Source organism: Anopheles bellator, chromosome 1 (genome assembly GCF_943735745.2).
Source record: "Anopheles bellator chromosome 1, idAnoBellAS_SP24_06.2, whole genome shotgun sequence".
Classification (NCBI taxonomy): Eukaryota; Metazoa; Arthropoda; class Insecta; order Diptera; family Culicidae; genus Anopheles; species Anopheles bellator.
In genome coordinates this window covers 43842677-43909718 of record NC_071285.1, presented here as the reverse complement: position 1 = coordinate 43909718, position 67042 = coordinate 43842677, and the positions used below count along the sequence as shown (strand labels likewise).

Sequence of the window (67042 nt, the reverse complement as noted above, 5' to 3'; positions counted from 1 at the left end):
CCCGGATTTCGTAGGAAGTCGGCACCGTCGTGCAGCCGAACTGTCGTCCGTAATAAACCGAAAAAGGTGTCCCCGGCGGCCCTGGCAATGGTTGGTGATTTATAAGGCGTTACTGCTTCGCTACTGGTCTTTTTATAGCAGCGGCACGGTGCACGGAGAATTAGACAAGAATGGTTAGAGAATAGAACCGTGAGTGTCCCCGGGACGGGTTTCCGAGAGCTGCATCATTTACCACGCGGCAGTTTAACTACTACAGTCGGCACTTCCAAATGTATCCACCAGCGTTTGCCGGTTGATGAGCTTTCCTTTAGTTCTTTAATGTTAGTGCCAAATTATTTTTTATTGCTGTCCCGAATGACGAAATCTGGTGCTAAACAATGTTGCTAGCGCATCTGAAGATTGTCCCTGAAACTACACCGAGTATGAAAACAGTGAGCCATTCAGAGGGATAGTCTAATTTCAACCTTGCACTAAAATCAGCAGAGTGGCGTTAATTACTTTTTACCCTTTGTCCATGACGTTCATTACGAAATCATAGCTAACCTACGGAAAGCAATCAGCTGATTTTCAGAAGGACGATGAACTGCGTTTTACAATGTTTAACTTTTATGCTGTTTGCATTTTGCTTCTTTATTTCATATCAACGTGAATCAATATTACTTTTCTAACAAATCGTTGTAATTTAATGATTGTAGCTCGAGCTGTAGCTGTATAGCATTGAAGCCGTAGCAATTCAGCACTTTCTGCCAACCCTCAATAGACGGTTGGCCATCAATGACCCCTACATTATCGCCCACCGCCATTCGTTTAAAATGCTTCGCTTCTACTTCGTTCCAACGTTCCTACCACACGAGACTCATGAGTATCTTTCTTGAGGCCGTAAAACTTCCTAAAGCATCAGAGGATGAGAATTTCAGTTCCCGCCCCAAAAGTGAGGCGGCATTTTTTTGGCAAACAACTCCTCGGCGCGGATCCAAAAAGCTACTGAAGCAAAGCGATCGGTGGCAATCTGTCTCAGCCGTGCAGTTCCTGCCCCGCTAAAGCCACCGTCGTCAGCTGTGCCTGTTTTTTCGGCGTTTACCTGTCGGCAGGTGGAGCCGGTGGGGCCATGCTGCCACCTTCGCCTTGCAGGAAGCTCATGGTCGAGTTTTTGAGATCGACCTTTGGCTTCGGGGCCGGTTTCTGTTTCTCGACCATAATGAAGCTATCCTCGTTGTTGGACGGTAGCAGTGGTTCCTTCTCGAGGACCGGAGTGTCCTTCGGTGCCGGCGCTGGCAGCTGTTTCTTTTCCTTCGTCAACCGCGGTGCCGCTGGATCCAACAGGGGAGCTGGAGTAGGTGCAGGAGTTGGAACCGCGATTGGTGCTGGAGTTGGCGGAGTAGGAGTCGGAACCGTCGCTGGAGTTGCAGCTGGAGCTGGGACTGCAGGGGGTGCTGGTTCCGGTTTCGGGATCTCTTTCGGTTTGCTCACTTCCGTCGGTGGGACAGGTTTAGGTACGGATGGTGTAACCTTCGGGGGCTCCGGGAGACTAGGTTCGGTAGGTTTTGCTTGAACGGAAGCCGGTTCTGTCTTCGGTTTGCTCGTTGCCACTGGTGCAGGAGTATCGGGTACTTTGGGGGCCATCTTTGGTGGCTCGGGCTTTGGTTCGACCGGCTTGCTGCGTTCCGTAGTGGACGGTTTTGGGGGTTCAACCGGTTTCGGGGGTTGTGCCGGCGGTGATACGGCCGGCTTTTGCACAGCTTCCCCAACTCGACTGGACGAAGTGGCCCCATCGGATTTTTTCTCGTCTTTACGATCACCTTCCAGCGAAGGAGTTACAGCTGGTTGATCTGCTTCATTGAGAGCCTGAATGGAGCGGTCCTTGTTTCCAGTGAAAAACGCAAACAATCTATCGAGAAACGGTAAACGTTTGCTGGAACAGAGGAAAATAATAGAAAACAATAAGAAAAAAAAACAGAAAGGTGTAGGAAATAAAAATAACACAAAAGAGGAGTAAAAAAATGCATTTATAATAAGCGAAAGTAAACCTGAACAAAATCAGAACCACCAATGACACTAGTGATACAGTAATAAGGGAATCAATGACAAAATATTGAAACGAGCAACAAAACAAAAAACAAAATTAAAGTGCTTGCCAGTTTTTCCACAACACCGTACAAAGATTTATACAACTTCACATTGAAATGCACTATTGCGCAGCATATAAATAAACGAATTAAAGTAACACATAAATTACACATTGTTCTATTGGCTTAATTTTAGAGTAACGCAAAGGTTTGGCTAGCGAAGCAATACCAATGCTCGGGCGCATCCGATAAGAACTAGCTTGCAGTGCAAAATCTGTGTATATTCAGTTTATTTACATTCCTTATGTGTTATAGTTTCTTTTATTTTTATCACAACAATATTACTGTTCTTTTCTATTGAGTGTCGCTCATTTTAATAATCCACAATATCAACAATATCGTGTTGGTCCTTTAATTGGTATGCCGTCAAAAGCAATTTCATTCGTATTTTTGGCTAATATCCTACACAATATACCTTGAACTTGAACTTGTCGCGACGAAGATAATTTGAAAGCGATGATTCACGAAATCGCCAAGTGACAATCAGATATGATCACTGGTTGGGCGATGCAAGTATTAGCAAAAAAGGTGTGCAAAAATTAGGTGTGACATTGGATATATCTTCCTCGCCAATCTCAAAACACACCTCTAACCGAAGATATTCGTTTAACAACCGATAAGATAACAAATGTTGTTAGCTGCACCGTTAAACGTTTTGGCACGTACACCGATTTCGACCGGATGTCTCTAGATTACATTCCTCGAGCACCAGTTTCGGATGGCAACAGGCAACATTGCGGATTGTATCCTTTCGCTATCAAAATATGTATATTTGCCTCACGGCACCCGGCTTTGTGGTGCAGCACCCGGTGTGCACATTCTCCGTAAAGAGAGGCTTATTTTATAAGATAATTCTTGACCGCTTCCAACATGCTGTTTGAACATTACACTGCGTTATCGGATGATGTTGCCCATTTGTTTTATTAGGTGCGTTTTCAATTACAGCCATTGCGCTGACAAAGCTCCGCAAGCAAGACATTATTTATCTCCTTCAAGAACGTAGCTATCGATCGTTGGTTTTCGACTAGATTCTTTCCCTTAATTCTTTCACAGTTTTGCCTATCTCTCTTTCTGACATACTTCCGCCATTTATGGGTATTTTTAACAAAAAGGCAAGTATTTCACAAAGTACAAAATTTAAGTGCAACGATCCTGCCTTTGGTCACTTTTTCTCTAATATCAACATAATTTTTGCTTAGATGTTGGTTCGTTTAGAGCTTATCTTATTATTTAAATCGTTTTAATTTTCAGGATGGTGATCGCCTTTTGTATTATTACCTCGCCACTTTCACCTTTTTTTATTAGCACAGTCCTTCGTAAGTTTTAAGCTATCCCCCCTCCTGATTCATTGTTAGGAAAACAAAGCAAAACACACCAAACCAAAAATCATTGACGCCTAAAATTATCTTTTCTGAACAATTCAGCGGGCGCACATCACTCAAAAGGCCGCCAAACATCTTTCGCCGAATAACCTAATACCATCGCACCTACGTTGCTTTGGGTGTTGCAAAATACCGTTGACAGGCACGGTAAGCATAAATCTACAATACTTGGTTTCCTCTGCGTCCCATTCAAGCGTTGATTTCGGGTACCGCGTTACAACATTTGGCCCCCAAACCGTGTGACATTGAACATGAGCAATGAATGAAAATGAGAAGAATCGTTTTCATAAGTTAGCTCTTAACGAAGCCAATTTTTGACGGAGAATTAGAGTTACAAGGGAAATCAAAGGGATTCGAAATCTTAGGGAGGCCTGTTTGTGGATTGCCTATTAGATTACGTTCTCAAATGGCTGAACAAACCAAACCAAAACAACAATTGGTTGATGAAAACTTTAAAGGGTTTCACAGTACTGCACAGTGCATTTTCTAACGATCACCACTGCGCTCACGTCATGTTGGAAAACTCACGTCCATGGCAAGTCATTGATCAGCAGCAACCATTCGCTCGTCTCCTCGTATAGGACCTCGTCAGCTGGCCACACCGCACCGTCCACATGGCCGGGGAGTCGCGTAACGCACTGGGACCATTTCTCGTCCTTCATCCAGAAATATCCATTGTGCGCAAATATTACCTTGACATTCGCTCAGCTGAACATCCGATGTTTGCCCGTCCCCGCCAACTACCGCAAACCGAACCAAACCGGTGGCCAACCGCGAGGCCGAGGCCAGTGAAAGTCTAGTTGACTTCGGTGGGTTTTCTTTTATTGTGTGATTTTTCAGCCAACACCTTTCTGCACGCGCGTTTTTGCGTCAACCGCGCCGCAGAGCAAAATTCTTTCGAATTTTAAAAATAAAAATCTACGCGCCATGGGCCGCGCGGGTCGGAACCGCACAGAACATCCGGCGAACCGTGTTATATAATGGCGTTGTTTACTTGTGGATTGTGTGCCATTACTGGTTTATTACGATTTTTCTTCGTAATTAGTGTTAGGCTTTGGAACCGAAATGATTTTAATTGATGTGCAGCACGAGCAATACGAGTGCTGAAACAATCCAAAGGCGTACGCCACAGTCCGAGGTTCGTCCTTGGTGCGTTCAAATATTTATGTGTTTATCTTTTAACTGGTGTATTAGAGGCGAAAGGGTAAAGATACATGTAAAATGGAGTACAATAATGTGTGTCCGATTTCAGTAATAATTGCAAATACCAATGATTGTTAACTAGAATTATCTAGAATCATACCTAATTTATTCTTATCAAGGTAATAGCTACGTGCGGCCTATTTTGCCTTAGGTCTGTGAGTCTTTGGCAACTTCAAAAACCCAAACAGTTTCAGCTGACATGTAACGGTCGTTTTGAATCTGTGCTGCTTGCTGCATACTTTGAGGAGTATTCAGCGGGCGCCTTAGAAAATAGTAAGAAAGCTTCTTAGCGCAGAGCGAGAGCTTCATCACGATCTCTCCATTCTCTCTGTGGTTGGCGGTATGCCGTCTGAAGATCATTAGTCATTGGAAGGGAACCCGACGACATTGACGGTGGTGAGTAAGTAGCTCACTTTAGCAGCAGCATTCGTCACCCTTGAAGCGCCATGTACAGATCAACGATCGCGACCATGGGACGATCGACCGTTGGATCGATTTGGATGTACGCTCCACAGTTGACTATATTTAGCAGTATTGTTAACATCTTGCCGACACCTTTAGCTCGTTATGCAGCTGAGCAGCAAGCGATCGATATGCGTTTTGTCGCGATCATACAGTTTGCGTGCTATGGTACAAGGCATGGCATTTGGCGTAGCAGCAGCAGCAGCATTGACCTGCAGCGTATTTGGTTGCGGTCCCAGAGCAACATTCTAATTACATTTGTTTGTTTTATTGGGATGCATTCTGGCTTTGTTTCTGATGTGTGACACTTACCGTAGTTCGTCCAGGGCCAGCGAAAAGTACCACAGCCCAAACATGGTCGCAGTCAGCGGGATTAGTGCGTACTTTAGAAAGAACGATTTGCTGTAAAAGAATGAACGAAACGTTATCCGATATTAATTACGCACGTCTACGGTGAAGCAGAAGAAGAGGTTTGAGTGTGTTGTCAATTGTTACTAGAGTGTGACGCACGGTGACAAAAATGTCGCCTCACGAGAGAGGCTTTTTGAGTCACGAAGCCACGTGATGGTACGGAGACACACTTGGCGGGTTGGGCGTGTATCTAACGTGTCCCGTTCACGACTACAGCTTTCGAGAAATACTCGGTTTAACGTGTCTGCGATCTCGAGATATTTTGTTGGGATGCCAATCTCACTACAATAAACGAAGAATTCAGCCGCTACAACTGCGTTGCGACTTACATTGTGATAGCCAGCCGGATTGAACATTTGGATCAAAATATAAGTTTTCTTTAGGTCTAAAGAGCGTGAACTCAATCAGTTCTTATCATTACTGGATGTTAACAGTGCCGAATTTCATTTACGGGGCTTCTAAATTCTATCGCCGCTTACCACCACCAAAACAAATAGTGCATTTCGATCCGGAACGCACCAGGCGAGTCCTTGGGTCCTGTCGGTAGGGCGCCACTCGGTCTTGTCAAACAGTTCGAAAAACAAAACACCACCACCAATGGCCCCACCGATTCCGCTTTTCCCCCTACATTCTGTCTCCACCAAAACAACGATGCTATCGATTTTGTCCTGCATGACCTTCTTTGCTTGTATCGAAAATTGTGCCAACAGGCGGTGCCGGCTTCACAGTTGCATAAGATTATGAGACTGCTGAAGAGCTGCTGGCGCCTGGATGAGTTCATGTTTCAGAAAGAGAAACAGAGAGAGAGAGAGAGAGAGGGAAAGAGAGATTGCGGATGTGAACAGTCGAGAGCACACCGTTTCTGGACGGGCGATAGATACCGAAAGCTGCTTGTGTGCATTCGCCTACTGACCACCCCGATTCCCGTCACGCCCGATGATTCCGGGCACCGTTTTCCGTTGCAAAGGAATTGGCCGAAATGTTGGCCGTTTCTTTTCATGTATTTTTCGTTGGTTTTGCGAAACCAGTTCCCTTCTCTTTGGGCAATTATTTTCGATGCTGGGGAATGAGGCGGACGGAGATTAATTAGCTCCAAATCGCTTTTCTCAAACTGGAAAATCTGAGGCTTCCCTTATTGCGATTTATTTCCACTCCCTTCACTCTGCGGTCACGGTAGCCTCTGCAGGCCAGACCTTCCTCCACTACCATGTTCTATTTTCGTGAAGCCAATCCCATGCAGAGCACGCGCCAGTCGATCCATGCGATGACAAAATGGAAAGACAGCCAGGAAAAACGGCGGCATGTATCGGTAAAAACTCGACAAAAATGAGATCACTGCGACTGTCACAGTCAGCCAGTTCGAGGTTCGTCTGTTTATATTATTCTTGTACAGCGTGGGGCGAAAAATGGCAAATCGAAAACAATATTCTGTCAGTAACCGATGACGTAACGCTGGCTTGTAAACGCAAAGCGATGGTGTAAGCGAGTTACAGGTAGAGAGTAAAAAGGATCCCTGATGATGCATAATTGAGAGGACGGTGGCACCGCAGGTCGGTTTTGTAACGATTTTCTTCACAGTTTTCCCTTTTTCCCCGACTCCCTTCTACGAGTGACCCACATACTTACGCTTCTGTCGTAAGAATCTTGACCACGGTTCTTTTGCGGCACGAACGGTGTCGATCACTTTCTCAACTTTACCTCTAAAAACAACACCTCGGGCACTTGTTACAAGAACCGTAAAAAGAACAAAGAATGGTACCTGCGGGTTTCGGCACTCACTTTCGGCAATCAAGACCGAACCAGGATTTGTTAGACACCGGACCGGAAGTCAAAGTCCTCAACACACGTGTGCTATCGATAAAAAATCGACCGCGAGAAGTCGTTCACCGATCACTGCCGGAATCGAGTTTTAAGTGCAAATTTTCACGACTGCACAGCAGCAAGACGTCGCGGAATTGTTTATGCCTTAACACGATACCTCTCGATGACGGCACGGTTTGGCATGACACTGCTAGTAGTAGTAGTAGTGGGTTAAGCGGGGCTCAACAGAGAGAGAGAGGAAGAAGGAGGTAGGGAGAGCGAGAGAGAAAGATAGAGAGAGAGAGAGAGCATGTACCGGAGCGACAGAGAACCCCAAACCAATACCACAAGCGGCCACACTTGTCAACGCTCGTCGCTGTCTCTCTCGGTGGGGGTCCGGAATTGTGCTGCGTTCCGCTTCGATGCGTCGCTCCGACTAGCCCTCTTACTCTCTCTGTCTCTCTCTACGGGGTGTAATGCGAGAAAACCGTGATAATAGATTTACTTTTACATTTTCCAACCATTTCCATTCTGAATGCCTTAGTACGAAAAGAGCATTATTACATTGGTTTTTTCACTGATCCCCTATTGTTCTTCCGTTCGGAGAATTTACACCACCAAGACGATTACTAATCCTCACTTACGGTTGCTCTAACAACCCCATCGAGAATGTGATTCATTTAAGCACGAGGTTTGCTGAGTGTGTTCGTTGCACGGCGTTACTGCAATGCTCAGGGCAAAATTATGGGGCCAATAAGTGAGTTGACCGACGAATCACGGCCTCTAACGACATCTTCAAACAATCTGAGAGATAAAGCACATTCCGACCGTGAGAGGTAGTCATTTATAGGCCGTGAACAGAGGCTGGCAGATATCCATGATGTTTCTCTTCCAACCGTGCGGCAGAGCGTGTATCGTTTCTCGCACACTTTACCATGGCAACCCGATTATTTCACCTCGAACGAGCTTTGGGAGCTTTTTTAGCCAAGACAGTTTTCACCACTTCGGTGGTCGCCGCCACTTTGTTTCCTTTTACACCGAACAACCGAACACGTGACTATGACGATGGAGGCGCCTCGTCGTTTTCGGACACGTGGCCGTTGCTTGAAAATTTGGAACCGTCTGTGTATCGGTGTATGCTAAATATAGCAAACAAATCAATCTTCTAGAACATAACAAAATCATTCACAACATATTTATAAATACTGTATGTCCTCAAATTCAAGAAAAGAGAAGATTATTATACCAATATATTAATTGTAGTTACTGTTAACACTAATTACTTTAAACGGAAACTTGTTGTGATTAACATCATCATAAACCTTAACATATCTTCCTATGCCTTGTGCATTTTTTACAAAGATCGTACGTCCAAAGATAATTACACTTTATTAAAGCATCCATAACCAATTAACTTATAACGTGGTTGCAATTTTATACAGCGACAAGTATTTTACTTTATGTATGCACACAGAGATGAAATCGTTTGGGTGCCAAAAGTAATATATTCATTTATTTGACTAAAAAACTTTTTGAGTTGCAGTTTGGTGATAAATTTAGCAATGATATACTATTTTACATTAGGAGATAATTGTTGACGAATATCGAAGCAATATCAGCATTGAATCATTCTCTTACTCTGAATGCCGTTTCTCTTATGGAAGATAATTGAGAGAGTTCTGTTATGCGCTCTGCGTCCAGAATCCCCCGGACTGCTTCATCTCAGTACCGCAGCATAACTGAAAATCTGGGGGTTTCCCGAGATGTTCAACAGGGGCATTTCGCACACAGCATAACGGAATGATCATTTAGACGAAAAGAACAGCAACGCATCTTATCACAATTCATCAACGGCACGATATCACGAACTGAGTCACCACTGCGTCACAAACGGCGGTCTTCTTCTGTTCTTAGTATCGTTTCTCTAGCCCGCAAATGATTCGCGAGCGTACACAAACCCCGGGATTCAGATCGCATCTGGCCGAAGCAACCAATGTGCGGAGTCAAACAGTCAATTGGCAATTAATGGAGTACAGGCTTAGGAAGGAAAACCAAAACGAAAAATGAGAAACATGTTCTTTCATCGATCGTAGCACGAGTTTGATCAAGACGGACACCAGCTGTAGCAACGGAATGAGTACGTTAATTGGTTCGTCAAGTGGAACCAATTCATGCCATCACGTGCTTATCACGATGCGTCCGCAGATGCATTTACAAACATTGAAACATATTCGCGTAAAGTTGTGGGTATGGTCAAGGTGCTTATTTATGTGTTACAAGCACACACTCACGTCATAAACCATATAAGACCACCAAAACGATGATGCTCAAGATAAGCACCCATTAACAACGGGAGCAGTAGCCGAAAGATAAGAGCGGGCAGTTTTGTTCGCTAAGTGACGTTATGGGATTGAGTCACTAGAAGCAGCCTGCGTACGGAATCTGTTTGGCTTGATTGGCATTTGACTCTGTATCAACTAAAACCCGAGTGATCTTCGGTGCCGAACAACAAACGATCCTCGCGCAGACTTCCGATTCAACCGAAGCGTTTCACTCCGGGCCGAGAATTGTGTTCCGAGTTGCGCCTCGCGATCGACAACGGATTCTGCACTCATTTCAGTTCCGAGCCTGGAACGAGCAGGACGTGTGGCTGAAAGCCAACCTTGGGCACTTGGTGCCATTACAAGAATCGCTGGAAAGGTGTATTTGTGACGCCAGCAAGTGATCAAACGAGCGTTTCGGACGCTGTTGGTGTGGTTTTATCTGACGAACAGAATAACAGTGAGCCACCGAAAAATAGTGAACGAGGGAAATTTCTTAAGGAAGCTCGGCAAGAATCGGTTGATCAAAATGCGGCAACGCATTTGTCAGCGTCCGCGAACAGCGTTCATCGTAGTGATCGTGCTTCTCGGAGCCTGCAGCACTATGGTGCAGAGTGTAAGTTTGCTAAATCCCAGAAAGATGTGGCAGGGATGCTAAATTATGTTACACTGCGCAATGCATTGCAAAATGTCCTTCACGGGTGAACTATTCCAGTGGCGATAATTGCTCGCAACGTTTCGATCGATCGCAGCACGGTTCAGTTAGTGGTTAATCTGGACAGTGTGTGCCAGAGAGGGCGAGATGATCTCTTATCAGTCCGGGGTACAGAGCTCACGGGACATACCCGACGGTCGTTTTACGTGTATGTTTGTGCTCATACTCTCAACGCAGACAATCCTCGGTGCTGGATGTTTTTGTTGCATTATCATGTTTGTTCATTGCTTCTGAAGTCGCCCCAATCCGATAGCAATGCCGTTACGTTGAATGTGACTAATTACGACTTGATAGTTAGGATTCCGAAAAGGGGTTTCTTCTTGCACATGAAAGAAACTGCGAAGAATCCAGTACCAGACGTTCGACCAATGGCGCACTGATTGCGACTCGCAGTGCCCTCGATCTCATTCGGTTCGGCAAGATAGCATAAAGCGCAAGACAATGTCATTGCTGATCTGACTTCCTATCGAGAAACATTCTACAACCTCCTCCGGAACGTTTCTGAAATGCGGTGTTATCATCCCCGGGTTCATGGGAATCGTTTGAGGAACACTAAGAACTGAATCATTTGTTTTTGTTTCCTCTCCTAGACCGTAACTGTGAACCATTTGCGCACCACAGTACGGTAGATTCTGAAGCCTTTACTGATAGAACCGCTGAAGTTCAAGGTACAGTGTTTGATGTCCTAGCTGGACCGTAAATATGTTTGTGCAGCGATCATATGGTTTATGATAGGCAACTGTGGTGTATGGTAGGGTGCAGACTAAGACTCACGATCTTGCTTGATCTGGATGATAAAGTTTGCTAAAGATGATAAAGTTCGACAAATAGATCGCATTCAAAAGCGGGTAACAGTACTCCAGTTTGTACAGCCAATTCCGAAAATATGTATAATACGTATGATTGAAAATATTCATGCTTTTAATGTACATACCAAAAACGGATACAGTTCTTCACACATTAAATTTCCAATTTCTAATTGCCTCGTTCCAATTGAAATGCTAAGGATGATTCCAATATTCGTTGTAAAAATGCTCTCCGTGCATATCTACTCCGATGAAGGAACTAATCGCCCTTATCAAATCGAAACGATCGTTTAATTGATGGTGATCGTTGATCAAATGGAACCGCTTCTCATGCATTTCTCAACCTATCTCTTTCTTTTGTCGGGAATTCCGTATTACTCGCTCCCGCAACAGATCTACGATCCGCGCGCTTCCCCGAATCGCGCGCAGTTCCTCGTGATGCCCGAGATGCACGGCGCTTACAGTCAAGTGCACCACCATAAGGCACACGATCCCGTGCCCCTCTATGTTCCCGCGAGTCACTATCAGTATGTGCAGCCTCAGACGCAACCGCAGAGCCTCGTACAGCCGTCCCAGATTCAGCACGGTCCGTCGGCTCCGCTCTACCAACCGGGGGTTCCTTTAGCAGCGTATCCAACGTACGCACAGGCATCTCAATCGTACCAAGGAACACCGGTAGTTACGGGCCAGCTGGCCCCACGGTCCAACTTTGGATCGGCCGAAGATGGTGCCGAAAAACGCTTGATTGCCGAAACGGCCGTCCGTAAACCCGTACACACACTGTTGAAGGACTTCAATGGACGCGAGTGTCCGGCGGATCTGACTGGCCACTTCGTGTATGTTATGGACTGTCGACAGTTTCTGAACTGCTGGAAGGGCCGAGGAACGATCCAGAACTGTGCCCCCGGAACGCTTTTCAATCCGGACACGCGTCAGTGTGACCATCCGTCGAAGGTGAACTGTCTCCCGGTGCCTTCGTTGAACGGCATCGGTGAGCCGGATCGTCAGCATCCGGCGCGAGCCACACCGTCCAATCCGAAGCTAGCGGCCTATGTCGATCCGAATCAAGCAGCGAACATCGGCCAGCAGCAACAACAGAAGCAAGCCGCCCTGGAATGTCCCCGCGGTGTGGTTGGCTTGCGACCGCACCCGACCGACTGCCGAAAGTTTCTGCAGTGCAACGATGGCGCACGTTTCGTGCAGGACTGTGCTCCCGGAACGGCATTCAATCCTCTGATGCTGATCTGTGATTACATCCACAACGTCGATTGCGATAAGCGCGATAATATCGTCATCGACTACAACCAACGCCCTTCGGTGTCGGTGCCGCTGGCACCGTATCCTACCCCTGCGCGCAATCGTCCTCCGCAGCAAGTACCCGCCGCTTCGAACGTGGCGCCCGCCATCAGTCGTCCGCAAGTGGCGAATCCTGTAACCCCCCAAGAAGCTATCCACCCGGATGTGGAAGAAATCAACGTTCCGACGCCACCTAGTCCGTCGATTGACGAACAAAATGCAGATTACGGGTTCGATTTTGATCTACGGTCTAACTTCGACGAATCGGACGAGGATCACCGCCAGCCGAAAGCTTCGCGCACCGACACGCAAACAGCACCGAAACAACCGGAACCAGTGTATCCGGTGTACGTACGTCCTCCTACTAAAATCCCTCATGCACTGCACCGACAGCCGCCGTTAGCTAGCAGCACCACCACGGGCAAGCCTCATACTAGTCCTGCGCAGGCCACAGGCAAGGAGGACATTGACATCCAGCAACACCTCGAGGCGCTGAAGTTAATGCTGACCCCGTATCAGAAGGAACATCAGCAGAAGGTGGAACTAAACGTGACCAAACTGAGCACGATGATGACGTCCACGACGACGGAAGCCCCACCGGAAGTGCAGGTTGTGGGGCTCCCGGTTATCGACCGAACGCCGCCCAAGAACAAATCAGCTTCTGCCAATTACTTTGCCGTACCGGCACCGAGTGAAGTGAACGATCTTTTGTATGGTTCTTCGCAAACTGTCCCACTGGCAGCGTGGCCGCTGCCACCACCGTACATCACTGACCAGCCCACTACGCCGGAATCGGTTGTCTCTTCGATCCAGCGTCGGCCTACGGCGACAACTACAATGAAGCCACAACCAACGATCCGCAGTCGGTTTGGGGACAACCGTCCAAATCCGTGGCGGCCCATGATTTTGCCACACGCCACCATACCGACAACGCCACGTGATCCTTGCTACGGAAAGTTTGACTGTGGCAACGGGGTCTGCGTCGAGGAAGCCGAGGTCTGCGATGGGCGCGATACGTGCGGTAACCGGGCCGACGAGACGGTGTGCGATCACATTGGCTATGAGCTGAAGTTATCCAAAAAGATGCAGGGAAGCGTTGAGGTGCGCGTCTACGATCGCTGGGGTTACGTTTGTGACGACAGTTTCGACATCGTGGCGGCCAACGTCGTGTGCCGCGAGGTGGGTTACGCCGGGGGTGCAATCGAGGTAAAGCCCCATTCGTACTATCCGCCGAACGTCACCCATGTGGGAGAGTTGGCGGGCGAAACCTTCTTCATGATGGACGGTGTCCGTTGCCGGGGCAACGAAAGCAGTCTGCGGGAGTGCGAGTTTGCCGGATGGGGCGTTAGCAACTGCAATGCGGAAGAAGTGGTCGGTGTTGTGTGCAGAACGCCGGTGATGGCCTGCCCAGCGGACTACTGGCTGTGCAAAGCATCGGAGGAATGCATTCCGGTGGCGTTCCTGTGCGACAATGTGAACGATTGCGCGGATGGCTCCGACGAGACGCCGGAGTACTGCAAGGCTCCACTCAAGATGCGGTTGATGGGAGGGCCAAACGATCGAGAGGGTCGCGTTGAAATCAACTACCACGGAACGTGGGGAACGGTTTGTGATGATGATTTCGGGGTACACGAGGCACGCGTCATCTGTCGGCAGCTCGGGTTCAACGGAACGGCCGAGGTGCGCAAAAACGTGTACCCACCCGGAATTGGTCAAATCTGGCTAGATCAGGTGGTTTGCAACGGAACCGAAAAATCGATCGAAAACTGTGTTCACTTTGAGTGGGGCGGGCACAACTGCGACCACACGGAGGATGTCGGTGTTCGGTGTGGTGTGTACGTTCCGACGAAGGCCCGTTCGGCGCGTCTGCGCAACACGCGACCCAATCCGCGGTTCGATTTTGAGGAACGATCGCGCAAAATCCATCCCGATTCCTGCGGCCAGGTGATGGTTGATCAAGCGTTACGCAAACCAACGTACGGTGAACGAGTGGTCCATGGTTCGCAGACGGTTTACGGGCATCATCCGTGGCAAGCGTCACTACGTGTGAAAACATTTCACTGGTGTGGCGCGGTCCTGATCACTCGTTACCACGTCCTGACGGCGGCTCACTGTCTCGCCTGGTACTCGAAGAATACGTACCGGGTGCGGATCGGAGACTACCACACAATGGCTTACGATTCGGCCGAGAAAGACATCTTCATCGAGAATACTTACATACACGAGGAGTTCCGCAACGGGCACCACATGAGTAACGACATTGCGCTCATTGTGCTAAAAACACCCGTTAGGTTCAATGAATACGTGCAGCCGATCTGCTTGCCACCGCAGGATGCGCCTTATCAACCGGGCCAGAACTGTACCATCTCCGGTTGGGGTGCTACCGTGCCCGGATCGAAAGGTAACGCATCGTTGTTTGGTACCCTTTGGTAGTTGACTCAAGAGGTTTCTATTTCGCCACTGCTCCAGATCCGTCGTATGATTTGCGCGCCGGCACTGTGCCCTTGCTTCCGATTGAGGTTTGCCGCCGGCCAGAAGTGTACGGTGATGCGCTGATTGATGGAATGTTCTGCGCCGGTACGCTCGATCCCGGTGTAGATACGTGCGACGGTGACTCTGGCGGACCGCTGGTGTGTCCAGATGACAACGGTAAGTGAAACCCCCTGTTGCGGTCACTGAAAATAAACGGTCTTTGGCAACGGTTCTTGGCTCATTGCAGGACTCTACACACTGACCGGTATCGTGTCGTGGGGCAAACACTGCGGCTACACGAACAAACCGGGCGTGTACCTGAATGTGGCCTTTTACCGCGACTGGATCGAGGAGAAGCTCAAACAGTCGCTCCACCAGCACGGAGTTTAAGGAAACTGACGCGGCTCCTTCAGACAGCGGTAGAGTGGACGCGTACCGACGGAAGGATAGCTACCAAAGACCAGCCTTTGCGGTTCCTTTGTACTCTGTACCTTAAATGTTTGACGTGGCATTTTACTCCCAACATGTCTCTTATTTTCGTAGTAAGGCCTAGAATAAAGCAGTAGTGAAGAACTCTTAAGCGGTTCTGAGGGTTTATTTACAATAAAATGAAACCAAAGTAAACGGTGGCCTTACGACTATATGATTCGATCACGATTCGCTACGATCACGCTTTCGTGCTGGAGCCGGCACCGGAGGAACCTATCCCAAGACGACCGAGCTTTGCAGCGAGCGTTTGGCGAACATGTTGGTAGGGATGCGACAGTTCCGATGGCACAATCGGAATGCCTACTGCACGTCGAAAGCGCGGTGCAAGTAGCAACAGATTTTGGCCCAATCCATAAGCACTCGAGGTGACCCAGTAGAGGCAGAGGCACTGAAAGATAAAACAGTAAAATCAGTCAGGTCTCTTGGAGCAGGCGAGTAGGTCATGCTTATTAATTATACCGAAGGAACGGTGGCTGCGATCGGTACCATAACGATGCTCAGCACGCGGAACAAGTTCGTAAAAACAGTCTGTAGCTTCGAGGGTACCTTTGTTCGCGAAGCCAATTGAATCTAAAATAGAAAGGTAGAGTTCTTGTTTCCAATGCGACATGTTCAATCCCGCCGGTGCGAGTCCCTTACCTCGATGATGGCCAGATTGATGATCCCGAGTGTTACTGGAAATATCAACGAATGATCCACATCCGTTAAGTTCGGTATCCATCCAAATCCACCCATCGTTAGCTCAGTGTAGGCGATCTGTGCCCCGATGGCGGTGGGATCCGGCATCATTGAGACGAGATTGCGAATGGCGACCGATTGTACGATCCACAGCGGGATTTGCCCCCAGAGCAGGATCATCGTTTTCGCCGGGTGGCAGTTCTCCCGTACGATTAGTTTGCTCCATTGTTTTTTCAGCTAAAACGGGCGACAAGTTACCCACAATGTGTCCATCGAGACATACCCTGTACATTTACCGAGCGATTGTACATGATGCGTGCTTCCTTCTCGGACCAGTTGAATTTCTTGATTGCGTACGCCGTCTCGAGCTTGAGTTCCTTGACCAGTTCAGGCATTTCCAGAGAAATTTTCTCCAAACGGGTAAAAATTTTGTTCTGATAGATCGCCAGCGGTAGCGTGACGATCGTGCGGAGACCCACGGTAGCGATCATGATAGTTGCCCACCAGGGCAGCCCACTGAAATCGTGGGTATCCACCAGACCCTGCTGTACGTAGGCCACCGGAGTACTTTGGGAGAGCGATTGCCAGAAACTAGCGACCGTGGCTTGGTAGGAAAAGTGTCGCACGGCACACTCTGGGGCAGGCTTAGTGTGCCAACGGAGGGTTGTGGTCAGCAGCGGACTTTGTCGCTGTGGCGTGCCGACGAACACGGTCGCGGTTCGAACACTTTTCAAACAGTAATTCATACTTACAAACTAGAGGGGAATGAAGGATTTGTTTTTGGATGTGTTTGGGGATTGCCCAAGTTAGAACTGATCGGCCTGAAGCCGGCGAGCGTACCGTCCCAGGCACGCCAGAACGCCGATGATCCCTAGCAAAATGGCAATAACCAGTGCGCTGGCATCGCCGAAGTCCAACCCGTCCGCCGCAACACGCTTCACACCCAGCGCAAGTATGGCCAACAGAAGGTACGCAAACTGAGGGAACATTGCTATTTTATATTTCGGCCACGGAGAAAACACGCACCGTGCGCAACTGAATCGGAACTTACGAGGCTTAGATGGTTGCTTTGATAAACAAAAATGACGTTTCTGAGAACGAGAAAGGTCTTTTCATTGTGGAGCTTACAGAATAAAACTTGTGTGAAATGCACACGTTTCTTTTCGGCAAACGACCATTCCGGGTAATTAGACCAAAATTAAATGAACAGAAATTTAAATTAATACAGTGTTTCGCGTAGCGAAGGGTTTCGATTGCACAACAAACTCGGAGCACCCGGTGAAAATGGTGCTACAATAATACTAGACACTCATTTACCAACCATCTGAGTGCACAGCTGTCAAACCTCGGTTGCTATTGTTTGGAGCTGTTGCTCTTCGCTCTTCGTTTCCATTCCACACCTAAATTCGAATTGTTTCCACCGCGAAAGTGTCCACGCTGACCTTTGCAAATTGGTGTTTGCACTCGGAACAAAGGACATCTTCTTGAGTGCAGAGAACGTTTCCGTTTCATTGTGGAAGATGGCGAAAAAGGCGTTCCAGCACCAAGCGGGCACGGCGATGGAGTGTTTGAGCGTAAGTTTTGTGTGGCAATCCGAAACGCCCCGCGGCGACCGTCGCTAGATCGTCGTCCGGGGTCGCTTGATGAGTAATGCGTCCTTCACCTCAACTAACACCGGACCGGGGAAGCGGAACGATGATTCCGATTGACGACGGAAGGCTGCTCTTTGAACACACCAGAGGATCCACGATTCCCTCCGTCTACGACAAATGGGCATAATCTGAGTTTGTACGCTTTCAGATTCCAATCACGTTAACGAAGGAAAAAGATATCGACGAAGAAGGGCGAGAGGTGCTAAAGTGTGGCTTCAAGATTGGCGGCGGGATCGATCAGGACTTTCGGAAGAGCCCCCAGGGTTACACCGACTACGTGAGTACGCGCCCGTCCGTCGGTCGTCGCGTCCATTCCTGATTCACAAATTCATGTTTACCACAAAAACAGGGAATTTACGTGACGGAAGTCCACGAAGGAAGTCCCGCGGCCAATTCCGGGCTGCGAATGCACGATAAAATATTACAGTGCAACGGGTACGATTTCACGATGGTCACCCACAAGAAAGCGGTCAGCTACATACGGAAGAATCCCATCCTCAACCTGCTGGTGGCACGGAAAGGCGTCACCTCGACCTAGGAAGTTGCACATTCCGCGAACGAGCGACACCAACCGAGGAGAGCGAAATCAACAGTTCGTACACTCGTCATCCCTCATTACACGGCATGAGGAGGGCGCACAACATTCCCAATCGTACACCCGGCGCTCCCCGGAAATGCTCCGCGAATCGATGTTTATTGCATTAGTTGTTAAGTTACGCGACGCAGATAAAAGGAGTCGAATGACGCGAGTAGGCGCGGTTCCAGAGACAGCATATGACTCAGGAAGGATAGGGACGGAACCTTTTGGCGAGCGAGGTGAATTTTTATTGCATATTTCTATTGATTATTTGTAAGCATTGTTCTAGGATAAAAATCGACGTTAGTTAGTGAACCACCCTCACCGCGGCGGGTGTGCAGCACACGTGGACAGTTTGCATTCGAAAAGATCAGTTTTTTCATGAGATTTTAGAGCATTTTAGTGTGATAGGAAAATAGAAACTCGCGAAAATTCCACCACATTTAATCCACACTGAGATCAGCACATGACATGAAGTGTAGAGGCCGGACCGTGATCGTTTCCGGGGTGCGTTTTTTGTTTGCGTAGATTTATATACACTGTATCCCAATAGTGGTCGTCGTCATCTTTATATTTAGCTATTACAAATTTATGCCAAAGTAAGATTGAACTACGGAAAGTGCAGAGACGGTATCATTTGGTGGTGGAATGTTTAATTACGAAAGAAACGAGCGCCAAGGGGCGTTCGGATTGTAAGTGCAACTCGGGAGACAGTTGGACAGGCTTATTCGCTAAGTTTTATTTTGGAGCTCAATTTATTCATCGAAGTCAATGCCCGAAACTTCATGCGATAGAATTGTGGTATAGTATTTGACGCTGTATTCAATATAATGGCCGTGAACGCTCGTACGCCATATTTGCAACGAAAACTCAAACTATCGGTTTAGGAGTACAGTTGCTCAGGGAGTCTATTGGACATTTAAAAAAGAACCAATCCATTATACGATCGTCATTTGGGATCGTTGTTGGACCTACTTTAGGTTTCGTTTGGTGTTGAGCTGTTCCCAATGAGCTTCGTGGCTGGTTGCTGACACAATTATTTCAATTATAAACCTTCGATCGTCATACTGAGAAGGTGTTACACTACAATGGAGCTAAACACAGCTTCGTGAGTTGTTCGTTTTTCTTTGTGTGTGAGATAGAAGTTTAACAGATCTTACGTCTGCTTGACGGGAACTATTTTGTTTGGAAGCTGCGATGATCGATTTGGCCGCGTGCCTGGTTTTGTTCTGAAATTTTCCATAGCGCTATTTGTTGCGTTCTGAACTTTTAACAATAACGTTCTAAACCTTCTTTTCGTTAGAATTTATTGTTGGTGATAGGCGTTTTTGGATTCGAGTATGAATTTCTCTGCTGGATAGGATAGGTCTTCAATACTTATTACCTTAGCCACTTAAGTTGATCGCGATTTTTTGCGTTAATTTTCGTGTTGTTGCTACAGTTAGTTCTGTTCCTGCTTAAACCTTTGCTGGATTATCGATATTTTCGAGCAGATTTTTAATTTTTGTTTCCAACTTTCGTTTCGAGCGCCCACTTGTTGATTGCTTGTTACATGATAGCCGAAACAGATCATCGGATCTCCTGAAGATCGATGTCCTCGAGAACATCTTTTGCAAAGAAAATGCGCAGGCAGTCACCTACTCTTGCGTGTATCTAACGCCTGGTTTCCTTCAAAAGAATGCTTCTTTCAAACAAAACATGAGAAAATTCTACAAAACATGTACAGCAATGTTCGATGGCTTGGCTTCTTGCACTACAACTCGCTTTTCTTTGTCGATTGCAGTTTCATTTCATCTTAATTTCAAACGCACTCCAGCATCCTTTCATACATTAGGTTCTACAATTCGTTTGTTTGTTATGTTCGTCATGTTTGAATTACTTCGCTCATCGCGTTCCTTGGTTTATCACAGATGTTATGGATTTCAATCTTTACCCTCCAAGAATTGCGTTTCTTGCTTTCCTGATAAATAGTGCGTTACTTTCGTATTGATGTTTGCCATAAATTACTGATATTTCTAGCAACTTGTTCGTCAGCGCTTTGTTCGCCATACGTCCGAGACATTATCACAACCGTCTTCACTTTGTCCATGGGCGTTTTCTTCTTTCCTCAAAATATGCATGATTTGTGCTATTTTATAGTTTAGTTTAATAACGTATTGTTGTTGTTACACTCATACACAGTATTGAAACGGAGGCTGTTTCGTTAAATCGATCTATATTCATTCAGTGGAGTTTCACAGTTTTCTTCAACTCTTCAGTGTATTTTCTCGGTGTACTTTACAACATTGTTTCGCCATCTCATTCGTTCGTCGATCACTGTTTAAGTTGTTTGTTACACATGATTTGTAATGTTTTTGTTGCTTCTATCTTTGCTTTATTGGAATGTTTTTGGTTTGCTGAGAAGATCAGTGTTTGCTCCAAATAAAAGATTACTTTTCTGCTGTGAATGTTATTGTCAACCCTGGACCTTATTTGAATAACGGAGGGCTCTGTTTTGTTCTTCGTTTATGGTCTTTTGTAACTTCATAAAACGGCTAGTTCGTTGTTGGTTCGGTTTATTTAGCTTGGCCACAATGTTTTTGGTGGCCTTGGGGCGATGTTTCCATGCACTTTACTGCACTTGAACCAATAGCCACTTTTTCGTCAGTTCACAGCACACAATCCATACGTAGCTTACGTGTACAAAACGTATTCAAATGGGAACGCGCTAGGATATTCACTAAACCAGGGAAATGGATATTTTTAAATCAATGAATTTTCTCTTCAAACAATTAAACGATGCTATCGTTTCCCATATTACTCAATGTTGCTATTTGAATGGAATTGTGAATATTCTTTGTTCGCCTCGTCGAATGGTTTCATTTCGTAAGCCGTTCTTCTTATCCATTACCTGCGACGAACTTCTTATGATTTTAATTCTTAATCTCACTGCTCCATGTACACTGTTTGGTACATTTGTATTTGGCGAACAACACGGTTCTGTTGGTGTTTGAATGTCTTTGATTTTATGTGCTGCATGTTTTCTTTAAGCATTTTACACATTTCTTTTCCCCGTTCAAGTGTTCACTTTCTAGACACTGTTCACCCGACGACAATTGTAGGAGATAAGTGGATTATTTAAGCAAATTTTGTTTAAAGAAAAGAAATCGAAAACCTAGATGTTATGGTGCATTTTTCCCCCATTTAACTGCAAAACACGTGCACATCAGTTGTTTGTTGGTGCGAAAGATACTTTTGGAAAACAGGCACTTACGTTTTACGCGTTTGAGTGGATACCTATTGAACAAATTCAAATCGTTTCATGTTTTCAAGCACATCCTCTGGGCGCTATAGATTAACTGCTTCTGCTGGTTGATATAGCATGGCGAAGGCTAAAAAGGGATAATATTTCACCAAAGTTTAATCGTTTCTTGTAGTATGCGCCTTTAGATGGTTCCATTGGAAGTTCTACTGGAAAGGTATTTCAATACTTTTGCTATTGAATCATATTTCTATACTGTACTTGCATATTGAAATAGTGTTGAAACATCTACCAATTTATACTTTGTAGAAAACTCACACACACACACATTTATATATGTATATATATAATTGTTTAGTTTAACCTCTTCTCCATCCGATTTATGTGTTTTTTGTCTATAATTCTTCGAATTGGCAATAGATTTTTGATCAATTGCTTTCAAAACCAAAACAACTACCATAGGTCAGCCGTTTTCATTAAGTGCCACATTTCAACTGATTGGAAAGTCGTAACACGGAACTATGCAAAACGAAAAAAAATGTATATGTATCTGACTGGCGAAAAGGTTAAGCATCATCTTTCTACTCCTTATCTTAACAAGCCAAAAAACACACACGCGCAACTATAGCGGGCTGTCCTTGGATCCGTTTGTAGCAAAAACAGATGATGGATGGTCTGGCCTATCATCCTTGCCGATTATCCGATTGGTTCGTGGCATTCGTCGGGGCAGCGTTCCGTCCATTTGCTGTGGTGCTGTCGGGTTAGATTAACCTCCTACCTAATGCAACACCGATTCCTACACCTCCGGGCTGTTAACACGGCTGAGTTGAGGTCGTTTGGTTTTCGTGTTTCTTTGACGAACATGCTCTCTACGGCGGAACGCGGTTGGCGACGTGATACTCGCGTTCAGGACAATGTCGTGTTCTCCGTGATTGTCCTCCCCATTACTGCTTCTACTGCTTGATATCGTCGGGATCGGTTCGTTTTATAAATATTTCTTATTTTTGGCTCAGTTCTTTCGAAGTTGATTATGGTACTTCTGATTAGCGTTAAGTCTCATGTTTGCTTTTATATCGTTCGAGTTTTCTGTGTTGTTTCACATCTCGTAGTTCTCTCGATCGCCTCAGTTATGCTTTGCGTTGGATAAAATATCGTTCGTGCAACACGTTTGTTCTGGCTGCAGGTTGGACTCATCATACACTTTTTCGATAGTATCACAGATGTAAGTTTCTTTTTTATATTAAGGAATTGTTTGTTGCTTTGTTTGTTGTTTGAATGCTCTTCTTTCTTGCGCTACACACTATGCCAGATTGAATACATCTTTTTGTTGTATAATGCGAACTCTTTATCTTTGCCCCCCGCACAAATAGTGATGTTGCTACAATAGTTGACTTTTGTTTGCCCGTTAGCACTTCGTTCAACCGTACTTGTCGACTGCCATCGTCGGAATCGATCACCCTTACCCGGTTGTCGTGGTTCTGGTTTAAGTTTTTTGTCCACGCGAACTAACCCGTGTTCGCCATTCAATTTGGTTCAATAGAGTTGTCTTGATCCATCCCTGGTTGGTTGTTCCATATACTTTTTTTAATGAAATTGGAATTATGCACTTGTTGTTTTCATTGTTTTCTGTTTTTCTTCAATAGGCACGCTTTGTTATAACTGACAGTATTTTGTTCCCTTCTTATAATTAAAAAAATCTATTTCCTGTCATTTTGGGTGAGCATTTCTTCTGAGATATTGATCGTGTATTGATAAGTACAGGTTTTGCTATTCATCGTTTAAACAGTGTTTGTTACTAATTGTTTTGTTTGTATCGAACAATGGTTCTTTTGCCTTTGTTGTCTCGTACTCCTTCGTTTCTACGACAAACTGCCTCTCTATCTTTGTTTCTTGGTTGATTTACTCATCATATCCGTTTTTGTATATATTTGTCTGATCATTATCGCTTTATAGCTTGGAAGGGACGGTTTGTGATATTTCTCGTTTTTTGTGCTAGTGTTTCTGTCTCTCACTATGACATAAGTAAAACTGCTCGCATAGATCTCAGCCGATCAAGATTTTCTGTGTGGTGTACGATCCTCGGACTTTGTTGCATAAAACGACACTTTCTTCGTCCCTTCTGGTGATGAATACTGATGCCCAGAGGCATTGTTCTCGCGTTGGGACAGTACTTTTTGTGCCCGTCGTACCAGTGCTTTTGGGGTGACTAGGGTTAGTTTTGCTCAAAGCACTTTCTGCGATCATATTTTGTACCGACTCGACATGCTCCGCTTTTGTCGATGAGTTTGTTGTTCAACGATTCGTGCTAGGTTCGAAGGCTTTCGTTTCCTGCGGGTTTCCCTCAAGTGTTGCCTCATGGTAGTAGCATCATTAGCAAAAGAAAAAACCATCTTTTGCTTACGCACAAATTATAGATGGAATATAAATAAGTTCATTGCATTAGTCTTCTTTATGGTGGTGTGGCAAATTTAGCACCCCGCAAGGACTCATGGTGTTTGCTGAGTCGTCATGTCGTGGTGCCCTTCATCCCCATCGCAGTCCGTTTGCAGATGAAGAGTTGGATTTCTGCATTAGCTAAACTATGGTTGGATTTTGTTTTCAACCAATTAATTCTAAAGAGTAGTAAAAATGGTACTCAATTTTGTAACGATCAAACAATACAGTTCTTGTAACGAATATGGTGACAACGAAAAACGTCTAACTATTCAAACTGTCAAAAATAGAAAATTATGTCTAATACAAAAAAAAACAAACGTGGTAATTACCATCACAGATTGATTGCATTTTGTGTTCTTTCTCTGAGACTTTGTTTTGCCCTCTCAATGGCCAATTTTCCTTTGCTAACCATCGCTGAGCTGCTGGTGAGCCCAATAATGTGAAGCTTCTCGAGACTAATTAATGCTCCCGGTTTGTGTCCCGACGCCCGCTAATAGGTTGTTCCGAACTGCAGTGGAATAGAGTTGATCGTTCTTTTCCGACGTATGTTATGCCTTCGATTATAACTGCTTCTTCTACATGGCCCTGCTCTTATTCTCTTCTTCTTGTAAAAATATATATTTTATAAATAATCTGATCTTCATTCTACGTTCTTGTGGGTTGATTATACTAAACTAAACAATATACGTGTGAATTGTGTTTGCATAAAGGGGTAGATAAGCCTTTCGTATGTGCAAGAGTACACAAAACACACTCATTCTTATTGCCCTTTTCGCAGATAGCTGCTTCATTCTCTCTTTCAAAGCCTGTTTCTTGATGCGCTTCTTGTGCCGATTTCCGTTTGTTATTTGGTGCCTTGTTGATTAACAAAGAAAATACAGCAAAAATGTGTTCCGAAGCACGAGAGGGAAGTTTAATTTAACGCTACAAGCTACCCCTGTGTTCATTGTTGACGTTGCGGTTGGGCAAGGCCTTTTTTGCTAGGCTGATTTCAAACCTTTTTGTAATGTTTTAACCTTGTTTAACCTGTTGCTCTGAGCGTGATTTTCTATCGCTCCAGACTTTTACAATCAAACAAACCAACAGGGTCGATGCAGCGAATTAAGGGAACAATAGAATTGCTGAGAGAGAGGACTTGTCGTCCCGTATTGGGTATTAGGGGGCCCCGTATTAATGCATAATATCCTTACGAATAAACTTCAAAATGTACTGATCACGTACCTCATCCGACACGGGATAGAACCCGAGCGCAGGCGGAAGTGTTTTCGCATCGAGCGGACACCACTTCTTACCCAGTTGTGTGCTTATTTCCTAACGAAAAGGCATAGAAAAAAATGGCAAACATTAATGCTGTGGTTTCTTCAACATTGGCCAACACACTTTACCTCGATAAACGGTGCCATCATGACGGAAGAGATCGACAAATCAACGCGGGATACCTCGAGCAGGCGTAGCTCACGGCCCCGCAAGCGGGACACACCGACCAGATTGTGTGGATCAAGCACATAACCGTGGATGACGATTTCTTGCAGCTTCTTACATCGCCAGGCCATCATCACCAGTGGGTCCTGCTCGGTGCGGAGCACCATTTCCATCACATTGCGGTACTCTTCGATACGCTAAATAACGAAGCCAATTCAAATTCAGCCTGTGAGTTCCCAGATCGTTTCAAAAAGACGTTTTCGTCTTCCTGCTACACGTACCATTGAATCGATCCACACCATGCTCGTGAGCGTCTCCTTGTAGTGACGGGACAGATATTCCAATGCTTCACAATTGATCTGAAATGGTTGACACAATATGTTTAGCAAGTTATCGTATGGCTCTCCGGCAGAAAAAATCATCCTCTTGGTCTACTCACTCGTTCACAGAACAGCACCTTCAGATGGGAAAGTGGCATCGATGGGCGCAGGATGTGGCTGTGCAGGATGTCGACCGCTTCATACGCGCAAACCAGCGTTAGGTGGAGCTCTGCTTGCGGATTCCTGCTCCGGAAGCTGGCCCATGCCGCCTCCGACACTTCTGGATGATCTTCATCGATTCCATGAACATGCACGATCAGTTGCCGCAGCGGCAGTAACTGCAGCGTGTGCAGAAGCTCGTCGCACAGGATGTCATAGTCGAGCGATAGCACGCGCAGGGAGCTGCACTTTTCGAACAACGTCGGTTCAACCAATCCGAGCGGATAGTGCCCTGGATCCTGCTTAACGGTGGCCAATCCAAGCTCTTCCAAGTACTGTGGTTTGGCAGTGCACTGTGAACAACAGAGTAGCCTATCAGTGGAACCCGTGGTCTAGTAGAATGATACAACTACTGCTTACGGTTAGGAAGTCGGATGCATGGAGGGCAAGAATTTCGGAGCAACCCAAATCGAGCACACGAAGCGGAGGGTTGCTGCGATTGAGCAGAGCCTTCAGGGGTTGAACAAAAAGTCTGTAGCGAGGAGAAGAGAAGTGAAATGAGTACAGGGCATCCAATAGACCGGGTAGTTTGCTTTACACACTCACTTGAGAATGTAGTTCCATTCTTCCTCGGAGTAGAAGCGACCCGGCGTAACCAGTGTGGCATACTTCGGCAAGATCGTCAGGCTAAGCAACCGTGCGCTTTTGCTGAGCCTGCAAGAGCAAGTTAATTAATCAGTCAGGAGAAGTTCCGTCATAAGCCTGTGGAAATTTGTTGGCCACATACTTGTATAGAATTTCTGTCGTTAGCTCAACATCGTAGAGGTTGCAGGAGTCGAACGAAATCTTCACTTCCCGCACGATGTGAGCAAGCTTTTGCAAAAAGAAACCATTCTTTTTGTTGTGCTCCCGTGCAACATCAAACTGGATGCGGTTGAAAAACCTGCGACAGTCGAGGAAAGTCCCGGGTCAGATACGCGTCAGATGTGGGAGCGAGTATCAGAGCGGAAAACACTAACCTGGGTTGAAAAATGACCGACCGCCAGTGCCAGCATACCGTCGACGCGTTCAGCCGATCCTGGTGGTCCAGATAGTTGAACACGTTCGTTATCGCAAGGGCAGGGAGACGGCCCCAGTTTGGGCTCTTGCTCATTACGGTTCGCAGTTCGCGATCGACAAACACACACCACACACCGACGCAACTTTCTCCTTGCCAATGCCAAACCGATCGGCAGCGGAGTGGGCGGGTGGATGATTATGCTAGCTGCTTTAGACGGATGTGGGGAACGGGTTACGCCAACAATCGCGCCCACCGCTTGTGGGCTCACCGTAATGCGACGCAATTTCCGTGCTGCACTTGACTTTGACTTCCGCGCGACGCGAACGATCGATGGCCGATGACGGGATTTGCTAGAGTGTGCACAACGATTCGAATCACTTTCTACTGTTGTTTCGTTTCGTCATGGGCAGCACTTGGTGATGACTCGCGGTTTCGCTGTGCGCTCCGCGAGCAGTGTGTGCCTTTCGCACTTTACACCGTGGCCACCCTGCACTGCATTTATTATCGTTTCGCGTAGCACACACCGCTCTTTATCTAAGCTTTCTTCACTTTCTTCCACGTACGGACAGGTGAAGGAAGTGGAGCCGCGAAGAAAATGTGTTGCTGGTTTCCTGGGTCTGTCGAAGAAAAGTCGTTTATTTTTGTTACGATATCTGTCATTGTGTTTTGCACAACTTACCTTATCTCTCACTTTCGCTTTTCGGGAGAGCTCTCGCTCGTGCACCGAGCAGCTGGGCTGAGTTCCATTCTCTCATTGTTTTCGTCGGTTGACAGCTGTTATTGAGGGGTACGACAGTTAATTGACGATTTGCTTGATTCTGAGGAATGAAAATGACTTCTTTCCTGGGCGTTATACTTACTTACTCCTGTTTTGTGTGTAGTCTAAACATATTTCTGGCTATTCTATCTCATAGTTTATCATTGGTCTCATAGCAATGCAAACAATTAACCGTCACAATGAACTGTCGCGGTTTGCTTTGACTGTCATTTCTGACGTTCGATTTCTCGGCATTGAAAAATATAAAAATATTGCCTCCTCCGATCCGAGAGATTTTGGTACTTTGATTCTTTCATTAGCACAAACGAGAATCTAACTAATTGCTCTTACCATTTGCTGTCCAGCAGGATCCCGTTAGGTTTGCATCATGGCCGGTGTTATCAAAAAGGTACATTATCGTTTGCCAATCGTGTGTCGAAAACCACAACAATCGCACCGCTTGATTATGTCACCGCAGCCAGTGGTTCCGTGATTCGACGAGTGGCTTTATTTGCTACCAGTTTGGCCAGTGATATTAATTCTTTTGCTTAACTCCAACAGGCAACGGGACTGACTGGCATGCATGTGGCCAAAAACCCTCACCACACGCTGACGGCGCTGTACAACAAAATATTGCGCGCCGTTTCGAAGATGCCGCAAGAGGCTGCGTATCGTCGATACACCGAGCAGACCGTTTCGGAGCGAGCAAAAATTGTTGCTACGGTAAGCTGTTGTCACTGAGTTGTCCACTGATCCATGAGTGCGATTTGACCGATTTGTATCCCTGCAGACACCGAACGTGCTGGAGATCGAACAAAAGATCAACTGCGGCCAGGTGGAAGAGTTAATCCTGCAGGCGGAAAACGAATTGATGTTGGCGCGCAAAATGCTGGGCTGGAAGCCGTGGGAACCGTTGGCCAAACAAGCACCACCCACCCAGTGGACATGGCCACCAGCCAAACTGCCGGAGCTGAAGTAGAGTATCATCGTGTGGCGAGAGCGACGTTTGGCTAGTTATTCATTTCTCGTAGCGAATGGCAACCGTATTGAGGATCGTATTGTGTTGTAAATAAATGGCCGCATCGCATGACTAAGGGCCACGCGACGCAGGCTAAAAAGTTAGTGACCCGTTGGTTGTGCCCTTTTACGTCACACACTTTATTGTCCACCACCGCGGTACTTAGCGGGTGAAAACTACCTTCAGCTTCAATCGGTAATCACGCCCTGTGTGGAGTGCGGCAACGACGGGCGAAGGAAACGAAAGATTCAGTAGTTGTGGGAAAAGGTTAACAATCCGCTAATGCGCGCTTTACCGTCTCCGGCCACGCCACCAAAGTGCTGCGTATAGGTCGCAGAACCGTCCACCTTCGTATTTCCGCTCTTGCTCCGCCAAAGGTTGGCCAGCGCTTCTGCATTCACATCCGTCCCGTAACCGTCCTCGTGTGTGGCACCAAAGTTGAGCGAAAACTGCCGCTTGAAACGATGCCTCAGCTACCGCAATCGGAAGAAGTCAGAAGCAGCATCAGAAGGGGAACACAATTTTGTGCGATCGTTCTTTCACCTCTCGGACTCACCCAAAGATCCTGCGAAACGCGTTCGTCGACCGACCGATAGGGCGGTTTACCATCTACCGACTGCCAGGATACGAGTGACAAAATGGCCCACAAACCCCAAACGAACTTACACTTCATTTTTTCGCGAATGACTACGGTGTGGTTGAGAAGAAGTACACTTGTATTACATGTGACTACTGATAAGCTGGAAATTACAGAGGATGTATAAAAACATTCCATTGCCACTGGGTGCCGTTCTGGTCCACTTATCAGTCGTATTATTGCTGCGCACGAGGAGCTTGTAGAATGTACTTGAAAAAATGGAGCATCTGTCGATGAACAACTCCGATGCAAATCAGGAACAGGAACCAGTCAGAGAGATGTTTCCAATAAAACTGTTTCCAACAAGTTAATTTAGAATTACTAAAGAGCTCAATAAAAACGCGTTACTAATGAATCGGATGATGAAGACAGAATATCAAGATCAGCGTGTTTCGAATCGATTTCTTTTTCTTAAAGAAATCTAATCACGTTTATTGTTTCCATGTTTCCGTTACTGTATGTTTTTTATCGTTTTGGAGAATGGTAGCAATTGAACGATTCCGTGAACGGTTAGCTGAGTGTTACGATTACTTGTGTGAGATAATTTTTCTTGCTTTATGATCCTACACTATGGTAGACATTTGATAGTAGGTAGTCTCACAAAAAGGATAAGTTTCGGTTCTTTCGGATACTCGGGGTTGGTCGGGAAAAATCGGAGAACTGAAACATCCTCTAAGAAAAATTAAAAAAAGGAAAATTATCGTCGATTGTTTAAAGTATTAAGAAATGGCAACGAACCCAAACGCACACATGGCACCCAGAGATACCAGAATGGAAATGAAAAGGAAGGAAAAGGAAAACCAAAAGGATGTTCATGAAAGGTGGTTCTGCATTCACCGAAAATTGAAATCAGGCGGACAAAAAAGGGTCCTATTTTTAAACGATGCAAACCAACTAGCTTAGCAACATACAAACCATTTGGTTGTAATGCGCCACAAAACTAGAACATTTTGTGAAGTATAGTGTTTGTTTGGAGGATTGATGAAGTGTTTCGTTAAGCCGAAATGTGTTGCTTCGCACTGCGCTCTATTGCTTGTGTATGTGTTTTGTCGTTAGCGCAAGATTCTGGTGTCATTTCTCGTTTCTTTCCTCTAGTTATCTGTTCCTTTCCATTTTCTGCAGAGCACACAGTCAACGTACATTCGAGCCGAATAGAAACACACAAGTGACATACTTTTTCCGTGCATAATTCTCCGTATTCTTTATACGTTCCAAATTCGTTTTAGCCTAGACTTAAAATATTACTTAGAATTTCTTTGTTATTTCGCTCTCGCACAACACCCACCCTCTAATTTTCGCTGGCCTTCTCTATGCCGGTTTAATTTTACGCCCAACTTTCATAAATCAACCTTACGTGTTTTTGTTATTGGCCTAAAATATTTATGTCTTAAATTTTCATTCTTTCTTTCCTTAAATTAGGGTGCCTTTACTTTGTCTAATTTTATCTAAACTCTCTCTCTCTTTCTTTCTCTCCTTATCTCATCGACGAAACGACACTTTTTCAAGAGATGCAAACACCATTCGGCTCCTTAGCTGTTAGCTCCGTCCGCCGGTGGCGTCAGGCGTTCACATGTGCTCTTTTGGTTTTCTTCGGCCCCAAATGTGTCGGGCCGAATCTATAGTTGTTTTGCCATGCAGTTGCTTATCAGTTAGTACGCACCACTAGTTTAGGACCACTCCATTTCGTACTATAGCCGTGTTTGCTGTTTGCTTTCCCATCGGACGGACGCCCATCCTCTCCAGAAAACTACCTCGGTGCGAAATGTCTCGGATTCGATTTTGTTCCTCGCTAAATTAAAGCAAAACAAAAACTATATGGGCAAAAACGAACGGGAGTTATCGGAACCATCGTATGTACAACACAGATACCTTACGCGCTTGATTTTCGTTAAGGAATAGTTTTTATGTCCCATGTGCCGCAAACACCGAGCTTGGGGCGTTGCGTGGGAATGGAATTTCTAAGATGGTTATTAAACCGTGCCCGCCTCTAGTTAGTCCGCACGTCTTACTTGATAATGGGTCTGCGCCTTTTTTTGTAGGAAATTTAAATTTAATAGGATTTGTTTCGACGTCTTATAGGACTGTGTGTTTTGCCTCATATTTCACTCCGGTGAATATTCGTTTTACTTTTGATTAATTGTAATTTTTGCATACTCCCACGAAAACATCATTACTGAAGTACGTTGTTCGATTTTGTAGAATCAAATCTCGAGCATGTTGAGCAAACTTTAAAGCCTTCTCGTTCGAGTTGGGTGGTTAAGACGAGAAGTTTATCACAAATTTTGCAAAGTACGTCGTCTGCGTCATTTGCGTTTCTTCGCCTGAAGCGGACGCGGACGGGGCTCGTTCCACTCGTGCTTTGCAAAAGGGGATTATGCATATCTCGGTCTATTCAGTAAATTGTAATTATTTCATGTGGTAATTTTCTTCTACGGTTGTTGTAAAGTTTTCTTCTGAAAATGTATCGTTAAAAAATTAGGGTACAAATTCAGAATGCAGACTGTGGTCGAGAACACTTTAAAAGAGGGGACTCTATTGCGATACTGTTTTGTCTGAGGGAGCTTTTGGATCGTATAAATAACTGAACAAGATGCAGTGAGCACAAGCGTCATTGCAATAGAGTAGTGTTAAAGGAAACGAAACAATTGTGATACTGATGGCCATGATCCCCACATGATACCGTCAAGAATAAACATAAATAATTTCCACGTTTTTTCCGGTCGTTTCAGGATTTAAAACAATTTAACAGTAATGCACTTCTGACAAAATAAAAATGATGATAAATTATAGACTCGAAATCGACCACAGTCGATGTATAATTCTTTTGTATAAAACGCTATGCTCGCGGTGTAATTCAGTGAATTCGTTCACAGAGTGATCGATATGAAAAGTAGAAAACCATACCAGAAACAAAAGCGAACGTTTTCACGTAGCACTAACAGACAAACAATTATTGTACTCAGTGCGAGTCAAAAAACATGTGAACACAACGAACTGTAAAAGATTAGAACATACAGCGCAGTACCGCTGTATAAGTTCGAAAGAGAACGACTCGTTAATGAGTTCAGGTTCAGGTTCTGATCGCACGTATGAATGTATACCTTACATTCTTCCTATAGTTTGTTTACTTAATCGTAAACACATTCGATCCGTTAGCTACTTGCACAGGAAAGCCCTTCCAGCTTAAACGAATGGTGCCTAAATGTTACTTCTAAAAATTAGTAAACGAAACGGAAAACACGCACACACACATTCTAGAAGCAAACTACGGTGTGGTTAACGTAATAATTGTAAGGCAAAATGAGACATCCGTCCGGAAGGCACGGGATGCGTGTGAACGAGTCCTTGATAGGTTGAATTTAACAAAGGAAAAAACACAGATTCATGCTCTCGCTTCGTTCTATGTTTGCTGCTCCCGATCCCGCATTACTTCCTTCATTCATAACAAAAGGAAAAACAAAAACAGTGAATGTTTATGCCATTTTGTCCTCAGTTTCTAAACTGATGGTGGCCACCGTCGACCGTTCGTTTCTACGGAGCACTGAATGAGGAACGAGAGAAAACCCAGAGCGGGAGACAAACAAAAAAAGGATAAACAATTTATCTTATCACTAAAACATCACTCGCTATATGATCAACGCGTTTTGTAGCATAAAGCCTGTCAGTCTGCGATGTTGCCGCGTAGCCGGCACAGCCCCAGAAGGTGGCGTGTCTGTGTTCCATTTTGTTCTCAAATTGAAACTTACGTATTCGTTCCACCGCGCTGTGGTGCGCTTGACTTTCGCCAAGGGTTGCCCCGTCTGAGTGCTCCCGGGAGCCAGAGTTCAACTAACGAAACGAAGATCGTTAAGAACATTCGCCCACGATGCCGACGGCGGATCTGATATCTTTTTCCACCGCAAAAGTAGCATCGCAAGGGATTCGGTGACGGGAATTGAAGGAAAGACGGAGAGACGAGATGTATGGGATTACGATTTCCAGTTGTTTTGCCGACTGTTGCTCGGCCCGGGACCAGACTGCGAAAGCATTTCCTGGTACTGCCGATGCAATTCCATCGCACGCTGAATATCCGCGAGCGACGATCCCTTGCCGGCCGCCGATAAAGAAGCTTTACAGGGCGAGAATGCAATGGGTAGACAAATTAGACCAACGTAATGTAAATTAAATGAGGCCGAGGTTTCAATAGAACAACGAACGACAGTGCTACACTTACCAGCTGCCTGCGCCATGGCCAGTTGATACGAATAAAGAAGCGGCGAAAACTGCATCATCTGAGCCTGCAGACTGTTTAGGTTGTTTAAATTTCCAGCCTGTATGTTTTGTTGCAATCCTACGGTGAATGGTAAATGACAAGGATCAATGATCGAAATAACAACAAGCGGTTCGCTCCGTGCCTTACCTCGGAATAGTTGTTGATGAAGCGCCTGGACGGCAGCGGCCGCTGCGGTAGAGTTGCTAAGGTTCGCCAAATTACCCAAGCTGCCAAAGTTGCCCAGAGCTCCGAGTTGCCCGAGACCTCCGAGCCCGGCAAGGGCCGTCAACTGGGCAGCGGCTGCTTCGGCCGTTGCATTCGCTGTTGCACTGTGGCGACTGGAACGTGAGCTGGACGAGGGCGGTGGCGTCTGGTGTTGATTCGGTGGCGTCGGCGTTGGGCGTGGAGTCGGTGTGGGCGTTTTGGACTTGGAAGGTGCCTGCGACTGCAGGTGGGCGGCGTGCAGCTGATGAAGATGATGATGACGGCTCTGTTGCTGTTGCTGCTGCTCTTGTAACTGTTGCAGCTGTTGTTGCTGGAGCTGTTGTTGCTGTAATTGCTGCTGTTGTATTTGCTGTTGCTGTAGTTGTTGCAGTTGTTGCTGCTGCTGGCGTAGCTGCTCCTGCTGCTCCTTTTGACGCTGCTGCCTTTCCTGGCGTTCTTGTTGGGCAGCGGCGGCTGCAGCAGCGGCAGCGGCGGCCGCTGCCTGCTGCTGTTGCTGCTGCAACTGTTGCAGCGCAGCGACTTGAGCCTGTTGTTGCTGCTGCTGCTGATGCTCTAGTTCGCGCAGTTCGCGCTGCTCACGCAAGCCGGGCGTTGAAGACGGTGTAGGATGAATCTCCACTGGCGATGGACTACTTTGGGCCGCGAGCCGTGCCTCGATTTCTTGCTCCTGCTGCAGGGCCTTTACGAATGCCGTCTTCAGGCGGTTCGTGTGCTCTGCCTTCAATGCCTTCTTCACGTTGCTCGTTACGCACTGCTCGCAGATGACCTTTGGATCTTTACCGACTGCAATGCGCGGGCAAAGAAAGTAAAAACGAATCATTAAAAACTCTGAAAAAGGCGCACTTCTCGTCTCGGCGATGTGCACAGAAACAGAAACATGCCGACACAAGGGACACGAAAAGGAAACAACACAAAACCTGGACTGTTCTGAAAAGTGGGATTTCCTCTTTTACCCTGTTTTTCCCATTTCCACACGGGCGTAAAGTCGATCTTGCACTGCGCGCAACGATACGGTTGTTGCGGTGGGTTCGGTTTCTTGTCTTTAGTCAGATAGTCAACGACGTGTTCCAGGCCGAGCAGATAAACAAATTCGATATTGCTCGGATTCGGCACGAAGTGCATTTCTGGTGGCGGAGGCTTCGGCGGAGGAATCTGTTGGGCGAAAAAGGTCAAAGAAAATTAGTGGTTGCCTAGGTTCTACTTTGTAGGCAACGGAACACAGAAAATAATCAACATACCTGAAGCAAGGTTTTCTCTAACTGTTTGCGAAGCGCCAATTTTGCCGATGCTTGCCTTTGAGCTTGACTTTGCGGATCCTCTCTGATCACTTGGTCGCGATCTCGCTACGGGGACACAAAATGCGAAACATCAGTAACAGCAGGAAGCAAATTTCTACTTAAAGTTCTATGATATGTATGAGAATGACTTTTGGAATTATGCCTCCCATGCGGGCAAAAAATCTAGCAAATTTGGCTGAATCTAATCCGTTCACAATTGAAGGTAAAAAAAATTGGAAGTGATCGCAATGAGCATACGAACACATCACTTATTCAGATAACATACGAATGAAAGACGGAGATAAGAAAAGACAAACAAGGGAGTCAACTTATCAGTTTGTTTAAACAGCCTCGTTTAAAATTTAGAAAACACTCTTCTATTCCCTGCCCCGCTGACTGATGACTCAAAATTCCATAAACTTTGGTTTAACAAAGTATCGTTCCATGGTCACTCCACTTACAAAAACCGTATTACCGAAACATATCACTGCTCTTTGAAAGTGTTTCGTTTCGCAATTCATGCATTATGCAGTTATGATACAATAAATACCATGCCATTGACCATTTGCGGACAACCCACAATTAGCAGCAACGTATTGATTGTTGTGCAAAAGCATTGCCCGTATCACCAAATTCGTTGAATTGATGAACCAGTAATCTTATCGCCCCGAAAGAGGAAACACAGATTTGCGATGTACTTACCTTAAGCGAAACCGGTTCTACGGTGGTACAGCTGATTTGCGCCGGTATCGGTGGCGTTGGAGTGATCGACACGGAACTGCTAAGCTGCCCTAAGTTCTGAAGCTGTTTGAATAGAAAGCAACATAGGCAATAAGTATAAATTGCCCCGGGTTTCTCAACAGACCGATCCGGCAAATGATCGTGTCACACGATCGTATCGCATCGTTGGCTCGGGTGAGATCTTAAGCCGTCGATAGAGAAATGATTGGACCGAATAAACTTTACATTCGGGGTCGACTCACATTGCGCTGCTTCATGGCTGCGGTGGGTGCGTTGGTCGGTGTTATCGTCACCGACGGTGTGATGGTGAGATTGGAACCGGCCCGGGTCAGACTGATCGGTAACCGCTGGCCGGGGCTGCTCGGTGTCAGGGTGGCACCTCCTGGCAACGATGGTCTTTGGGTAATTCCCTTCGGAACCGGCGTTATGTGCAACGGTGAGCCTCGATTACTGCAACGACATGGACAATGGTAAAGCCGGACATTAGTTCCTCCTCGCGGGGACACATCGATAGTCGTACTACTTACTTTGGAGGATTGTTGAGCGGTTTGTTTGACGATGATTTCGAGTGTGCCGGCAGCGGGACGGCATTGGTCGGGGTCACACTCAGTGAACCCTTGGTCAGGGCAGCCGGAATGGCGGCCAACGGATTGGACAGTTGGTTCACGTTCGTCGGTGTGACGATCAGGTTCTCCTTCATCATGACCTGCTGCGATTGTTTCAGCTTTTTCAGTAGCACCAGCTTCGTTTCTTCGCTTCGAAGTTCCTCGCGCAGCTTTCGCAGGCCACGCTCCCGCTCCCAGATTTCGGACGGTGACAGCTCTTTGATGGGGTAGACCGGGGGCATCTCTTCGTCCTCGGACTCGGACAGCCCGGTACCGGCACTATTGCAACCGGCACCGCCACCACCGTTCTGCGAGCGACCATTCACCTTCGCCGGTAACAGCACAATGTCCGGCACTTCCGCGTACGATTTCACCTCGGTGCGTGGCCGCAGGACACGGCGCCCCGGGATGGGCGACGTGTTGCCCATCGAGCTTACTCCTGCCGCTCCCTGTGGTCCACCGTTCCCATGGCCGCTGATAGCGGCACTGTGGCCGAGCGACGACGATGAGCATGAGTTGGAATGTGGTTCCACCATTGGCGGCAGAGCAGGGGTGATGGTGAGGCCGGAGTTTTTGGCCAAATTTCTTAGGTCGCGTGCCGTCGACGGCGTGATCGAGAGCGACGACCGGCCGGAACCGAGGCTCAGATCTACCACCGTATCATCCACATCCATTCGCTCCATCCTGTCGGGTACGCACACACTGGCGGATGCGCGCTGTGTCGTTCACGGATGTTTTGATTGTTTTGTTGCACTGCACAGTTTTTCACTTTCCCACTGAAGCACACACAACTTTTGGGTTACCCAATTCTCCTACATGCTGAAAAACGAAAGACAGAACATTATTCGCATTTCCCTCGACCGCTCCTCGTCCGATTCAGCGCCCATTCACTTCGCGTAACGTAGTTTCGGTCCCATTTCCAATCCATTGTTGGTCCACTATCGGCCTCTCTCGCTCGCTCACTCGCAGTATGTTGCTCACACCTTCTCCCGCGCTGTTATGCGCTTCAAAATTTTAACGATCAACATCAGCGTGTCTACCTCAGAACTAGCCATTATCGGCTGACTCTTTCGCTCGCTCTTTCCACTTCGCTCCCACAGAACGGCGATTCTGCCAACAAATCACACACCGCACCCCGTTGTCTTCTTCGACCCACCGCTCCGGCTGCTCAGCCGAGGGTTTTGGAAGATGACGGGAAAATAGAGCATCGCGAAGGGTGGTGAGTGCGCGCGACGCGACGGGGCCACTGCAATTACATAGTCACTATTATCTTCTTCTTTTCTCCGTCTTCGCGGTCGCCGTTGGCGAACCCCGCTTGCTGTTGCTGGCTCGGTCGTGCTTTCTTTGTCGCGTCCGCACGGAGAAAAGCGTGTTTTTTTCGGCCAAAGATGCGACAATCGAACGCACAACGATTGCGGATGGGAAAGTGCGGAACCAGCGGACCATTGCACCGTAATTCGCAGGCCACGAGCATCGGGAGCAGAGAATGAAATAAATCTGTCAACAAAACGGGAAAAACTGTAAACACACTGCACGCGGAGCGGCCCCGGAACAGGCGATTCTGTGCGCTGCTGCCGCCGCCACACACACTCATTTTTATTTCTATTCTTTTTTGCACCCGATTGCTCCGCTCTTACGCCATTTTCGGCTGTCAACTGTTAAAACCCCTTCGGATCGGCCCGCGCGTGAGCTCCGCTTATGTATCAGCGGCTAGACCACTGTAATGGCGGCGCGAGGCCAGGGCACAGCACGATAATATAATCACCTGGCAGTGCGGACTGGCAAAGATATGCGGAGAGAGGAAAAACTATGCTAAACTGCACACTTTCGTCGCTATCATCGTCTTCGACTGGCGATTGTGCGAACGACCACACCACCAAACGAATGCTCGATTTGTGAAGTGTGCGTGCGAAGCGGCGCAAACGGCACTCGCGGCACTCGCGCCACTCAGCGCCTATCGCTGCCAAAAAAAGGTAATTGGCCCAAAATCCCTTCCACGATGCAAGGTGAGTGAAAGCAACGAAGGAACCGAGTGCGAGAGCGAGACAGCGAAAGAAACGGGCAAGGGGGAGAGGGGAGGGAGACGAAAAATAGTTCGTAGCTTTTCACACCGCAGTCTCCATGGTTCCGAAAGATTGAAATATTGAATCGCTTTTTACCAGCACTGAACGGTTTCGGTTTGGCAAGAATAACAATCCGTACACTGCACAGCAACAATCCGCACGGCCAGCACGCGTTTCGAGCGGATTGTTGCTCCGGCACTAGCGAAAATTATCGTAATTAATCGGACACACTTTGCTGCGCTTGTTGTCTTCCTGAGCTACGTTTTGCTCGCACACTCTCACATCTCGTGGGACACTCACTCACACACTCACATTCGCTGACTACGGCTGTCAAATTGGAGCGATTTTCGTTCCCCTTATCGGACTTGTCGGAAAGCGGAAAAACTGTGTTGGAATGTTGATCAAAAGTTGCAGGTTATGAGGAGCTTAGGATTTACCGGGCGCTTGAACCTGTTACTGATCTCCTACAACGCGTCCTGGCATTGATAAATAAAGAAACTGAATAGCAGAATAACTTACTAATTTAAATTATTAATAACTTAACTCACTGTCTGTCTGACTGACAGCATCGGCTGGAGTGCTGTCGGACTTATGTTTTGATTGTTTTGTTCGAACGGTGTTTTTGTATCTCTGATATTCTATATTCTATATTCTATAATATTCTATTCTCTATTCTTCTTTATGTAAGTGTTTCATATTTAATGACATTTTAAACCCGACTACAACACAATTACTTTATTTTATTTCAAAATAACATCAATTTGAATTTCATGAAACAAAACAAACTGTCAAGCAATTCCACTTCGGAAGTCGATTTTAGAGGCCGGGAACGCAAAAATGTTTGGTTTGCGAACCTACAAGCGAAAACCAGGGACCGGGAACGCTCGGGTCGAAAAACCAGAAACTAGAGTTTAATATAGAATATAGAGAGAAAAGAAAAGACAAAAATGACAGAAAAGCGTTTTCGTTAATATAATAATTTCTCGCTACGTTAATATAATAATAATAATACGTTGATACGTTAATACAATACGTTAGTATAATAGGTTACGTCAGCTTCTGATTGCAGAGGCCTTTACTCTTCTTCATTGTTGTTTTTCCATTCGTTGTACGTTATCAGTTCGTTATCGTTACGTTATCAGTTCGAGCAGTTCCGAAAATCAAGCCGAAAACAAGATGGTTCGCGCCTGGTTTATGGACAACGAGAAGACCGATCAGCGTTTGGAACACCAACTGAATCCACCAAAGTTTCTAACGCTGGAAGATTTGTTCACCTTCACCGGCGTTGAGTATTTCAAGGTTTGTAAGCGCGCAGATCGTTCGATCGCCGATCGCGATTAGAACGCCCTTTTTATCATACCCACAGATCAACATTCCTTCCTACAACACGGACGGAGTGTTGGACAAAATCCGCACGGACCGAGGTTACTCGTACGAGGACGAAATTACCTGCTCGGAAGCCTGCTTGCCGGATTACGAGAGCAAACTGAAGACATTTTTCACCGAACATCTGCACACCGACGAAGAGATACGGCTCGTGATTGACGGTTCCGGATATTTCGATGTGCGCAAGTATGTAGCCAAAGCGCCTCTTCATCGCCAAGGTCTACTTAGTGGGTTAAGTGATTTGTGCCTTTTCAGCGGAAAAGACGATTCCTGGATCCGCATCGAAGTTGTAGCTGGAGATCTGATCATCATTCCCAGTGGAATCTATCATCGCTTTACGTTGGACACCAAGGTACGATGGAACGGAGCTCTATAAAGGCAAATTGAATCGCACAATTATTCCCTTTTTAGAACTACATTAAAGCCAAACGTTACTTCGTTGGGGAACCTGTTTGGCTGCCGTACAATCGACCGGTTGATGATATGGACTGCCGGAAGGAATATTTAAAACGACTGGAAACGGGGTTCGCTGCTTGAAGACATTCCTGCAAGATTATTACTGTGTTGACATATAATTTTCAATTTTTGTTCTTTGTTGCTTGACCATTTAACAAAAATGTAATCCTTGATCATTTGTTACAAAAGAAGTATATATGGGAATAATAAAAACCATTTTTCTTCTTATTTTGAACTGAAAAGAATCTTAAAACTAGATTACGTACCTCGATCGTTTATCAGAGACAGAGAGAGCCAGAAATGATAGGTAAACCCACTGTCTGCCGTGGCATCGCCGGTGAGGCTCGGCTTCGAAAGTAATCCTGGCGGTAACGTGCTACACCATTGGAAGCATGGAAGACAAATTGCACCTCTCTTCTCCGTCAGTTAATCTTTCAATATTACTTCACACGACCAGCTTTATTCTTTAAGAACCATTTTGACCAGTTTAACGTTCACATCGTAATGGCTTACATATTATTGTTGAGTTTTGCATTCACTCCGCTGCGCACATTTCTACAAAACGCACCGATCATCGATCTCTTCCCTCGCGTTCGCGGCAGACTGCTCCGTGTTCTTCATCTTCGTTCATACCGATTACAAATTACGTTAATAAATCGTTCTTTGAGAACTTATAGCGCCTATATCGCTAGGTGTGTCCGAGCAAACTTTATCATCCGTCCGCATCATCAGGAAAGGGGAGGAATAATCATAATCGTAATCATAACTATAAGAGAGTAATGCGTCAGAAGAGTACCTGTTAAAGAGCTACCAAAACCGTTGTTGCACTTTTTGATAAACCACTCTGCTAATGTATGTGTCTTACTCGGCTCGGTTGGGTACCTCTGCCGTCCCTAAAAGATGCTGTACCTTATATGCATTGAGGAGGACTATTCGATGTAAAGGGAAGAGTTTGGTTCGGTAAGTGGCTAGATGTTGATTTTGTTTTTCGCACTTTAAATAGTAAATTCCGGTCAACATCGTTCGCCGCTCTGGCGCTTGTTCGTGTGTTGAATGTGAATAAAAGATCTATTTTAGTAGCATACAATAACTTAACTGTAGTGTAGGCGCCAGTGCGTATGTATATTGTTTCTCGACTATGGTATAACATTCTACAGCATTGTGTTCATTTTCAGTTTAGTATGGGATCCATGATATTTGTTTGCACGATTAAAAAGCTACCGGATGCCGGTTGACGCACCACACAGCGGACAAAACCGAAATAGGTACAAAGGTGGAAAAACTAAAACGCCACATCGCAACAAATATTATGGACAACAATCTTAGAATCAAAATCACTTCGTGCTTTCCGAAAACATGCCGATCCTTGCCGATCCTTGCCGATCCTTGCGCGAAACGTCCGGGTCGGGTAGTATTTACTAAGATCCATATTGTAATGTTTTTTTAGTTAGTTTCCTTTTGTTTCTCACTAGCTAACTGTCGTTTGTTTTTTGTTTTCGCTTCCCCTTTATTTTTTGTTGACTAATCTCAAAGATTTCCGAAAGAAAACAAGTCTTCGCCGTTTTTGTTCTTAATTTTGTAAATATTTGTATATAGGTTCTTGTTTTGTTGGTTTACTTCCTCTTCCTCCTTCCTGCAGCAAGGGGCTGCGGGCTCTGTTCTGTATGGCGTAGTGTGTATGAATGTGTCCGTTTTGTATTCACCCTTTTTTCGTTTACGAAAGTGTTTTTGTTTTCTCAAATATTTCTCACTAAGCTAAGTAAGTGTAAGTATGTGTGGTTTCTGTGAATTTGTATGTTTCTTGTTTTATTTATTTGTATCGTTTTACCTCATTCCTGTGTGAGGGTCTGCAGCGTTTTGTACTGCTTCAGTGTTTGCTTATCGTCCCGCCGCAACATACTCTACATGCTTTGCTCCGACCACTTTGGCCTCTCAAAACCACGGTATCAGTCTGTTAAGAGTCTGATTTTTTTGTTTCTTTTTTTGCTCGCTCTGCGATCTCCCTTATCGTTTCATCACGCGCACGTTTCTCACATTCAAATAATCACACATTTTCTCTTCGGGATCCATTAATCGTCTCTTCTCGTTTGCCTCGGTCACTTGCCTTTTTTCTTGCTTTCGCGTTGTCTCTCTTTTCCCCATTCGCGCTACTTCCGTTTCGTGCATTTATCTTAGGTTAAAAATACTTAAAACAAAGTAATAGTCTTCTCATATATTAGCAACAGGTTACCATACGCCAAGTGGAACAGAGCAGTTAAGCGCGTCGAACTGCAGTTCGCATAAAATTAGAAAAATTAATTTCAAACTCAACCATTCCGCAAACATAAAGTGATAAAGTCTAGTGGTGGTGACGGTTCGCAACAAACAAAACTACGTTACTTGCATTTATCGTCAGTTTTCCCCCCGCCGTTTCCTTCTGTCGCATCTGATGTTCAACGACTATCAATAAAGTAAACTTTTACCACTCGTGTTGTAAATTAGAAACCATTTAAAAGCATAGACATACACCGAGAGCGGTTGTTGGGGAAATAAACAAGGGGATTTAGTGTTTGCCTTAGGTTTTCGCATATTTTTCGAACCGAACTGGGAGCACATTCACGACACAAGACAATTGCCATTATCAATTACAAAAATGGAAAAAAACGGAATCTCCTCTAGACTTGCATTTGTTTTTTGAACAGCGCATCGATTAGGCGGAGCTTCGCCTTCTTTTGTTTGTAGAGAGCGTAGGTGTCCTCGATGGATTTGCGATCGGACTTTAGCATCTTACGTCCGGTCGTTTCCTCGAACTGCTGCTCGAACTCCTTGATCGTGCGGCGTAGCTCCTTCTTTTCGTCGCGCGTCGTATCGTAGTGCTGCCACAGCTCGTCCGCCGTCATCGAGTGGATGTTCTCGGTAGCGGAGCTGGTCGTCGTGGTGGTGGTCGATGCTTCCGAGTCGTCCGCCGATTGGGTGCCGCCTACACCGGAGGTCGGTGCACTACTGCCACCCGTGTCCGTAGGTGACTGTAGCGTCGAAGTGGCCGACGGAGGAGAAATATCGGTGGACGGGGTCGAGGTGCCGATGATGGCGAGCGCCTCGTGTTCAAGGATGGTTGGCATCTGAGAGTTGGCCACGCCGCAAGGGCCACTGATCGAGTTGGCGCGGTTCACTAGGCGCTTGATGAGCCGGTAGCGATCGTACAGTGGCCGGGCCGCGTCCCGTTCATCGCGGCTCGCCGGTCGACCGTACATCGACTCCAGGTACAGCAGGGCACGCTGAACGGACGCCTTTTCCTCCGTCAGCTGATCGTTCGACAGGAGGTCCAGATTTTCACTCCGCTGATCCGTTTCACGTTTTTCCGTCAAACGCTAAAATAGGCGGACGAGATAGGAGCAAATAGGAGCATTATTGAGGTGGACTATGAAAACACTGTGTACTTGACGTAAAACTAAAAGTTTCTCCCGAGAAACCCCTAGAGCCTTAAACACTATTCGAAGAACGAGAGAAGATTCTGGAACTGTGTCAGTGTCAGCTCGACACAGGGTACAGATGTCATGTCGCATTAGGTGTACGGACGGACGACGGGCGGTCATAAATTTTTCTCCCAACGCTAGCGATAAACGAGTTATCTCACAAACAGCTTTGTTGGGCAGGCTCTTCTAACGAGAAGCCGAATGATTTGTCGCGATGCCATCGAGAACGCCCAGAAAGAGGGGCTAGTGGACCCTGCGAGGAGGCAGCGAGTTGGCCCTTCTGATTCTTGTCGGCGACAAACAACTACTCCCAGATTATCATACTGTTACTCTCTGCTGGCGCGCCGGAATGGCCAACCAGGTCCACGACACTACCATAGCGTTGATGGTTGATAAAGCAAACGCAAAACAAATAAAAAATTAGCACAAACAATGTCGCAGTTCTATTTTCAAATGGCCGATTGGTCAACAAAGAATCAACATGATCGACGCGCGCTCCACGTCCCCAGCCCCGTTACTTGTGGCCCATGAAAAAGATTGGACGGACGAAGCATGAGTTTAAGCACGTACTGCCGTTCGCGGGCACGGTTCAGCAACGCGACTTCCGTCAATCGCTACTGGTGGTGGGGCATGGCCGGTCCGGCCTCATCGAACGTTGATTGTGGTCGGTCAAGAGATCAAACTGGGACCAGGGCGCACGCCCGATCGGGCCTAGATTGATTCCCAATCAGTACCACAGTACGCGGGCACGGCAGTGAGATTGCTGTAAAGTGGGCGACGGCGAACCTGGCCGCCGCCCTTCAGAATCAGAACCGGATGGAAACCGGGCGTCGGGTATTGAATTGGCGTCAAAGGCGAATTCAATCACCGGTTCCCGACAAACCGTTACTACATGTCTGATGGCGCACTCTAATGATTTGCAAAATGAACGTTTATTTTTATCACAAGAAACAGCCTTGAGAGTAACGAGATTTCGATTGTCCCAATATTTTCCGCCTTTTTGGCAGATTTTGGAAGATTATTTTTTTTAGGCGGAGGTAAAATTATTTCCCAAACATTATTATAAAATCCAAATCGTACATCGAGTATTTCAAATAGTCATAATAGGACCCATCAAAAGATGGCGATTCAAGCTTGACGAAAAGTTCGACCGAATTTGGTTATAAAGCGTGATGAACAGTTTCTAATACACTGATACAATGTGAGTCCCAGGAACATTTAATTTTGTTTTTTATCGGATTAGTGCGAAATCAAGCATATTTATGCTAATGGTTCAACATTCGGGCTTCATTCAGAGCTCGAAAACTGACAACATATTACCAAGTGCATCCACCATTTGGCCAAGTTCAGATTTAAAGATGAATAATCGAAGCATTGATTGTCTAAGCAAAATATTTGCTTATTGAGGGGGTTTGCCTAAAAACCAATTGGACTACTTGCAGTACTGCTACACCGGACAAAACGATAAAATTGATCAATCAATCAGTCATCGATTGCCTTCGACCGGAAGAGGTGCGGTTTGCCCAGTCCCTCCCCACCTCAAACACGTGGCCGAACATGCGCCACCGTCGAATGGTTTGCGCGCGCTAAACGGTCATTGCTGTCCGTTTCATCTGTGGCACCACACGATCGCCAAACGATCACCTAATTGTCTATTATTAGGTTCGTAATTGTCGATTGTGCCGGGGGCCGAGAAACTGCCGGATAGGCGTCCGGAAAATGTCATTACAGCAGCAACGGAGCGCGGTGTCCCGCGCGAGTCGAAACGTGGCGCGGACACGTTTCGGCCCGTAGTTTATGTAATTGTTTGTATTGCGCAAAAAAAAGTGCAACTGTTGTGCTGGTTACAGAGCACACACTTTGAGTGGGTTGATAAAATGTAGACACGATGTGAATGAAAGTGTTGCGAGTATGTATGCACCAGAACGAACACCTTTTCTTCAAAAGTTATTTGCCATAGTGTCGAGTGCTTCGCACACCGAAGTGGGACCACCGTTGCGTGACTTGCACGCTTTCGGAAGTGCCTGTAGCATCGACTCACCTTCTCGATATCGGCGATGGTATCCTTCATCTTGCCGAGGCGTTTCTCGTCGTCGTGCCCCTCTGTTCCGCCGCTGCCTGCCGCTTGCGGACCGCCCTTCGCCGAGAACACCACCAGATCGGCCTTAATCTGGTTCTTCTCCCGGCGCAGCTTGTGCATCTCGACCACGATGCTCTTGATGGCCGGGTCGGCCGATCTGTCGCCGTGCGTCGGCCGGCAGCCATGATCGCGCTCGAACCGCTCCTCGAACTGGGTCACCTTCTTCTTCAGCCCGCTCAGCTTCCGGCTGATCGTCTTCACGCGCTCGTCGAACATATTGTTGGCCACCGGTGCCACGGCTGATTTGGTCCCGCCGGTGACGCCCGCATTGTCCTCGCTCCGGTGATACGCACCGTACAGTTTAAGTGAACCGCCGGACGACACGGGCCGCAGTTTGGCGTGGGACACCGAGTCCATGCGCTTGGCGTGATCGAACTTGTCGTCGGCGAACCGCTGGCACACGAGAGCCGGCGTATCGTCGGGGTACGATTGGCCCCAGGGAAGCTTTTCGCGTGGCGACAGTGGCCCTTCGCTGGTGTCCACTCGCCGTTCCTGATCCGGTTCCGACGTCGATTCCATCTCGGCGGCCGCCGCCTGGTTCTTCTCCAGCACGGTGTTGTCGTTGTAGTCGGCCAGCGGCGTTGTCTCGCCCATCGGCGAATCGTCGATCGTAGCTCCCGCCGATTGATGGTCCTTGTTGATGGTTTGCTGTAGGAAGGCGGCGACGGACCGCGGATCCGATTTGGCAACGCGTCCCAGACCTCCACTACGCCGGTCGGTCGCTTTCGACACGCTAGAGTGTGTGTCATGTTTCGAGTAGAAATGCTCACTTCCGGCCGTCAGCACGGCCACGTGTCCGGCACGGTCCTTCACCATCGCCGCCGTCGTTGTGGAGCCATGGTGGAACTTGGACGATTGCTTGCGAGCCCGGGGCGACACGGACTTGCGACCGGGCGGAGGGCGAGTCTTCGAGAACCGCTCGCAGTGCCGTCGCCGTTCATGCTCGCAGTCCTGCTCGCTGTCCGAGTCACGGCGCGACTTCAGGATATCGCGGCACGGTGATAGACGGTGCTGCTGCTGTTGCAACTGCGACTTACTCCCGGAATGGTGCAGATGCTGTTGATGATGATGGTGATGAGGCTGGTGGAGCTGGCGTTGCTGCTCCCTGACGCCGCCGAAAGGTCCATCAGCACAGTTGCCTACACTCTCGACGCTGCCGATGAAAAATTTCTTCAAATCGTCCGCACTGTTCTTGAGGTTCTTCTCGAACACCTGCTGCCGGTGGTGCTGCTCGTCGGCGGCCTCACCGTCGGCCGGTTCCTCGGCGATGATGTTCTCCTTGTCGATGGAAATCTCTACGGCCGGGGTACGCTTCTTGAAGTCCTCGTGCGACGACACGCGCCGTATGACCTCCGCACAGTTCGGCAGGTGCTCCTCGCTGTTCGATCGGATCAGCTTCCGGTCCTGACTGATCGAGGACGTACTGTCCTGGCGCTCCTTGCGCTTCCGGCAGTTCTGCCACTCGGACGAGTTGATCAAATTCGGCAGATACTGGTTCACCAACACCGTCGGCGGCGGAGGTGGCGGTGGAGACGGTTCGGGACTAGTGAACCCGTCTCCACCACCTCCTTCGCCCGACCCGACGACGATGTTACCACCGCCAATCTTCCTCGCTACTTCATTGCGACTTTCGCTACTGTTTATGCTGCTGTTGCTGCTGCTACTACTGTTGCTACGGTTGATGCTTCCGCCACCACCACCACCGCCAACACCGCGGCTACCACCGCCACTGTTGCCGCTTGTGTTGTTACTACTACTGCTGCTGTTATTGCTGTGCTTGCTACTGCTGCTGCTGCTGTGGCTGCTACTGGAGCTGCTAGTGGTGCTGCTGCTGCTGCTGCTACTACTGGTGCTGTTGCAGATACTGTTATTGTTGTTGTTGTGGTTGATGCTATTTGTCTTTCTGCTGCAGCTGACATCATGATGGGGATCATGGTTCGCCGTACCTGCCAACACCGGGTCGGATTGACCGTTCGACGAGAGGCTGATGCTGGTCGGGGAGATGATCGTTGTCAGACGACTGAGGTCGTCTTCATTCTGTCCCAGTGACGGGCGACGCATGCCGCACTGGAAATGCACAACGAAAGGGTAATCGAATTATTAGAATATGGTTATCGAGCTGGACGTGTTCAATGAATAAATTGTTTTCAATACTTTGGCTAACACAAATGGAGGCGCCCGGTATGTTTCACGAGCCGAGCCACTAAAATCGATTCTTGGAAAAAGAAAACTGAAACTGCTCGTTCAAATACAAATTCGTATTGCATGTCCGTATTGATTTAACAAACTGAGAAGAGGAGAGATTATTTAACAAACAAAAAAAGCCCATTGAGTGATCGAAGTCAAGTGCAGCTGTATATGTAGTTATGTGCTCGTGAAAAGCGTGAACCAGACCCAAACATAACGGTTCCAGCTTCAACATTCCACCGGTATCGATCGCATCAGCGCTTGGAGTTCATTGATCAAACAACCTTTATTGGCGTTTTATTTTGGTACAATTTTCACGCGCTTCCGAAGGGCTCATCCCGGCCGTTCGGCGACATGTTATCGTTTCAAAGGACCCACCACACTCCATACACGCGGCGGCGGCGGTGCATTATTATTCAATTGCGAACAGCCAATCCAATCAATGTGTTGTGTTGTTTACCGAAACGAGTTGACAATTTAATGGTAGCGTAGCGTGCAGGGCCCCCGATTTGAAATACCTCTCTAATCATCGCTTAAAATCGCGCTGGACCCTCAATTGGCGAACGAAAGGCAGGGGACCCAAGGTTGACGTCAAATGGCCGTAATCTAAGGAGACACGAAGCCACCCAGAGCGCAGAGCGTCGTTGGGATTTAAAAACCCGACCCCTTCTATGATGTCACACGTGCATTTTGGAAGCCTAGCCGTTGAGCTGGGTTTACTGTAAGAATTACCACGTTCCAGAACCGTGCGCCTGTTTGCACTGTTTAGCCGCCGTGCAAATGGGGCTTAAAGGTATTCTTCCTCGACAAACCCCCATTCAGGTGAGGGGGTCCGTATTACGAGGGTGCAAATTGTTTCACGATCAACAAGCAAAGCATCAGGGAGTTCGGTTGAGAATCGGATGGCAAAACTAGCAACAAACAGAGAGCTAATAGGGTAACAGTGGAACGTCACAAAAACGTGCTACCTTGTTAGAGATCTACTTGAAGCCATTTTCACGGGTTGAGTCTCGGAAGCACGGACTAAATCATTCCCCTCCTAGCCCAGCCACCCGCCGATTGATAATTACATACGCCGGTGTGTTTGTTATTTACAATCGGTCAATTGTTTATCGCAAACAATACAAACGACAATTTGAGCCGTAATCGATTCAAATTATCTACGCCCCGCCGTTGTTATCAGGTTTTTGGGTTTTCACACATTTCTTTTCACTTTTCACGCGACGGCAAAGGGGCCCGCCATTTACTGGGGGCTTGATGAATTAATCGCCCGTCGTTTCGTTCGGTTGGCACGCGCGATCTGGTTCGGTATCTGGTCGATAATGGGGGGGCCACATGCGGGGTTAAGTGCACCGTAAATGACGACAATTTGGCCGACACTTCGCGACAAGTGAGTGTGGCCGAATATGACTAGGAACCGTCTGTTGAGCCGGATCGGTCGACCAATCATAATTTAGCCATTGACAGCCTCGGAACAATGGGCCCGCAATACAAAACGGATAAGGATGAAATCGTTCGATACGAATGATGAATTGCTGAGATGCTCGGCTCTGTTTCGAGTGGTAGGGTCTCGGAATAGTAATAGAGTGCACGTTATTTCTCCGTTCCGCTGTTTGAGGAGCTGTCAGATGCAGCTTACCCGAAATCCACGAAAGTAAGTAAAGCCATCACAACTCAATCAAACGAGGGTTTATGGCCAACGAACATTGTTGCTCCTGGCTGGATTCGCTCACAAGCTCTTTATAGATATAATCCGCATCCGCACAATTTCGAATGCACTTAACCTCGATTCCACTAGAATGCGCCTTTAACCAGCAACAAGTAAAGGTTGTTGACTAGACACGATCGATCTTGTCATGCCTATTAGTAACAAAGGATTGGTGGCAATTGAACGTCCGTTATTCAGAAGTGCGCCTGGAAGTGCCTCCTCTTCGTTAGACGGTTTGGTTTCGATTCAACGGTTGCTGGTTTCAAGTGGCCAAATCTAACGTCGTGTTGCACTTACTTTACTCTTCCACTGGCGAATCTGGCACGCTCGGGCCAGCTTGTGAATCAACTCTCTGGGTCCGGCCCCGTCCACACGGCGACCGCGCTCGGTCGCCTGAACACACAACATTGCAACCGATAGGCCACTGGCTAGTTCACTAATATTTTTGCTTGCTTCGGATTGCTTCGAAAATTGCGAAAGCGAAACTTTGCTAACTCTCACTTTGCTCTGGTACGAGCGCACTTCTGATGCACTTTGCGCTGCGCTCCAATCACACTGTTCAACGATCACGATGTTCCGATGAAGTTCGCACGACTTGTGGGAACGGACGAGCCACCCGGGATCGTTTATATACACGCCCGGGGAGTCCAGAATGCGGAGAGCTCTTCACCGACGGAGTGATCGGGAAGCTCAGAGATACTGGTCCGGAGGCTCTCTCTCTCTCTCACTCTCGCTTGTGGCAACAACGAAGGAGAGGCTCAATTAGGAGGTTTGCGCATCGTTTACCCATCCTGTCCGCGTGGTGCGCATTGTGCGGGTACAAGATGCGCTATCAGAGTGCGGGCGCGCAAATGATTGGGGCTTATCAGGAACGATAACAGAGCCCGCAAAGGTGTTGACGGCAAGAGTAGCAAGAGTCTTAAAATACCACAGAGGATTGTTCTGGCGTTCTTCTGCAATATTTCTGTAACCGATGAGATTCCGGATCGTCTCTCTCTCTCTCTCTTTCTTTCTATCGACACTCTCTGGCCGAAAGCCGTGAGGGAGTGTGTGTTTACTCGCTCGATCGCCAAGTTGAATTGCAAATTGGTGGTGCTTTCCGCCAAATATTGACTGAATTCATTCAAACATGAAACGACGCAGCACGCTAGGCGTGCCGTCGCGGCTATCACCACGATTCCGATTATTGCCGTGAGCCATTTGCCGGCGGGGTAAACAATGCCGGCGAGCAGTAAACAACTTCCAGGGCTGCACTATGTGCCCTAGATATGGGTTTCGGGAGAACGGAACCGCCGGAGTTCTCTATTGCGCAACGGTGATGGAGTTGATAATTGATTCGTGAGCGAGTTTATGGCCCATCAAGTGAGATCTTCGTTGTTTGTTCCTAACCTAGGGCAAATGGAAACATGGTTTATGCCGTGAAGGGTGCTCTTGGGGTGAGCTTGTTCATCGTCGATCTGTTTCGTCCTGCCGTGTGCAACACCTGCCGTGTGTGAACCGTGGATCGTTTTTCTGCCCAGAAACGCTCTGTTTACCAGATTGTACACCGAGTACTGGATGCTGCCCGGACCAGTGTCAACCAGATACAAACGGCCGTGCACCGATTCAATCTGAACCAAACTGACTCATTCTCACACTTTCCTGGGGCGTATTATCATAATCATTATCATCAGGGCGGCAAACCACACTCATCCACGAGCGGGGACGTTAGCACTTCGTGCCGTTAGAAGGTGCCACAATCGCTACCCGTTTGCCACGCTGGAACGCCACCGAGACGACCGACAAGGGATGCTAGTGGTGGCGTGCCAGATGTAATGCATATGTTTTTACTGAGCAATCGTTTAACAGCGTGGCCATCAGACAGGCTGGCAAATCTCGGCGCATTAGCAGCTCTGACCCTTCACGCTTATCAGGGTGTAGACCGACCGAGCGTAAGGAGCGTTATGTGTTTACAATAGCCGGACGGCAATGTTTGGACGAAAGGTTTTCCTTCTGACCGACAGTAAAACTGATCACACTTCAATTTTAGTTTTTTTTAATTATCAGTAAAAAATAATTTTCAATTACTTTTACTCTCGTTTTTACTATCTCATCACTTATTCCGGCTTAGCGAAGTAAGAAAGGATGTTGTAAGCGTTTGATTCAAACAAAGGATCTCAATTGAAGTAATCACCCGGAAACGCTTATTTTCTGACGGTCAGTGCACCTCGTTATCATGAAACCGGTATTCCACGGGGAGTTCCTCGGATGGATGCCTCGGATGCGATCACAGATCAAATCGAACGTCGGGTTGGTTGTTTTTACGTCAGAGCGCTGGAAGGTCCTGTGATGGATGAACTTTGTTGCACGGTAAATCAGTTTAATTAAATGCCATTGCAGCAGCTGGGGAACTGATAGTGTGCATTCGGTTCGTTATCGGCTGTTTAGAATAATTTCTTTCCCATTCCGTAATCTTGCGTGCACGCCACCGGCACGTGTGCCAGATAGCAGGGGACTCGTGTGCGGACAAGGTCGAAGATAGGGGATCGACCTCTTTCCAGTAATTAAGAGGAGAATAATAAAAAAAAAAAGGCGCAAGAATTCGATATCGACTATATCGATCGGAGAGCGGGTCGGACGACTAATTTACCCGATGGGGCAATCAGAATTTTGTGTTAATTTTTAATCTATCCCAAAACACGTTCCATCACTTGATGGATGTCCCCGGGCTCTAAATAAAGCGTAATCCGTCGCCATCGCACGTTGTTGAATAGTTGATGAACTAACCCATGGGTGCGCAACGTGGTGCGTGTCATGTCGTGGCTCGACCAACTTTGTTAGCCGCCGCGATCGACGGGGGGCTGGTCGAAGTTGATGATGTCCGAAAATTGATGTCCATATTTGGGGCATTTTCCCAAGAAATTGAGTTGAGCGCCCTGCAGCCTCTCTGCATTATTGATCATCACCGTTCTTCCGTTCCGTTGCCGAAGTGTGCTCCTCAAAACACTTGTGAAAATACGTGCGTCACCATCATCGGTGGATGGCCACAAAAATCGATGGCCAACCGTGGAGAACGAGCTTTCCAATCGTCTCGTGAATGATTGCTCCAAATCCGGCGAACCTGTGAAATTACTACCCTTTGAGTGATGGGTAAAATTTTCTACCGTCTTTTCTGACGCCTCACAACAAGAGACGCCGGTTAAAAATACCGACCCGTGGCGAATCATAATAAAGACATGTCAAATTTTACGCACCGCCAGAAGTGCATCTCTCCATCTGCATATTTTATGTTCGTCACATTTAAAAATATAAAACAGACGATCTTCTTGGCTACTTGGTCGCCCTTCGATCCGTAAACGGCAATAGTTCGATACGTGGAGTGTAATGAAGTAGTTGCTGGCCCTTTTTGCAATATTTATAGATCTCGTGCCCTAAAGATATTTCCTCGGTCACGATCACACGCAGTGATCGATACCAGTGGTGGAGAACGGCTGATGCACGTCACCGGCAGACCGGTAGACGAAGGATCAACATTTCGCGACGCGAGTGCGTCAATCAGATCGGACGCGTCAGGCATCAGCAGCCAGAAACGCCTACCAACGCGCTCTGACGTCGGTGTGGGAGAGAGATATGCCTTACAAACTAGTTTTAAACTTGACACCATTAGGTGCATTGATGATTAAAGATCTCCGTAAGAAACAAGCGCGCAACAGATTGTAAAAAGCGATGCATTCGATCACTGCCATCTTCCTATGCAACTGACCAAGGGCTCGCTACCCACAAATCCCAACACGTGCTGCGAAACCTTGACCTTTGATACGGTAAAATCATGATCTCGTGGCACACGAATAGACCGATCAGCAACTTCGTCTGCGCTGAATGATGCGCGGAAGCATAGAATAACAGAAATCGAAACCCAAACAAGCTAAACCACCTCAACCATAAACCGTAGGCCCGATGTACGAGATAAGAAAACGAGTGATTTTTGCCGACCGGTTCCGCACCGACCAACCGGTCAAATTGAGTCACAATTCGAAGCTCCGTAGCGGCGGCAATGGCAAAACAAACATCAACATCCCAATCCCATATAAACCCGCCAAAGGTTTCGGCCGGCGCGGGCGCTGTTGTTGGCTAAATATAACCGCACCATTTTTTTTGCACTTTCCTGCATCGGGTAACGAGAAAAACAAAACATGCCTCTCGCACCGGGTTGCCGTTTTTTTGTCGGGCTGGCCCCAACAAAATGGCGTCAAGCTAATCGTCGCGCTATGACCTAAGCAGCGGCACAACGCAAATTACATTCACGCGCCCCCCCCCTAAACGGGGTCCACCGGAGGGAATGAAGAGTTTGTTTTTTTTTCACCGAACATCCAAAACGAGACGCGAGAGCGAAAATAATCAAAACAAATTCTTGTCTGGCGACAGCGGCAAACTGTTGTGGGCATGGTTTTTGGCGCAGGAAAAAAGAAGCTGCCAACAGCGATTCCAACACCCCCAAAAGCGCGGCGTTCGTGATGATCGTCGTTGTTTAAAACGATCGTCATTATGCAGGCGAAACACATCGTGAAACAAATAAAGCATATCCCCCGCCTCAGGAGGGATATGGTCTTGTGGTCAGGGAATGTGCGAAAAAGAAAAAAAGAGCAGCACATAACAAAGCGGAACGTTAATGAAAATTGTTTAAAAAAGCGGTGCCCCATAAAAGCTAATGCATCAAAATGAGATGTTATTGTCAGCAAATAAAGCTCAACAATGAAATAACCAGGAGTTAATGTTCGACTGCCTCGAAAGGGGAAGGAAACGATTATCCCATTTTTGTCACCTGTTGCAGTAAATCATCGCAGTCGAATGTGTGTGTTGTGAAAGTTGCTACAGACCTAACCGGATGATCTTTTGGAATCCGAAAGAAGTGCAGGGTATCTTTCGAGAGAGTGCATCCGAATCCGGATGAAAACTGTAACAAATTTCCGAGCAAGAATATCTTGGTTGATCGCCGACGACGACGATCGCAAAAGCCAATGGCACCCTGCCAGTCATCATCATCAGTCGTTAAATTCTAACCCACGGAAGCGGCAGTGCCTAGCTCGGTATCGTGAAGGTCAATATCAAAAGGGTAATAAACCGGGTGGCCCTTAGCGGTTGTTTACACTTGGCATGGCGATAGTGAAGCAACATAGAAAAAATAGTTAAGCTCCCTCCCGAAAACTCATGTCCTCGCTACTTACCACACAAGCGGTTACAGTTTCCCAGCAGTTTTTGGCAAATGCTTCAATTTTGGGTGGAATCTTCGCGGCCGAACGACACCGAGCGGCGCACAACAGAGCACAGTGTGTTGGCGCCCGCTGTGAACCGTTCGCTACTACTACCCTCGGTGCGCCGGATGCTACTCGGGTGCTCTGCTACTGCTACTGCCTTGCTAAAACTTTTGTACCGCAAACACTTGCCTCTGTGGTGGAGACCACAGAATACGATCACTAAACACTGGGGACCTGGGGACACTCCAGGTGCCAACGCTGTGTTGCCACGATTTCTTTAACGATCCCCGTTTGCCCGGCGTGACGACGGATAAACACAGTTGGAGCTTCTTCCTGCTGATTGATGGGCAGCGGGTTACGTCCACTCCTAGCGCAGTGACCTAAGTGCTGGCAGCTAGATGAATGTGCCAACGGTGGTCAACAACTGTTGTGAGAGGCGTGTGCTTTCGGGTTGGGACATGCGCCGTCCGTCCTGCCGGCTTTTCTCTCGCTGCTCGCTCCGCTGCGACCAAGACGGGTGGCGATCGCTCAGCCGAACTCGGCGTTCACAGGATAACGCTGGTGACCGGATGTCCGCCTGCCAGTTGACGGAAGCAGACGCTGCGCGGCCCAAGGACTGTAACAGCAACCAGGCGCCTCCTCTGTTCGCACGCGCCGGGCAGATTGCCCCCAAAAGTAGTAGTAACGCTGGTAGCAGTAGTAGTAGTAGTAGTAGATGTAGATTAAGTGGTCGTGCAGTGGTGGTAGCACTCTTCCCTCGTTTGGACTCTCTCTATCGCTCGTTCGCTCGCTCTCGAAAAGAAAAATGGAAAAACCACTGGCTGATGTTATTCGTTCTCCCTCGCTCTCTCACTCTCTTGTGTTCTCTCTTTTTCTCTCTATTGTCAACGGCGACACAATACGGACAACAGTTCAATCATCGAGCAATTCATCCAAGTAGCATATCCCGATCTCTGCACATTTTTACGACCTTGCTCGGGGACCGTTGTGCCGGTGCGAGAATCTATGGTTGTTTGAGGAAGTGCGTCGACACGAGGCGGTAGTTTAGCATGGGAACCGCCTGTGTTGCCCCAGATTTAGAGCACTAACTGCTACGATCGGACGATCAGAGTCGATCGTACGACGGTGGACGATCACAGCTCGCTCGTTGGCTCGAGGCTACCGACTTCGCTGTTGGTGCAAAGCTGTAGAGAGTTGTTGGTTGTTGGTTTTGCTGCTGGCCGCTTCTTCGCTGCTGAACCTCTTACACAGCACCTGAAGCCACCGGACGTTTTCTAGATGGTTCGATACTTAAAGCGACACCTCCGAAATCAACAGCACCGAGTCGAGCCGAGTCCACTACTGAATTTCGATCCGCCGGGCGAGCGTTACAGGCGTTACTTCAGCCGATGCAGTACTACTTGAGAGCTACTACGGCGCGACCTTTCCCAGCTGCGGCTGTATGCGTGCGATCGTGCGATGCTATCCTAGAGGTCGTTGGCAGACCCTGCTGGCGGCGAACACGTAACGTAACGAGTTGAAAGTTTTATCGCCCACAACCCAACCACACACTCTCACGGCTCCGCTTGGTCCGCTTGTTTCGTACCGGTCAGCGGTATAAACAAAGCGCGCGTGATCGTCGATCCGGTTGCAGCTCTCACACGCTTAACGAGATGCGTTCCCGGCGTGGATGCTTTTGTGCGGCGACAGTGTGCGGTTCCACACACAACGTGGTTTCAATTCAACTTAGGGCCGACCGTCATCGCGGTCTCTCTGCTGGCGCACGATGGTTCGGCAGCGACAAGTGACGGACTAACTTCGCGGGTCGATTAAATAAATTTCGTTGGCCGCGCGACACTCGAACGCCTCGAAGGCACACACCAACACACGATGACACACTGCTCGGGGGACCCGAACTCGCTCTGTATGTCTGCTGTGGCGGTGGCCAAATCGATATCGAGCACGAGGCCTGCTGCTACTGCTGCGCGTTGGCCAAACGTCACGGCCTGGCGTTCGCGATCGCGAACTGGCAAAGTGCGTCGCAACAGCGCGAATGAACCGACGATGAACCCCAAACGGGACACACAGGCACACACGTGAGCGTTATGCAGTTTTTTGGCGTTTTTCGAAGAAAGTTGCACTAGCCACGACACGCCCGTTTCCGGCGCGGTCGACGCGCGAAGTCACAAATCACGTTTTAACGGGTGTTTCTTCGGGTGGCGTATGGGAAGTTCCGATTTTTTCAAATCGACTTAGCTCTATTCGCTTGGATGGGATGAATTGAGACGCGAATTGTTTGACACAGGCCGTCTCGAGTTAATAGAGTGTTGACGATCACTCCGGCAGCGCATAGGACTCCGCTGGGCGCTGGACAGTTAGCCAGTGGAGGTTGTCGATCGATTGAACAGCCGTAACGTGATTCTGAAAAGACAAGAAAGAAAATACAAAATTAGCGCACTGATAGTATATTTGTCAACGCAAATGGTCCGGTCCGGTGTACAATTGGCGACGGGATACGCAATAATGTGTCTGCCACCGGACGGGTGTCTTTGGCGAAATCGATAAATTGATTTTGTTCGGCCATGGCGGCACAGGGGTTGGTGGCCTACTTTGTCCGACGTCCTCAGACGAAGCCGTAAGAATTTTGCGAAAGAAAGTTGGGTAACTGTTTTTCGAGAATCTTCGTGACAAGTTCATCCGCTGAATTCCGCTATGCAGAACACTCGGTAGGATGGGGTCATTTGGATAACCGGGTGACGGGGTCTGGAGAACTGCAGTACTGGCCGGGAAGGATGATGTAAACTATAATCCCACAAACATGTCCCCACCATGTTCGCTTACTAAACGCATCCTCTCTGGTTCTCTCTCTCTCTCTCCCTTTTCAGGTTTCTCTTTGTTATTCGTTGTCTCTCTCTCTCTCTCTCTCGTTAACACACTCTCCGTTGGCAATTATTGACAGAAGACAGTTGCGGCAAATGTGCGGTGCCAACGCCGAATGCAAATGCAACGCGGCCTGCCACGGGCAACAGTGCAAACGGGGAAACGGGAACAAAACTGCACTGCAAATTCCACATCGATGATGCGATGATGCCGAGGCGCGGCGATACTCTGTCTACCCCTACTCTTCGATCGATGACCGGACCGGATCGATGGAACACTATTGTCGCATCGCGTATTCCTTGAACCTGCGGGCGCCCCGGAATAATATTCTGACGTTACTGGAGCACAAGCTTTAAGGGCCTCCTGCATAACCCGGCACACCACCGTTGAGAGGGTAATATGCATTTTTCATCGATAGCGAAAGTGAACACCTGTTTTGCGGACAGTTTAACTCCAACCGGGGGGCGGGTTGCTACATTTTGTTAGTTCGATATCCATTTACCGGTCGCTATCCGGCCGATGGGAGGTAAAAAGGAGGTTAATAGGGTAGAGCCCTTCGAGCAAGGTAGTCTTCCCTAACGAGAGTTGCACAACACATGATGCAATCAGTAACGTTGTTTGCTTGGATCTGCTGCGGTTACCATTGACATTGATACGCGACTGAATGACATAATATATTCGGCATCTATCATATAGTATCTGCGGTTGCTTGATCAATTTTGGGGTGGATTTTTACTTCTGTTACACTTATTTTTACTATTGAACTTTCAGATGAGTATTTGTAGTTTTATGGTTACTACCTTCATTCGTCGTCAGTATTGAACACCAGACTATCTGAATTCCGAGCCGACACAAAGACCTACTGAACCTGCCGAACCCACCGAAGGGCTGCCCAAGGTCTATGTTTATCTAATGACCACGTAGTCGTAAATAACACTGAAATAGCCCGGAGCCAGCCGGTGAAATATTTAGGAGTCCACTTAGATCAAGGACTTACTATCAAAATCCACAGAAAGCAAGAAATATATTGAAAAAAGGGATTTAGGATAATCTTGTTATTATTATTATTAGCCTCTAGCCTTTGATTGATCAAAAATCAAAACTAAACCTTTAAAAAAACTTTGTCATTTATCAAATAAAAGGAACGAGTATCAATTTAATAATTTTACGTTTCCTATTACTGAAGTAACGTTCTATCGACAAAGTGTGGTCAGTTTCCCGTGCAATCTCACTGAGTGTGTTTCTGTTTATTAGCAAGTCTTTATAATGTCAACAAATGACGATAAATTATGTAAATAGCGGTTTGATTCGAGTGTCGGCACTTTGCGGAACGTCCGGGCGAGATTTCGTGCCCCGACCAGATTTTCCAGCGCACATCCGTCAGTCTTTGCCATGATGCACCCCGCGTGACTGTCTCGAAAAGCAAAAAGGGACATCCGGTGAAATCGACCTGTTTTATGACTGACGGACTATGGATCAATAAAAGCCTTTTTCACTTTCATTGCTACTGTTCCGCTACGCGACTAAGCTGTATCGCGATCGGGGCCCACGGTCTGCCAAGTTGCAGTTGCAAGGCTGTCATCCACTCTAGAACCACCGCTCTAGAACATTCGATCCCGGGTCGTTCGCCAATTTAAGTAAAGAACAAAACATGCTCCAACCATTGGCGGGCCTGAGCAGTTGAGAAAAGAAGGGAGACACTGTCAGAGAGATCTGAGGTCGTCCTCAACGATCGCGATCTTGAGAAAGGACCTTTAGGCCCACAAAGTGCGGGCGCGGGTTGTGTATTGATTTAAATAAATTTACTGCCAAAAACGTGCCCCATCATCATCATCGGGCGTGCAAACCGGTTTTTCCAGTCCCCGGCGTCCGGAGGCCGGCCGGCCTTTTGCGAGGGAAGCTATGCAATCTCGGGTGGTGAGTTGCTGTTGTCGCGATCCTTGAGTTGATCGCAACGAACCATTGCGCCAATAACTCGGTAACGTCGCCGGCCGGCACACTTTTTACCGTCCAACAGAGCGTTATTTTACGGAGCGCCCTTTTGTAAGGTATAGAGTCAGCCCTGACAGCCAACGCCACATTGCGGTTGTGTTTGTGATGACGGATGCTGTTGCTGTAGTTAATAACAGGTTTTTAACAATGCCCGTATTTTAATACTGTCCTTTTGGATATCAAATAATCCAAACCGACACCGACGATCGCCCGCAAACCGATCGATTCATCTCGTTGGTCCCGACGTCCGACGTAAGAAAAAGAGTTTATTTGTTTCTTAACAAAACATCCGCACCGTACTGGCCCCCATCCGGCGGCCGGTTTTGCTGATGCCATCACGTGTGCGTTCGTTTCTTTTGCTTTCTTGTTCCGTTCGGGCCCCAGTCTCTCAATTCGCTTTCAATATGTTTCACTTTACCGTCAATTGGTGGCAATAATTTTGCACTGAAGTGCCGCCGCTATTTATAACGCAGCCGGCGGTTCCGACCGCAGCTGCAGCCACAGCAGCAAACAATTTGAATCCGGCCAAACCGGCACCGGAACCATTCTTTCACCGACCCGGACGTCATCCGCTACACGAACGAACGTATCAGGATACGCAATGCGGACAAAGAATTGCCGCCTTGAAAGGGGAGCGAAACGCGGTCCATCGATTGAATGTTACAATATAAGAAACGAATGATTAGTAAGCAAAACAAAAAGAAAAAAGGAGACACAAAGTGTTCTACAAACAGTGAAGCCAACACGGGTCGGGGTGGTTCCGTCGGCCGAACGTTTTCCGTTTTTGGTTTAATCTCAATGTTTGCATAATATGGTCCGGCGATGCGTGGCTTCGTGCGTCATTAGGGAAATGGTATTTGGCTGATTGGTTGACGAACTTTTCCCGAACAAGATATACTCGAAATATGGTTCCACTGGCGCGCTGCGCTGCGCGTGGAAGCAATCCTTAGTTGATAAGGAGTTTATGGCTTCCGGCGGCATGTGGGAGCGCTTTGGGACCCTGTGACGCCGTCCGGCTTACGGCGAGCGTGTTTTATGGGTAAACAAACCTCAGACTGATCGTGTGGCTTCCCGCCGTAGAGATTTTGATTTAGATAGCCCACCGATTTTTGCATCAAGTGAAACTCTACAAAATACTCAATTAGGCCACCTAGTCAATCCTTGGATACGATTACTGGACACACAGTTGGTGTGCTAGTTACCAAGTGCTCGCTCGCTACGGGTCTAAAAATAGTGTTGACGAGCCAATCTTGTGGCCGATTATTGCGTGATTTCCTTCCCATTGGTTAACCCACTTAAAAGCGACGCCCTTCAAATGGGGGTGCACTATATTGTCATTGCTTTACGACATATCGTCAACAATTGCAGCCGCGGTAAAGCGGTCAGTAAATAGATCGTCACAGCTCTATTCTTCAACATTGTCCTTGCACTGCCGGAGCGTGCCGCGAGGAGATGCGTCACGCGGTTACTAAGAAAGTTGGCCTAACGTCTTCCGCCTTTTTTATATCTGTACTAGTTGCTTACCATCATCAGCTGTTTTCAATTGGACTTTCATCCACTATTACTCCGCGTAGGTAGAGCATTCGTAGCAACAGCTTCTTCTGTTGGCGCTGGAGTGCACCTGTAAGGCAGACACACTTCACGGGGAATGCTGTAATTGACGTTAAAAAGCTTAGCCGATTATCAGGCATCAACAACAACTGAAGCCAAATCAATAGCGGCTAATTGTATCTAATTGTACCTCTTTGCTTTATGTTTTAATCTACTTGTGCCAACCTTGTCAACTAGAGCATCGCCAATAATATAATATGAACGTTGTTTTATGTAATGTTTTGGAAGAGTTGCGATACAGATCACACATCCGTGTGTATTTAAGCTCTTCTCATTGTTATTTGAGCCATCGTTATCTTTATCGATTGATGGTCGATTAAATAACGGTGAAGGTATCATTAAGCCACAAAGAAAAAGCACAAAATATTGTTTTACTTACAAGGGCTGTTTTGCATTGGCTACGAAAAAAAAACATTACTCCAGCTTAAATCAAAAGCAGCCGCCAATTGCGCCGCCGTCTGATTTGCATCCCCCCAAACCATTGAACGAAAACCCAATCTTCTGAGACGCCATTAAGATTAGGAGCACGGGACCCCCCCCGGGACGGGATTGGGTGGCGAAACTCCACGCCACCCGGTGGCCTTGAACGTTTTTTTTGCGTTTTCGCGACAACAACGTAGAGCCTGTGATCGCCGCCGCCGGGACGAAATTGCGTCGTCAAATCCGCTGTCCGCGAAGGACGACGACGCATCGATAGCTCGAGCAGGAAGCGCGGCCGGAAGCAGATGGCGAGATTTCATCATAGTTGCCCCGGAAGGTTGAACCGAAAGCAGGGGCAAAATCCCCAAAACCCGGTGACTAATTTGCTTCGACCACTTTCCCTGTCGTTGGCCGTGCCCCGCGAGTTGTCGCTCCTCGAAAACCCGGCAGCCATTTCCTTAATTTTTACACTCGGCGCTGTCGCGGCTCCAGCTCTGGGCCGGTCTCGCTTTTGGCCCAATTTCCAACTCTCCAACACATGGACAGGGCCCTGTGTGCCATTGTTTACCAAAAACGAACAAAATCGGCCATCGCGTGACTCGGTCTCTCTCTCTCTCTCTGTCTCTTGCGAAAGGCTCAACTTAGAGATCCGCTCACCGAAAGAATGTTTCTCTAATTTCTAGTTTCACTTTCCTGCTTCAGCTCGAAGCCTGTCTCTTTCTCTCTCCTGCGGTTGCTCTGATGCGCTGAGCTATTGTGCGTTTCGAACAAACTGCTTCAAGCGCCACTTGGGACTATTGCTGTTAGACGGGCCTACGTGACTTAGGTCGGGTTTGTTAATCTGGGGGGCGTGTGACAAGAGTGACGAACTGGTGACGCTCGCCGCGATGTTGATGAGCCTCGCACTTTGACCGGGGCCACCCAAGTCTGTCCCTTCTAAGTCGATCAATAGGCGGCAATTGCTCCAGCGTTTACAGTCAAGGCAATTAAGACTACTTCGATGCGACACAGCAGCGAACGCTTTGTTCTTTGTTGCAAACATTTTTCTTCATTTAACCTGTTTAAGATGGACCTTTAGCTATCGTCCTTGAACTGCTATGCTATGGATGGATATGTCCAGTTTCTAAGGGAACAATACCACTGTGACCACCTACTCCGTTAATCTACCCGGCAGGGCGAACAAACATCCGGATCCCCGGTACGGGCAAAACCGAACCCCTTGCGTGGAAATGGGTGCAAGGACACGCAGTAGAAACTCTCACCAATCACTCTCGCCGTACCACTCGAACTTCCGCACACCTACAAACGAGTTCCTTGGCTAGCCAACTACTAATCGACTATTTTTAGCATAAAACTATTTGCACGCAACATCCGTGTATGGCGGACATAAGTGAGACAAAAAAATCCTTTGTGGCACTGTGGCGCACTTTTACAACATCATCCTTAACATACACACATACACCCTGCCCGTGAGGAGGGAGTTTTCTTTATTGGCCGTATCCTGCCCGTTGGCCCACGGCTGGCGCTCGCACGTTTTCTTATCGCTCTCGCTTTTCCCGAGAAAAGGAAGTGCTTTTCCGATTCTCTCGCTCTCCCTTTTACTAACTGTGGCTCTTTTCGCTTCGGTGTTTTCAATGTTTGCTCTGTTTTTTGTGTTTTCTTGATCCTTTTGCTGCCTTATTTCTGTTGTTTTTTCGCTCGCTCTCTCTCTTTCCTAGACTACGGGTCCATCGTCTGTCAGCGCCACCAGCGACGGGTGCTGGACAACCGGGGAGCGAGAAGCTGAGAAAATCAATTCATCTTGGCCGTAAGTTTAAGAAAACGGTGCAACGGTTTCATCGATAGGTCGGAGAGAAGAAGGTTGAAGATTGTTGGGCGAGTAGGCCGAGTACAAACGGAACCACTTATAGGGCTATCCGTCGACGGGTTATCGGTCCGGTTGCATCACACCACAGCCACCAACAACACACTGCCAGCTTCCGTAGTTCCAATGAACGAAAACTTGCCTCAGAGTTGCGGAAACCTTGCTTGATGGTTCGAATTGTGAACGGACATACACACTTTCCGAATGCCAGTGCCACTCGGTACACAGAAATTTTGCCGTCGAGGATCCTACGAGAGCGACCCGGATTTCGTGACTGACACTCGCGCACTCCGCTTACGAATAGGGTTTTTCGTCGACGGCCCGTATTTTGGAGCCTTCCTAGTGTTGCTCCACGAACCCACACACAGAGACCGGGTTTTTATTGTGTCATTCTGGCGCTCTTACCGAACCGAAGGAAACATGTAAGGGAGAGAGAGAGCTTTAGTCGGCTCTCTCGTGGGTTAGTGTTTTATGGTGTGTCCTTTTGGGCGCCCCCCCGCTTTTAAAGCTCACGGTGCACAGCGTAGCCCGTGACGGGGCACATATTTCAAACATAATTGGACAGTTTTGCACGTGCAACGTAAAAAGCATACGCAGTTCTTTAGCACTAAAATATTGAGATGTCGTATTTTTATATACGATCTGATGCCATTGGAATTAATTAGGGAACTTCCACAAGCGCTGCAGATTTGAGAAAATATTCCATCACTTACTTCGAGACATAAGTTACACTTGACTGGCGAAAGAGGACCCCCCCGAAAGGCATCTCGCTCATTGCTGCTGTGGCGGCGTAAAGCACCCGCGGGGACTTGGTCATCCACCGGGGTTGTCACGCTGGCGCAAGGATATTGCGATGTTTTGTCGATTTTCGTTTCGTCTCGTTCGTAAATATGGGCACAGAACCCGACGACCGCGGGCCCGAAGGACGAACTGCTCTCCAAGCGCCCCAAGTGCTGGACAAAGCTCTGAGAGAAAAGGACTCTCGCCGAAGGATGCTCTCGAAACACTCATGTTCGGAAGTACGAAGAGGGTGAGCTTTCCTCGCACGGCGCCCTTTCGGAGCTTTCGGTTCCATTCATACAGGTCCTTAAACCGTGCGTGCAACACGCTGGGAATGGGTGCGACAGAAGGGTGGTAACAGCACATAGCAAGGCAAGATTAGGGACACGGGCACACTCCGTACTACGATCGCAGGCGCCACCGCCGAAGCCACCAGCTTCGGATTTCGTTCGGCGATAATCGATAATCGCGAGTGTGCGCGCCGGCCGACCGCCGGACATCACCACAGACACACACATACACAGAGGGCAGGAAAAATTCGGTTCTAGTTATTGATAAAATGTGCCCGCTTCCTTTTCCGTGCCCCGGGCCGCCACTCCGTTCTCGCGACTCGGACCGGAAGCGAAGCATGGGCGACCAGCGAACAGGTGGACAGGAAATTGTCAAGGTTCCGGCGCGTGTGTCGATGCATGTGCCCCGCGCCGTCCTGTCCTGTGTGTGGGCGCGGTGTGGCTGCGTCGATAAGCCGAAATTAAAAGGTCCCCTAGCCACGGTTGGCTGCGTGTGATGGTTCACCGTCGCCGACACTTTTTATGGCTCCATTGCATCAAATGATGATCATAAAAATCCAGACGAGAACGATGACCATCGTAATCATCGCCGTCGAAGCAGAACATCGGATGTGGGGGTTTTCTTTGTTGGGGCTCGTAAAGAAAATCCGGAAAACTAGCAAAAGGAGTGTCCCCATGGGGAAAAGGGGCCAAAGGTATCACAGTCCTTGGTTTCCGTCTGGCTCGGGGTCCTCAAACGCGTGAGAAGTACAAGGTCCCCGCTGCTTTAGTCCATCAGAAAAGCATAAAGGATCGCTTTCCTTGAACTACATTTCAGCGTCTCGAGTGTCTCTGGCATGGTGCGTAAATATTAACCGATTCGTCGTAATTTGTCACCAGAGGAAGGCTTTTATTCGCCAGTCATTAATCCCTGTGCCATGCACTGCCATGGCAGCAATAAACTTAAACGAACACTTATTTCGATAACAGAAATTCGGGTTTCAAATAAAATAGCTGAGGCCTATTTATCCGGTATTACACACCACAAAAGCACTAATTTATTTACCATAGAATGTTAGTAAATGCGAAGCCAGTTCGTCGCGTACGCTCATCCGCCAAAGAATGTTCACGCACGTCAACCGAACGCACTGTTTTGCCAGCACATGACGCAATATGCGACGCTCTGCTGTTCAGACAAACAACAGGCTTGTGGCAATTGGAAAAAAGAATCAACAAACCAATCGTCAATAACCCGTCGACAATTAGTCAGCGGAATGGTGCAGGTCCGAGGCGAAGCATTATACGACAGATTACCTCATCTATCGATCGTTCCAGATCATTGTGAGATGGTATCATTGCTAATCATTGGCCGATTATCTTAACTTCTTTAGCATCCGAAACCTTACAGCCGCAAATGGTGTTCAGGTACTGAATCCTAAAGTAAAAAAAGAATCCTGTATTATGAAATCAGCGTTAATATCGGATGAGCAGATTTGATACATTGTCCAAGGCTTTCTAAAAGAATTCCTTTGAGCGATGTTAAATTTAAATCAACAAGCTTCTAAACTGTATGCAAGAAGCAAAAGATTAACTTGGTTCCCTCATTAGTCAAAAGTCGAAGCATTCGGACCCAACAGCAATGCATTGCCAACTTTCGCCGACTTCTTCCGCACGTTGTGAGTCGAATCAAATGGTGAACTGGCGCTACTGCGTCATTTACTTTTCGGGCCCACACCGATTGCATGCCGATAAAAATAGCCGATTCGACATAATAACCTTCACCACATTCCACCGTTTGCGGAAACACTAAAAGCGATAAATTACCACGCGCTGGCTGGCATTTGTGGCTGTTTTTCGGTGTGACACATCTCGCAAAGGATGCTGCCTTCGTGCCGGTGAGAGGCCCACCGGTGGAAATGGAAGAGAGAATTTTTATTTCTGGCACAACCCCAGACCGCGCCGTGTCTAATAATGCAGCAATTAATGAGTCCACGACTGATCACCGATTGCACTGATCCGTTGCAGTCCGGTAGGAGAGCTACGCTACCCTGCTGCTGAAGCAAGTGACACGTGCAACC

At 47.4% G+C, this 67042-nt stretch overlaps 10 protein-coding genes across 16 annotated transcripts in view; 4 read left to right on the top strand and 6 right to left on the bottom strand.

Moving 5' to 3' along the window:
• The window catches only part of LOC131209254 (arginine kinase 1), a 30183-nt gene extending 22628 nt beyond the window's left edge, over positions 1–7555 (bottom strand). The window contains exons 1-3 of one of the 2 annotated variants that reach the window (XM_058202277.1): positions 7211–7555; positions 5486–5575; positions 1113–1912 (exon numbers count right to left, since the gene is read on the bottom strand). In XM_058202277.1, coding sequence (XP_058058260.1) covers positions 1113–1912; positions 5486–5529 — 844 coding nt within the window. In that variant the 5' untranslated portion in view covers positions 5530–5575; positions 7211–7555. The remainder of the gene's footprint in view (positions 1–1112; positions 1913–5485; positions 5576–7210) is intronic. The other variant, XM_058202302.1, reaches the window with a different exon arrangement.
• Positions 7556–10038: 2483 nt separating this feature from the next.
• On the top strand, positions 10039–15629 carry LOC131205770 (uncharacterized). Its single transcript, XM_058198020.1, has 4 exons — positions 10039–10321; positions 11620–14923; positions 14992–15171; positions 15242–15629. Exons 1-4 carry the CDS (start codon positions 10235–10237, stop codon positions 15382–15384), a joined length of 3714 nt encoding a protein of 1237 aa, XP_058054003.1. The 5' UTR covers positions 10039–10234; the 3' UTR covers positions 15385–15629.
• LOC131205771 (cytochrome c oxidase assembly protein COX18, mitochondrial) lies at positions 15247–17265 on the bottom strand. Its single transcript, XM_058198021.1, has 5 exons — positions 16458–17265; positions 16123–16398; positions 15943–16053; positions 15631–15871; positions 15247–15543 (listed from the first exon to the last, which is right to left on the bottom strand). Exons 1-4 carry the CDS (start codon positions 16905–16907, stop codon positions 15662–15664), a joined length of 1047 nt encoding a protein of 348 aa, XP_058054004.1. The 5' UTR covers positions 16908–17265; the 3' UTR covers positions 15247–15543; positions 15631–15661.
• A 295-nt stretch (positions 17266–17560) lies between these two features.
• LOC131206243 (tax1-binding protein 3 homolog) lies at positions 17561–18995 on the top strand. The gene is made up of 3 exons (XM_058198717.1): positions 17561–17735; positions 17962–18090; positions 18163–18995. The coding sequence occupies exons 1-3, from the start codon at positions 17682–17684 to the stop codon at positions 18349–18351; spliced, it is 372 nt and encodes a 123-aa protein (XP_058054700.1). The 5' UTR covers positions 17561–17681; the 3' UTR covers positions 18352–18995.
• A 120-nt stretch (positions 18996–19115) lies between these two features.
• On the bottom strand, positions 19116–27252 carry LOC131206241 (F-box only protein 33). 2 transcript variants are annotated; one of them, XM_058198715.1, is made up of 9 exons: positions 26988–27252; positions 26756–26911; positions 26575–26682; positions 26389–26500; positions 25929–26321; positions 25771–25848; positions 25453–25686; positions 25289–25378; positions 19116–21761 (listed from the first exon to the last, which is right to left on the bottom strand). In XM_058198715.1, exons 1-9 carry the CDS (start codon positions 27119–27121, stop codon positions 21690–21692), a joined length of 1377 nt encoding a protein of 458 aa, XP_058054698.1. In that variant the 5' UTR covers positions 27122–27252; the 3' UTR covers positions 19116–21689. The 2 variants fall into 2 exon arrangements, with proteins under 2 accessions (XP_058054698.1, XP_058054699.1); XM_058198716.1 differs by having other exon boundaries at positions 19116–25378.
• A 750-nt stretch (positions 27253–28002) lies between these two features.
• LOC131206594 (NADH dehydrogenase [ubiquinone] 1 alpha subcomplex subunit 5) lies at positions 28003–28907 on the top strand. 2 transcript variants are annotated; one of them, XM_058199206.1, is made up of 4 exons: positions 28003–28084; positions 28151–28194; positions 28347–28508; positions 28576–28907. In XM_058199206.1, exons 2-4 carry the CDS (start codon positions 28174–28176, stop codon positions 28762–28764), a joined length of 372 nt encoding a protein of 123 aa, XP_058055189.1. In that variant the 5' UTR covers positions 28003–28084; positions 28151–28173; the 3' UTR covers positions 28765–28907. The 2 variants fall into 2 exon arrangements, with proteins under 2 accessions (XP_058055189.1, XP_058055190.1); XM_058199207.1 differs by having other exon boundaries at positions 28024–28084; positions 28154–28194.
• On the bottom strand, positions 28575–29547 carry LOC131206593 (uncharacterized). Of its 2 annotated transcripts, XM_058199205.1 has the most exons (3): positions 29360–29547; positions 29099–29276; positions 28575–29009 (listed from the first exon to the last, which is right to left on the bottom strand). In XM_058199205.1, the coding sequence occupies exons 1-3, from the start codon at positions 29474–29476 to the stop codon at positions 28966–28968; spliced, it is 339 nt and encodes a 112-aa protein (XP_058055188.1). In that variant the 5' UTR covers positions 29477–29547; the 3' UTR covers positions 28575–28965. The 2 variants fall into 2 exon arrangements, with proteins under 2 accessions (XP_058055188.1, XP_058055187.1); XM_058199204.1 differs by having other exon boundaries at positions 28928–29276; positions 29360–29541.
• Positions 29548–29874: 327 nt separating this feature from the next.
• On the bottom strand, positions 29875–37338 carry LOC131206009 (transcription factor dcp-66). Its single transcript, XM_058198357.1, has 8 exons — positions 36463–37338; positions 36178–36385; positions 35897–35998; positions 35156–35260; positions 34835–35069; positions 33840–34700; positions 33654–33770; positions 29875–33548 (listed from the first exon to the last, which is right to left on the bottom strand). Exons 1-8 carry the CDS (start codon positions 37221–37223, stop codon positions 33409–33411), a joined length of 2529 nt encoding a protein of 842 aa, XP_058054340.1. The 5' UTR covers positions 37224–37338; the 3' UTR covers positions 29875–33408.
• Positions 37339–39492: 2154 nt separating this feature from the next.
• Positions 39493–40680, top strand: LOC131214962 (acireductone dioxygenase). Of its 2 annotated transcripts, XM_058209317.1 has the most exons (5): positions 39493–39636; positions 39724–39902; positions 39970–40175; positions 40245–40341; positions 40401–40680. In XM_058209317.1, the coding sequence occupies exons 2-5, from the start codon at positions 39780–39782 to the stop codon at positions 40524–40526; spliced, it is 552 nt and encodes a 183-aa protein (XP_058065300.1). In that variant the 5' UTR covers positions 39493–39636; positions 39724–39779; the 3' UTR covers positions 40527–40680. The 2 variants fall into 2 exon arrangements, with proteins under 2 accessions (XP_058065300.1, XP_058065299.1); XM_058209316.1 differs by having other exon boundaries at positions 39512–39902.
• Positions 40681–40877: 197 nt separating this feature from the next.
• On the bottom strand, positions 40878–55330 carry LOC131205890 (uncharacterized). Of its 2 annotated transcripts, none has more exons than XM_058198187.1 (3): positions 55140–55330; positions 45942–48107; positions 40878–43795 (listed from the first exon to the last, which is right to left on the bottom strand). In XM_058198187.1, the coding sequence occupies exons 2-3, from the start codon at positions 48099–48101 to the stop codon at positions 43100–43102; spliced, it is 2856 nt and encodes a 951-aa protein (XP_058054170.1). In that variant the 5' UTR covers positions 48102–48107; positions 55140–55330; the 3' UTR covers positions 40878–43099. The 2 variants fall into 2 exon arrangements, with proteins under 2 accessions (XP_058054170.1, XP_058054169.1); XM_058198186.1 differs by lacking the exon at positions 55140–55330 and adding an exon at positions 50233–50506.
• Positions 55331–67042: the final 11712 nt, after the last annotated feature.

Excerpts from the sequence above, each read along its gene's own strand:
- LOC131205770 (XM_058198020.1), top strand. The coding sequence starts at position 10,235 with ATGCGGCAACGCATTTGTCAGCGTCCGCGAACAGCGTTCATCGTAGTG. Across the intron at positions 10,322-11,619 it reads GCAGCACTATGGTGCAGAGT|ATCTACGATCCGCGCGCTTC; the intron begins GTAAGTTTGCTA and ends CTCCCGCAACAG. Across the intron at positions 14,924-14,991 it reads TACCGTGCCCGGATCGAAAG|ATCCGTCGTATGATTTGCGC; the intron begins GTAACGCATCGT and ends CCACTGCTCCAG.
- LOC131205771 (XM_058198021.1), bottom strand. The coding sequence starts at position 16,907 with ATGAATTACTGTTTGAAAAGTGTTCGAACCGCGACCGTGTTCGTCGGC. Across the intron at positions 16,399-16,457 it reads GCATCATGTACAATCGCTCG|CTGAAAAAACAATGGAGCAA; the intron begins GTAAATGTACAG and ends CGCCCGTTTTAG. Across the intron at positions 15,872-15,942 it reads TCGCAGCCACCGTTCCTTCG|TGCCTCTGCCTCTACTGGGT; the intron begins GTATAATTAATA and ends TTTATCTTTCAG.
- LOC131206243 (XM_058198717.1), top strand. The coding sequence starts at position 17,682 with ATGGCGAAAAAGGCGTTCCAGCACCAAGCGGGCACGGCGATGGAGTGT. Across the intron at positions 17,736-17,961 it reads CGGCGATGGAGTGTTTGAGC|ATTCCAATCACGTTAACGAA; the intron begins GTAAGTTTTGTG and ends GTACGCTTTCAG. Across the intron at positions 18,091-18,162 it reads CCCAGGGTTACACCGACTAC|GGAATTTACGTGACGGAAGT; the intron begins GTGAGTACGCGC and ends CCACAAAAACAG.
- LOC131206241 (XM_058198715.1), bottom strand. The coding sequence starts at position 27,121 with ATGAGCAAGAGCCCAAACTGGGGCCGTCTCCCTGCCCTTGCGATAACG. Across the intron at positions 26,322-26,388 it reads ATGCATCCGACTTCCTAACC|TGCACTGCCAAACCACAGTA; the intron begins GTAAGCAGTAGT and ends TGTTGTTCACAG. Across the intron at positions 25,379-25,452 it reads TGATGGCACCGTTTATCGAG|GAAATAAGCACACAACTGGG; the intron begins GTAAAGTGTGTT and ends CCTTTTCGTTAG.
- LOC131206594 (XM_058199206.1), top strand. The coding sequence starts at position 28,174 with ATGGCCGGTGTTATCAAAAAG. Across the intron at positions 28,195-28,346 it reads TGGCCGGTGTTATCAAAAAG|GCAACGGGACTGACTGGCAT; the intron begins GTACATTATCGT and ends TAACTCCAACAG. Across the intron at positions 28,509-28,575 it reads GAGCAAAAATTGTTGCTACG|ACACCGAACGTGCTGGAGAT; the intron begins GTAAGCTGTTGT and ends GTATCCCTGCAG.
- LOC131206593 (XM_058199204.1), bottom strand. The coding sequence starts at position 29,476 with ATGAAGTGTAAGTTCGTTTGGGGTTTGTGGGCCATTTTGTCACTCGTA. Across the intron at positions 29,277-29,359 it reads GCGTTTCGCAGGATCTTTGG|CTGAGGCATCGTTTCAAGCG; the intron begins GTGAGTCCGAGA and ends CGATTGCGGTAG.
- LOC131206009 (XM_058198357.1), bottom strand. The coding sequence starts at position 37,223 with ATGGAGCGAATGGATGTGGATGATACGGTGGTAGATCTGAGCCTCGGT. Across the intron at positions 35,261-35,896 it reads TAGAACCGGTTTCGCTTAAG|CGAGATCGCGACCAAGTGAT; the intron begins GTAAGTACATCG and ends GTGTCCCCGTAG. Across the intron at positions 33,771-33,839 it reads TCATCAACAACTATTCCGAG|GATTGCAACAAAACATACAG; the intron begins GTAAGGCACGGA and ends CATTCACCGTAG.
- LOC131214962 (XM_058209317.1), top strand. The coding sequence starts at position 39,780 with ATGGTTCGCGCCTGGTTTATGGACAACGAGAAGACCGATCAGCGTTTG. Across the intron at positions 39,903-39,969 it reads CCGGCGTTGAGTATTTCAAG|ATCAACATTCCTTCCTACAA; the intron begins GTTTGTAAGCGC and ends TCATACCCACAG. Across the intron at positions 40,176-40,244 it reads GGATATTTCGATGTGCGCAA|CGGAAAAGACGATTCCTGGA; the intron begins GTATGTAGCCAA and ends GTGCCTTTTCAG.
- LOC131205890 (XM_058198186.1), bottom strand. The coding sequence starts at position 50,343 with ATGTTGTGTGTTCAGGCGACCGAGCGCGGTCGCCGTGTGGACGGGGCC. Across the intron at positions 48,108-50,232 it reads TTCGCCAGTGGAAGAGTAAA|TGCGGCATGCGTCGCCCGTC; the intron begins GTAAGTGCAACA and ends GTGCATTTCCAG. Across the intron at positions 43,796-45,941 it reads CCATCGCCGATATCGAGAAG|CGTTTGACGGAAAAACGTGA; the intron begins GTGAGTCGATGC and ends CGCCTATTTTAG.